The following is a 72,089-nucleotide window of genomic DNA, read 5'->3' as shown; positions in this document are numbered from 1 at the left end:
CCTGCGAGACCCGGCACTGAACCCGCAGACACACCTTGGGACCTGGGGCGCCTGTCTCGCCACTTGTACCGATTTACATTTAGTATCCCTTCAAGGGTCTGTGCCCGGTTATGTCCTCCTTGATATCAAGGTCATCTTCAAGGAGCGGTGCCTCAGGAAGGCAGCGTCCATTGTCAAGGTGCCCCACCACCCAGGACGTGCCCTCTTCTCATTGTTACCATCGGGAAGAAGCGTGACGATTCAGGAACAGCTTCTTCCCCCCCGCCATCAGATTTCTGAATGGACATTGAACCCATGAACACTACCTCACTATTTTCTTTTATTTCCTATTTTTTTTGCACTACTGGTTTAATTTAACTATTTCATATAAATATACTTCCAGTCATTCGCAGTTTTCTATTTCTCCTTATTATCACGTGTTGCTGCCGCAAAGTTAAGACATTTCACGACAGATGCCGGAGATGTTAAACCTGTTTCTGATTCTACTGCCCACCCACGCTCAGACCCTCAGGAAGAACTGTTGGAGACACGCATGAGGGCTAATTATTCCCAGTTCTATCTCTCCCTCACATCACCCCGGCCATCGTGCTCATGAACTTGATTGACTGCCTGACGGAGGGCTAGCATTGGAGGTGCAGGGAATTCCACCAGTTGTGAGACGCAAAGGTGTGCTTCAAGTCTCTGTCACTGACTAGCCCATTATTCCTTCAAGTTGGGCTGAATGACCTAATTTTGCTCCTATGCCTTATGGTCTCAAAGTGGGATCTGGGATCAACTATGATGGATTGGTGCAGCAGACTTGATGGGCTGAATGGCCTAATTCTGCTCCTGTGTCTTGTGGTCTCACAGTGAGATTTGGGATTAGCCATGACGGAACAGCAGAGCAGACTCGCTGGGCTGAATGGCCTAATTCTGCTCCTGTGTCTTGTGGTCTCACAGTGAGATTTGGGATCAGCCATGACAGAACAGCAGAGCAGACTCGATGGGCTGAATGGCCTACCTCTACTCCTATATCTGTTCAACCATGCACATGTACACCGCCAAATGAGACAACGCTCCTCTGCACCACACAGTGCATACGACTCACACACATAGCACACAAAGTCGTATTACTGCAAATTAATTAACACATAATAAAGTGCATGTACGAAACAAGTTTAAAAGTAAATCGTGTAAGGCTACTGGCGCTTCATGGGTGATGAGACCTGGGTGGTGGCCAGGCGTTCGGTGGTCTCCCCCCAGTGGATTTCCCAGAGGCCTACCCTTGTATGTTGTGTTGGCGCGTGGCCAAGTGGTTAAGGCGTTCGTCTAGTGATCTGAAGGTCGCTAGTTTGAGCCTTGGCTGAGGCAGTGTGTTGTGTCCTTGAGCAAGGCACTTAACCACACATTGCTCTGCGATGACACCGGTGCCAAGCTGTATGGGTCCTAATGCCCTTCCCTTGGACAACATCGGTGGTGTGGAGAGGGGAGACTTGCAGCATGGGCAACTGCCGGTCTTCTATACAACCTTGCCCAGGCCTGCACCCTGGAAACTTTCCAAGGCGCAAACACATGGTCTCACGAGACTAACGGATGCCTATAAATATAAACCCTTGTACATTACAGCTTTACAAAATTCTGCTTAGGTCACATCTGTAAGGCTGCACGCAGTTCTGGTCGCCCCATTACAGGAAGGTTGTGGAGGCTTCGGGGAGGCTGCAGAAGTGGTCCAGCCTGGATCAAGGGGACGTATCCTGCAAGGAGAGATGGGATAAACCTGGGATGTTTTCTCCGGAGTGCTGGAGGCCGAAGGGAGACATTTATAAGATCACGAGAAGCACAGATGGACAAGACAGTGGATATCTTTTTCCTGGGATTGAAATATCCAATGCTAGAGGGTATGCAATTAATGTGTGTGGGGGGGGAGAGTTCAAAGGAGATGCGGGGGCAAGTTTTTTTATACACAGAGAGTGGTGGGTGCCTGGAATTTGCAGCCAGCCAGGGGCTGTTGGTGGAGTTGAACACAATAGAGGCATTTAAGACACACGAGGAAGTCTGCAGAGGCTGGAAATCCAGAGCAACACACGCGTACGCAAAACACCGGAGGAACTCAGCAGGTCAGGCAGCATCTGCGGAAGGGGATAAACAGTCGACATTTCGGGCCGAGGCCCTTCCTGAAGTAGAAGATACTGTTGGCCGGCTGAACTCCTCTAGCATTTTGTGTGTGCTGCTGAAGAGGCTCCCAGACAGGTACATGAACGTGCAGAGATCGGAGGGATGTGGACATTGTGCAGGCAGAAGGGATTCATTTAGTTAGGGATTTAATTAACTCAGCACCATACTATAGGCCAAGGGACCTGTTCCTGTATTGTACTGTCCTGTGCTCCGTGTCCTATGTTCACCCAAGCTACGCATTCAACCGTCTGACTCAGGTTTGTTTATTGGCATATCCACCCAGATGGTTGGCAGGGTGGAGATACGTCTCTACCAAAGGAGGTGTAAGGCGTTCCTCCCCTCTGCTAGCCTGCAGGTCACCCTTGGGAAAATCAATATTGCTTTGATTTTGTTTTTTTTTTACTGCTTACTGCTCTTTATAGTAACCTTTTTATATTTAGAAACATCTCATTTCATTATTTTTGAAAGCAAGTTTGCTTTGCAGAAGTGTTTTTTGCACAGTACTGTATCGCCACCCCTGGCAGGGTGTTCCCTACACTTAGTTCTCTCTCTCTCTCTCTCTCTCTCTGTAAAAAAACCTGCCTCTGACATCCCTCTACATTTTCCCCCAATCTCCTTAAAATTATGACCCCTCGCGTTAGCCATTTCTGCCCTGGGGGAAGAGTCTCTGGCTGTCCACCCAACCTAGGTCTCTTATCATCTGGCTGTCCCCTCTCAAGCCACCTCTCCGGTGATTGCATGATGATAACAGTTACGTTGTTCTGCAGTCCAAAATGGTGCAAAATGAAACAATGAGGTGCCAATAATGGATTAAACTGAGAGAGGTGGAGTTAACAGTCTGAGGATGCGGCTGCATCACTGGGAAGGGGATGTGAAAGGGGTGATTGATTCAGCAGTCCTGATAGAAGGAGGAAGAAGTTGTCCTTGAGTCTTGCCTTCCAGGGTTCAAGCTCCTGTATTTTCTCCCAGTAGGTAGATGAGTTGGGTGGCGGGGTACCAAAGGGATACCAAAGGGGTAAGACGCTCCTTCCCTCTGCTGCCTGCAGGTCACCCTTGGGCAAGGTGTAGCACCTGCTTATCCCCCCGATCAGGGTCACGTGAAGCCATGGTCGTTCGGGCAGCTGATGCAGATCACAAGTCCTGGTTATGCGGCCACTGAGGCCAGGTAGACAATCTCTGAGGAGAATCGATAATGGCTGGGATCCCCCGTCTTGTAAAGTCACTGCCCAGAAGAAGGCAATGGCAAACCACTTCTGCAGGAAAATTTGCCAGGAACAATCATGGTGATGGAAAGAGCATGCTCGCCCATGTCATACAACACAGCACATAATGATGACATCATTCAACACAGCACATAATGTTGACATCATTCGGCACAGCACATAATGATGACATCACACAACACAGCACATAATGTTGACATCATTCGGCACAGCACATAATGGTGACATCACACAACACAGCACATAATGTTGGTGTCATATGACACGACACATAATGAACGAGGTGGGTGAGGGAACAGGGAATAACCAGAATGGAAGCCATGATTGACAATACTATCAGCCTTCCTGAAGTAACACCCTATTTGGATTGGAGGGGTATAGAAGCCTTTGGTCCAGTTTTGAGTCGACAGGACCAGGCAGAATAATAATTCTCCATGGACTAGATGGGCTGAAGGGCCTGTTGCTGTGCTATAATGCTCTATGACTCTAAAATGGCCTGGATGGAAGGAAGAGACAAGCCTGTAGCAGATGGGTCTGGATCGAGGATGACCTGCTTCCACTCCAGTCTTGTAGCCGGGGAGGTCACAGACTCCTCAGCAAACAGAGCGGGAGGTGGCGGATGGGATGGATAGTTTGTGGGTGAGTAGCCTCCGCCAGCTACACCCGTGCCCTTGATACCTGGCCTTGAGCTTCTCAACACCGCCCCAAATTCTCCTTCCTTACACTGAGTGATCTTTGGCTGGAGGTTCCCAGGAGAGAGAGGGGGGATGTTGTGTCTTTGCAAGGGAGGGTCTGAGCACATCCTATAATTTTTGTCTTACTTGGTTCACCTGGTAACCTCTTTCTCTGATAGTGCTCAGAATAACGTGTGTCTGCGAGTCTGGTGTCGGGCAGTCAAGCAATGCAGGGTATTCATGGGGTCAAACGAGAGTCACCAGGACCCTAGTGTTGGGAAGAAGCACCCTTTAACCAAAATGTGGCCAAACTGTGCAATTTGTGTAATTTCTATGTTTCTATAAAATCAGAGGGCTATGCAGTAGGCAGTTTCTGGGACACCTGCTGTCTGGGTAAGTGTCAGTCTTGTGCGACTGCACTCAAGGAAAGTTGTTGAGGTCGTCTAAACTATAGAGAAGGGTGCAGAGGAGATTTACACGGATGTTGCCTGGATTGGGGAGCATGCCCTATGAGAATAGGTTGAGTGAACTTGGCCTTTTCTCCTTGGAGTGATGGAGGATGAGAGGCAACTGATAAGAGGTGTATAAGATGATGAGAAGCAGTGATCATGTGGATAGTCAGAGGCTTTTTCCCAGGGCTGAAATGGCCAACACAAGGCATATTTTTAAGGTGCTTGGAAGTAGGTACAGAGGAGATGTCAGGGGTAAGTTTTTCACACAGAGAGTGGTGGGTGCGTGGAATGGGCTGCCAGCAACAGTGATAAAGGCCTCTTTTAAGAGACTCTTAGATAGGTACGTGGAGCTTAGAAAAATAGAGGGCTGTGCGGTAGGGAAATTCTAGGCAGTTTCTAGAGTAGGTTACATGGTCAGCACAACATTGTGGGCCGAAGGGCCTGTAATGTGCTGTAGATTTCTATGTTCTATGTTCTGTTCCCATTGGGAGCGGTCAAAGAAATAAACACAACTGATTCTGCTGGAAATCCAGAGCAACACACTCAAAATGCTGGAAGAGCTCAGCAGGCCGGGCAGCATCTATGGAGAAGGCTAAGAGTCAACGTTTCAGGCCGAGACTCTTCATCAGAACTGGAAAGGAAGAAGCCAGAGTCAGAAGATGGGTGGGGGGGGGTGGCAGGGTCAGGGAGTAGAAGGAGTACAAGCTAGAAGGTGATTGGTGAAGCAGGTGAGGGGGAAGGTACGTGAGTGGGTGAAGTGAGAGGAGAAGCTAGAAGGTGATTGGTGGAAAGGGAAAAGGGCCAAAGAAGAAGAAGGAATCCGATGGGAGAGGAGAGCAGACCATGGGAGAGACTTCAACTGTAGTTCAAGTAAATAGCTTGGATGCTTTTAAGGAGAGGCTGGGCAAGCTAATGAGGGAGAGAGGAACATAGAAACATAGAAACATAGAAAATAGGTGCAGGAGTAGGCCATTCGGCCCTTCGAGCCTGCACCGCCATTTATTATGATCATGGCTGATCATCCAACTCAGAACCCAGCCTTCCCTCCATACCCCCTGACCCCTGTAGCCACAAGGGCCATATCTAACTTCCTTTTAAACATAGCTAATGAACTGGCCTCAACAGTTTGCTGTGGCAGAGAATTCCACAGATTCACCACTCTCTGTGTGAAGAAGTTTTTCCTAACCTCGGTCCTAAAAGGCTTCCCCTCTATCCTCAAACTGTGACCCCTCGTTCTAGACCTCCCCAACATCGGGAACAATCTTCCCGCATCTAGCCTGTCCAATCCCTTTAGGATCTTATACGTTTCAATCAGATCCCCCCTCAATCTTCTAAATTCCAACGAGTACAAGCCCAGTTCATCCAGTCTTTCATCATATGAAAGTCCTGCCATCCCAGGAATCAATCTGGTGAACCTTCTTTGTACTCCCTCTATGGCAAGGATGTCTTTCCTCAGATTAGGGGACCAAAACTGCACACAATACTCCAGGTGTGGTCTCACCAAGGCCTTGTACAACTGCAGTAGTACCTCCCTGCTCCTGTACTCGAATCCTCTCGCTATAAATGCCAGCATACCGTTCGCCTTTTTCACCGCCTGCTGTACCTGCATGCCCACTTTCAATGACTGGTGTATAATGACACCCAGGTCTCGTTGCACCTCCCCTTTTCCTAATCGGCCACCATTCAGATAATAATCTGTTTTCCTATTTTTGCCACCAAAGTGGATAACTTCACATTTATCCACATTAAATTGCATCTGCCATGAGTTTGCCCACTCACCCAACCTATCCAAGTCACCCTGCATCCTCTTAGCATCCTCCTCACTGCTAACACTGCCACCCAGCTTTGTGTCATCCGCAAACTTGGAGATGCTGCATTTAATTCCCTCAAAGAGCCAGCCCGATAGATTCAGCTGAGTAAAGACAAAACGTGGTAGTGGAGCGTAAGTGCTGGCATGAACTGGTTGGGCCGAACGGCCTGTTTCAGAATTAGTATCAGAATCTAAATCAGGTTGTGAAATGTGTTTTTACAGCAGAAATACATCGCAATACATAATAAAAACAGCTCTCTCTCTCTCTCTCTCTCTCTATCTATTTATAAAGAGCCACACACACACACACACACACACACACACACACATTATATATATATAAAGTAACTATATGAATATAACTTAACTAAGTAGTGCTAAAAGAGAGCAAAAACAGAAAAATATGGTAAGGTAGTGTATATGGGTTCAGTGTCCATTCAGAAATCTGATGGCAGAGGGGAAGAAGCTGTTCCTGAATCATTGAGTGTCTGCCTTCAGGCTCCTGTCCCTCCTTGATGGTACCAATGAGAAGAGGGCTCATATTGGATGATAGGCGTCACCTTTTGAAGACGTCCTCGCCGCTGGGGAGCCTGGTGCCCATGATGGAGCTGGGTGAGTTCCCAACTTCCTGCAAATTTTTCCGACCCTTTGCAGTGGCTCTCCATACGAGATGGTGATGCAGCCGGTTAGGACAGGCCATACACATACCTATCCTGTAGTAATTTTTGAGAGTCTTTGGTGACATTAGATTAGATTAGATTATGAGGACACTCAGTCCTCGTTTATTGTCATTTAGTAATGCATGCATTAAGAAATGATACAATGTTCCTCCAGTATGATATCACAGAAACACAAGACAGACCAAGACTAAAACTGACAAAAACCACGTAATTATAACATATAGTTACAACAGTGCAAAGCAATACCGTAATTTGATAAAGAGCAGACCATGGGCATGGTAAAAAAAAGTCTCAAAGTCTCTCAAAAGTCCCATCATCTCACACAGACGGTAGAAGGAAGAAAAACTCTCCCTGCCATGAGCTTCCAGCGCTGCAAACTTGCCGATGCAGCACCCTGGAAGCACCCAACCACAGTCCGACTCTGAGTCCGTCCAAAAACTTCGAGCTTCCGACACTGAGCACCATCTCTGCCAAGCGCTTCGACTCCGCCCCAGCCGCCAAGCAACAGGCAAAGCCGAGGATTCGGGGCCTCCCCCTCCGGAGATTCTCGATCGCACAGTAACAGCAGCAGCGAAACAGGCATTTCAGAAGTTTCACCAGATGTTCCTCCGTGCTTCTCGCGTCTGTCTCCATCAAATCAGGATTGTGCATGACCTCCTACTTAACAAATAACAGATATTCATTCCCGAGTGGCCGCTGCGCGCTGCGTCGTTCCGCCATCTTCTCTTCTTTACCAAGTCTCCTCAAATTGCTAATGAAATTTAACCACTGGCGTACCCTCTTTGTAATTGCCTGACTACGTTGGGCCCAGGGGTTGTCAAAGGGGTTGACAATCAGGAGCTTAAAACTGCTCATCCTTTCCACTGCTGATCCCTCGATGAGGACTGGTGTGTGTTCCCTCAACCTCCACTTCCTGAAGTCCACAGCCAATTCCTTACTGACGTTGAGTGTGAGGTTGTTGTTGTGACACCATCCAACCAGCTGATCTGTCCCGCTCCTGTGTGCCTTCTCGTCCCCAGGTTATGGGTGCAGAGAGAGCAGAGCAGTGGGCTGAGCACGCAGCCCTGAGGCGAGCCAATGTTGGCTGTCAGCGAGGAGGAGATGTTACCTTTACCCGCACAGGCTGTGGTCTCCCAATCTTTTTATAGGCATCCGTTAGTCTCGTGAGACCATGGATTTGCGCCTTGGAAGGTTTCCGGGGCGCAGGCCTGGGCAAGGTTGTACGGAAGCCCATGCTGCAAGTCTCCCCTCTCCACGCCACCGATGTTGTCCAAGGGAAGGGCACTAGGACCCATACAGCTTGGCACCGGTGTCGTCGCAGAGCAATGTGTGATTAAGTGTCTTGCTCAAGGACACAACACGTTGCCTCAGCCAAGGCTCGAACTAGCGACCTTCAGATCACTAGACGAATGCCTTAACCACTTGGCCACGCGCCAACACCAATCAGCAAGTCAAGAATGGAGTTGCAGAAGGAGGTATAGAGGCCCAGGTCTTGGAGCTTGTTGATTCCTGACATGGGCATTGCTGTTGTCCTGGCAACCAGAGGTCAAGAGGAGAACCAGTGAGTTTGCATCTGCTGGAAAGCTCTTGTGCCGATAGGCAAATTTCAGTAGGTCCAGGTCCTTGCGAAGGCAGGAGTTGATTCTGGCCATGATCACCCTCTCAAAGCACTTCATCACAGTAGATGTGAGTGCAACTGGGTGATAGTCACTGAGACAGCTCTCCCTGCTCTTCTCGGGCACCGGTGTGATTGCCGCCCTTTTGAAGCGGGTAGGACCCTTTGTCAGCGGCGCTGAGAGATTGGCAATGTCCTTGAGCGCTCCAGCCAGTCTTGAGGGCTTGATGCCTTGCGAGGGTTCACCCTCATGAGGATGATTCCGGGAATGGAGGGGTTAACATATGAGGAGTGCTTGGCAGCTTTGGGCCTGTACTCACTGGAGTTTAGAATGCGGGGGGGATCTCATTGAAACCTACCGAATGTTGAAAGGACTAGACAGGGTGGATGTGGAGAGGATATTTCCTATGGTGGGGGTATCCAGAACTAGAGGGCACAGCCTCAAAACTGAGGGGCGACCCTTTTGAACAGAGGTAAGGAGGATTTTGTTTGGCTAGAGAGCGGAGAATCTGTGGAATGCTCTGCCACAGACTGGAGGCCAAGTTCGTGGATATATTTAAGGCGGAAATTGATCGTTTCCTAATCAGTTAGGGCATTAAAGGATACGGTGACAAGGCAGGAGTATGGGGTTGAGTGGGTTCTGGGATCGGCCATGATGGAATAGCCTAATCTTGCTCCTATGTCTCATGGTCTCAGGAAACATCTTCTGTCGTCGGACTCCAAGACATAATACAGGGTTGTCTATGCTGCAGGGGTTTGTGCAGGGGTAGTTCCATTCTCCCTTTCAAAGCGCGCATAAGAGGCATTTAGTTCATTTGGGAGTGAGTTCAGCTGGGAACGGTTCTGGGCCGCAAATCGACTTGCTGGCTTTGTTCCCGTCTCCACAACTCTGTCACCATCTGAGGTACAACATTGCTCCAATGGTTATTCCACAGGGATCAGTGCGGGGGCCTCTGTTGTTTGTTGTACGCTGTATGTCAACGAGTTGAATGAAAGTCACTTATGTTGGTGGGCTGATCAGTAAGTTTTCAGATGACCCAAACGTTGCCAGAGCTGTGTGTAGTGAGAAAAGACATCGAAAAATACCGTGGGATATAGATCAGATGGAACGACGGGAAACTGGAGTCTGATGCAGGCAGGTGCACAGTGTTTTTATCTGAGAGGTCAAATGTAAGTCATAGGAACAGAATTAGGCCATTCGGCCCATCAAGTCTGCTGTGCAGAGGCATAGCTGAAAGCAGCAAATGTTGAGGAAAGTAAACAGTAATTGACATGACCTTAAGGGAGTTCAAAGTTCAAAGTACATTTAGTATCAAAGTATTACACAACGTTGAGACTTACAGACAGCCACAAAACAAAGAGACGGAATAGAACCGGATAAAACAAAAGGAGACTGTCCAAAGACCCAGTGTGCAGAGGGAGAGAGAAAAAACCAACCGTGCAAACAATGAAAGTGAGCAAACAGCGTTCAGAACTGAAGCTCACAGCAACAGGTGTTACTGCAGCCGATCCAGATGCCCACCCGTTGCAGGCTACAGCCTCAGCCCCGCACAGAAACGAGTAAACCCCACGGAAGCCGATCGTCGTTCGCCTCCGGCCCCAACACCCCGACTATTTCAGTCTGGCCTGGCAGTTAAATCATCCAAATCTGGGCTCCGCTGGCTCGGTCCGGCCAGCACCCGACTTTTCCAGTTCGGCTCGGTTCTTGAAATGATCAAACCTGGGAGCTTTCTTCACCCCGCCTCCGCCGCATTGAATTACCTGACATTTCCAATCTGGGGGAATATACTGTACGTCTGAGTTATTGGATGTGTCAGGGGCAGCTTGAGAAAGCTGTTAAAATGGCATGAAGGATAGTGGGCTTTGTGTGTGGGGCACAGTGAACAAGAACAAGAAAGTCATAATGGTGCTTTACAAAATGACAGTTTGCTCCCCTCTTTTTCTATTCCCCACTCTGGCTTCTTACCTCTTCTCACCTTCCCCCTGGGTCCCCACCTCCTTCCCTTTCTCCTAAGTCCACTCTCCTCTCCTATCAGATTCTTTCTACTCCAGCCCTTGACCTTTCCCACCCAGCTGGCTTCACCTATCGCCTTCTAGTTAGCCTCCTTCCCTTCCACTCTCCCATTCTTTTTTTTATTCTGGCCTCTTCCTCAATTCCTTTCCAGCTCTGAGCAAGGGTCTTGGCCCAAAGCGTCGACTGCTTGCTCACCTCCACGGGTGCCGACCTGCTGTTCTGGTGACACACATCAAAGTTGCCGGTGAATGCAGCAGGCCAGGCAGCATCTCTAGGAAGAGGTACAGTCGACGTTTCGGGCCGAGACCTTTCGTCAGGACTAACTGAAGGAAGAGCTCGTAAGAGATTTGAAAGTGCGAGGGGGAGGGGGAGATCCAAAATGATAGGAGAAGACGGGAGGGGGAGGGATGGAGCCAAGAGCTGGACAGGTGATTGGCAAAAGGGATATGAGAGGATCATGGGACAGGAGGCCCAGGGAGAAAGAAAGGGGGAGGGGGAGAAACCCAGAGGATGGGCAAGGGGTATAGTGAGAGGGACAGAGGGAGAAAAAGGAGAGAGAGAAAAAGAATGTGTGTATATAAATAAATAACGGATGGAGTACGAGGGGGAGGTGGGGCATTAGCAGAAGTTGGAGAAGTCAATGTTCATGCCATCAGGTTGGAGGCTACCCAGACGGAATATAAGGTGTTGTTCCTCCAACCTGAGTGTGGCTTCATCTTTACAGTAGAGGAGGCCGTGGATAGACATATCAGAATGGGATGTGGAATTAAAATGTGTGGCCACTGCTTTCTCTGGCGGACAGAGCGGCAGATCCTGCTTTTCTGGTGTGTGTTGACCTGCCTTCAACTGGTGTCTGGTGTCCGTTCCTGGCACCAAACATGAGGACGGTTGTGAGGACCTCTGTAACCAGAGGAGATGCAACACCTGTCCCTGGACCTCCTCCCTTCACCTCCACCTAGGGGACTGACATAGCCCTCCCGGCTGAGACAAAGATCCTCCTACATCTTGCCCACCGCATACCAGGCTCCTGATGTGGCTTCCTCCACATTGACCAAATATAAACAAGGCAACCATTTTGTAAAGTTCAAAGTAAATTTATTATCAAAGCACATATATGTCACCATATACAACGCTGATATTCATTTTCTTGTGGGCGTACTCATTAAATCCAATAATCAGGGCTCATTGTCCTGTATTGGGTACAGGAGATGGGGCGTTATGTCAAAGTTGTACAGGACACTGGTGAGGCATAATTTGGAGTATTGTGTGCACTTTTGGTCACCTACCTACAGGAGAGATGGAAATGAGTTTGAAAGGATACAGAGAAAATATACAAAGATGTTGCCAGGTCTGGAGGACTGAGTTATAAGGAAAGGTTGCCATCGAGCTCTTCCTGATGATGTTTCTCTGAATCTCCTTGGGGCACTGAATGGTAGTGTAGTGGTCAGCACAACGGTTTACCGTTCAGGCGACCCGGGTTCAATTCCCGCCGCTGCCTGTAAGGAGTTTGAACGTTCTCCCCGTGACCGCGTGGGTTTCCTCCGGGCGCTCCTGTTTCCTCCCACAGTCCGAAGACGTACTGGTCGGTAGGTTAATTGGTCATTGTAAATTGTCCTGCAATTAGGCTAGCGTTAAACAGGGCAAGGGTTGCTGGGCAGCGTCCAGCAGAGAGCACTCTGCGCTGTAGCTCAATAAATAAATAACTAGATAAATAGAATCCTAACTGGACACGTAGAACAGGTGTTACTTGGATCAACCATCCCCAAGAATCTGTTCATACAGCTGATTATGCAAACGTATAACAGGCGCTGAGACATCATGCAACTGTGCACCGTGCTAATCGTTTCCTTAAAATAGCTGGGTTTGGAGACCACAGATCTTTCAGTTTTATACCTCATAACAATCTTCTTCCCCATTCTCACCACAGGCAGTAGTGGGGAACGGGGAGCCTTTTCCAGCCAGCAAGCCCACATCACTTGGCAGCATAATTCGGCCCTTCGGGACTGATGAAGCGTCTCGGCCCGAAACTGTTTATTCCCCTCCATAGATGCTGCCTGACCTGCTGAGTTCGTAAAGCATTTTGTGTGTGTTGCTCAGGGCTTCCGACATCCGCAGAATCTCTTCAAGGTTCAATATTGTTTGATGTCCCTTCTTACACAAGTGTAAGGGACAACGAAATAAATAATTGTTATTCCGGAGATTCAATATCGTTTACTGTCCCTTCTTACAGAAGTGTAAACGACAACGAAATAATTGTTATTCCGGAGATTCAATATCGTTTACTGTCCCTTCTTACAGAAGTGTAAACGACAACGAAATAATTGTTATTCCGGATCTGATGTCGCACAAAAAAATTAGCATAATATAAAGAATTTTTAACAACACATAATAAATATAAATACATAAGATAGCTTATATATATTGATTGTATGTCCATAAAATCAATCTGATCTACTGTACTGTTGAAAAGTCTTAGGGGCATACAGATATAGCTAGGGTGCCTAAGAATTTTGCACAGTACTGTAGTAATTTTATGTATTGCACTGTACTGCTGGGTCGAAAAAAAAAGTAGATTTCATGTGAGTGATGATAAACCTTGTTCTAATATGGGTCCCTATTGTGGTCTGAGAGTGGGAAGGGGGAAGGGAGAGGGGAATCATGGTTGGGAAAATATATAGCTAGGGTGCCTAAGACTTCTGCACAGTACTGTATAATGAGAGGGTTACGTATAATGAGAGGGAATACAGGAGTGAGATATGCCAACTAGTGGAGTGGTTTCGCAGCAACAACCTGGCACTCAACGTCAGTAATATGAAAGAGCTGATTGTGGACTTCAGGAAGGGTAAGATGAAGGAACACATACCAATCCTCATAGAGGGATCAGAAGTGGAGAGAGTGAGCAGATTCAAGTTCCTGGCTGTCAAGATCTCTGAGGACCTAACCTGGTCCCAACATATTGATGTAGTTATAAAGAAGGCAAGACGGCGGCTATACTTTATTAGGAGTTTGAGGAGATTTGGCATGTCAACAAATACACTCAAAAACTTCTATAATTGTACCGTGGAGAGCATTCTGACAGGTTGCATCACTGTCTGGTATGGAGGGGCTACTGCACAGGACTGAAAGAAGCTGCAGAAGGTTGTAAATTTAGTTGGCTCCATCTTGGGCGCTAGCCTCCAAAGTACCCGGGACATCTTTGGGGAGCGGTGTCTCAGAAAGGCAGCGTCCATTATTAAGGACCTCCAGCACCCAGGGCATGCCCTTTTCTCACTGTTACCTCAAATGCGCCCAACACCTTGGTCTCTGCGGGCCTTCCATCGTAACAAAACCCACAGATTCGCCGTCCACTTGCCAAAGAAATCCCGCCCTGTCTCTTTATTCTGAGGGCTGTGCTCCCGGACACTAGGGAAGGTTGAGGGGACCATGAGGGGGGAAGCTTCTCTGCTCAAGAGCGTGGGACGAGCTGCCGGCACAAGTGGAGCATGTGGGCTCGATTTCAATGTTTAGGAGAAGTTTGGACAGGTCCATGGATGGTAGGGATATGGAAGGCTACGGTCCCGGTGCAGGTCGATGGGAGTAGGCAGTTTAGATGGTTTCAGCATGGACTAGATGGGCCAAAGGGCCTGCTTCTGTGCTGTATCTTCCTGTGACTCTCTTACTAATGGAAATACCCTCTCCACATCCACCCTATTCAGGCCTTTCAGTAGCCGGTGGTAATCTCCCCCCTTAGCCTTCTGAACTTTATGGAGTTCAGACCCAGAGACATCTAATGCTCCTCATACATTAAAAAAATTATCAATGAATCTAATGAATTTCCCACAATTCTCTAGGGCAGAGAATTCCAGAAGTTCACCACCTTTTGCAAGTAGAAAGGTGGTGAATGAGAAATGGGGAACAGCACACCCCAAAGTCTCTCTCTCTCTGGCTGTCCATCCCATAGGATGATGATGGTTCCTTTCAGTCAGTTAGTGGGGTGATACCCCACCCCTCAGAAAGGAACAGCGTTTGGCAAGTAGAAAGTCCTCTGTATCACAGTTTTAAATGACTGCTGCACCAGTGGAGACACCTCCACACCTACCGTGTCACACACCGTTTAGGATCTTACACGATCACCGCTCCTCCCCATAAACTTTGAAGAGTTTAGATCCGATTTCATTAAATGTTCGTGACAGGGCAATCCTATCATCTCAGTAACCGGAGTAGCAAATCTCATCGGGACTGCCTCGGTTATGTTTCATAGTATAACCGCAGTTCCCGGTACCAACTCATAGCCAATCCCCGTTTGCCAGCCGGTGGTGTAATGGCATCAGTACTGGACTTCGACGCGAGGGGTCCTGAGTTCAAATCCGGCCGGCTCCTTCCCATGGGTTGAACGTTGAACTCGGCCTGAACTTGTCCAAATAAGACAAGTTGCTGCCCGATGCGTCAGAAGGCGCGGAGAGCAATGCTCCCTCTCATTTGTAAAGAGCAAACTTCTTGCCCAGTGACAACAAACTTGCGCGTGTATTCAGGTATTCATTTTAACAGCCATAAAAAAAACACCTGCCTACACGAACTATGATCTCCTCTGGGTTTGACCGTTTTGATCAGCACAGAGCAGACCAGTAGCGGGTAATGAAGGATTTTCTCGCCGTCCATATGTGATTTGCTTACTAAATGGCGCTTTGAAAAGCCATTCCGCTTTAAATGAACTGGCAATTCTGTTGCGCTTCGCGCCCTTTTGCTGCTTTGGAATTCGTCATAGTGAATCAATAATTTCTTCAGTACAAGTAAGCCAGTTGTAAAACCCGCAGACACGTCACAGCAAACTCCACGTTGCCGACACCGTCCGCATGAGACACTGGGAAAGGAAGCGTGATTGTGTACGATGGCGAAATGTACTTAACACGCCGACGAGGTACAGGGGGACAAGCTTTTGAGCGCAGTTTAAATTCCTAATAGCAAAAGGTTACACTTCAGAGAGAACATTGGGAGATGCTGACAAATACTACAGAAACTGCAAAGTTTCCCGATGGGACGCGAGGCGCGGAGATGGACTAACTAACAACTCCCACTTGGCAACATCTTCCCAGGCTTCTGAAAAAAATTCTGCAGACACTCAATGCTTAGTTATTCCCATTTCCTCTCTTTAAATCAAAGTAAAGGCTATTGGATAGTTAATTTAATTTTTAATTAGAGATACAGTATTACAACTGGCCCTTCTGGGCCCGGGACGCAAGCCCGTATTGTCCAATTACACCCACGTGACCAATTAACCTGCTAACTCGGAATCAGAACCGGGTTTAGTATCACCGGCCTGAGGGGTGAAATGTAGTGACCAGTGAGAGTTCTGTGGCTGCAGTGCAATGAAATACTGTACACAGTAATAACAACTGCGAATTACAGCAAGAACTTATTATATAGTAGTGTTCATGGGTTCATTAGGGGGAGGGGCAGGGCGTGGTGGGGGAAGGGTGACGGGGGGAAGAGGGGGATGGGGAGAGAGGGTGTGAAGGGGTGACGGGGTGAGGGAGAGTGACGGGGAGGGGGAGTGACGGGGAGGGGGAGTGGGGGGAGGGAGGTGGGAAGTGAGGGAGGGGAGAGGTGAAGAGGGGAGGGGGAGGGGAGGGAGAGTGGGGAGGGAGGTGGAGGGGGAAGGGAAGTGGGGGGAGTTGGAGAGTGGGGAGGGAGGTGGGAGTGTAGGGGAGGTGGGGGAGGGGGAGGGGGAGAGGTGGGGTGATGGGGTGGGAGGGGTGACAGGAGGGAAGGGGAGGGGGTGACAGGGAAGGTGGGGGAGGGGATGACGGGGATGGGGCAGGAGGGGGGAGTGGGGGTGGGGAAGGGGAGGTGGGGAGAGGGGAGGGGGAGAGAGGAGGATGGAGAGGGAGGGAGGGGGAAGGATAGAAGGAGTGGTAGGGGAGGGGGTAGGAGGCTGAAGTGGGAGGAGAGAGGAAGAGGGAGAGGGGAGGGGAGGGGTAGGAATGGGATGGGGTAGGGGTAGGGGAGGGTGTGGGTAGAAGGAAAGATGGTAGGGGGTTAAAGAATGTTTTGGGTCATTGACTTTCCCCTCCCAAATGTAGCTTTAATGCTTTTATGTTGCTACTATGTGATTGGCTGATTAGATATTTGCGTTCACGAGCAGGTGCACCTAATAGAATTGCCGCTGAGAGTACTTTCTCAATTGCATTTCGTGCCAACTGCCTTTTCGCCCACACCTTCCTCTTTTATTCATGTTCAGCCATGTCAGGGTTAACTTTTCGCCTTGCGTCGATGACTGGAAACCGAACACATCTGGGATATTGGAATTTTGTTATCATTAATGGCTGGCCACGGGCTCAATGTTCGGAGCACCCGAGCCCCTGCGTCTGGACGTGCAGTGCCAAAGCCCATGAATGAGCCATGAAATCAGAGCAGCGTCTGCCCTGTGGGTTGTGATCGAACCATTGATTCCTTTCAAAGAAGAGCCAGAAGCCTCTAGTACCACACATCAAAGTTGCTGGTGAATGCAGCAGGCCAGGCAGCATCTATAGGAAGAGGAACAGTTGACGTTTCAGGCCGAGACCCTTCGTCAGGACTAACTGAAAGAAGAGTTAATAAGAGAGTTGAAAGTGGGAGGGGGAGGGGGAGATCCAAAATGATAGGAGAAGACAGGAGGGGGAGGGATGGAGCCAAGAGCTGGACAGGTGATAGGCAAAAGGGATATGAGAGGATCATGGGAAAGGAGGCCCAGGGAGAAAGACAAGGGGGAGGGGGGGAAGCCCAGAGGTTGGGCAAGGGGTATAAGTCAGAGGGACAGAGAGAGAGAAAGGAGAGAGAGAGAAAGAATGTGTGTATATAAATAAATAATGGATGGGGTATGAGGGGGAGGTGGGGCATTAGCGAAAGTTAGAGAAGTCAATGTTCATGCCATCAGGCTACCACACATTTTAATTCCACGTCCCATTCCCATTCTGATAAGTCTATCCACGGCCTCCTCTACTGCAAAGATGAAGCCACACTCAGGTTGGAGGAACAACACCTTATATTCCATCTGGGTAGCCTCCAACCTGACGATAGTTGGAAAATATTTCCATGCACGTTACTTCGAAGTGTGCAGAGGATGTGCAGTGTTCCAAATGAATGCAATTTCTTCCTTTCGGAGATACCAGACTCCTGCGCCGGGACTATTACAGACTCTCTGAAAATCCATGCCCTGTTGGATGAGATTTTATTTGAATAAGTTCTCAAATTTTGCCGTAACTGTCTAAGATGTTGAAGTGTTGGGATGGATGGTAGTTTTCGATGGACTCGAGACCATGCTGCCTGGGGGGCTTTGCTATGGCTTGCATGCTGGGAGGAGGGGGGGGGTTGATGTTTTTGGTGGAGCAAGTTTGGAGAATGGGGAGGGCTGGCTTTGGCTTTCTTGGGGATTTTTCCTCCTGTTTCGTGGACGTCTGCGAAAGAGTTCTGTTTCAAGAAACGTTGCCGTAGAAACGTAACATCCATCATCAGGAATCCCCACCACCCAGGCCGTGCTCTCTTCTCGCTGCTGCCATCATGTAGAAGGTACAGGAGCCTCAGGACTCACACCACCAGGTTCAAGAACAGTTACTACCCCTCAACCATCAGGCTCTTGAACAAAAGAGGTTAACTAAAATTCACTACTGTGAAGCCTCTTCTGGGGATGCCTACACTGTAGAAGTTTAAATCTTCTCTTCGATGGGAGTTCAGTGAAACCTTCTCTCACTGCTCCCCATCTGTGATTTCTTCGGCTCTTCAACTTTTCGACCACGTTTTGACTCAGACTCGCTATCACAGCCATATATCCTTTCTTGGAACGTGTCCAATCACCTGTCCAGCTCTTGGCTCCATCCCTCCCCCTCCTGTCTTCTCCTATCATTTCGGATCTCCCCCTCCCCCTCCCACTTTCAAATCTCTTACTAGCTCTTCCTTCAGTTAGTCCTGACGAAGGGTCTCGGCCCGAATCGTCGACTGTACCTCTTCCTAGAGATGCTGCCTGGCCTGCTGCGTTCACCAGCAACTTTTATGTGTGTTGCTAACTACTCTCATTCCATTTCTGGTGTTCCACAACCGATGGTCTCACATTAAGGACTTTTTACATTCTTATTTCATGTTCTTATTATTTATTGCTATTTATTTATGTTTGCATTTGCACAGTTTGTTATTCATTGATCCTGTTTACAGTTACTATTCTATAGATTTGCTGAGTATGCCTGCAAGAAAAAGAATCTCAGGGTTGTGTGTGGTGACATGTATGTACTCCGATAATAAATTTTACTTTGAACTTTGAAGAGTCAGGTGGTATGCTGTATATATTCTCTGACATTAAATTGAAAGGTTGGGCTACAAGGATCTGTTAACACAATGACCTGTCGTACTATTAGCAACTGATAAGAAAAGTAGATGTAATCCTACTTCCAAAGGGCGCTCTTTGCTTACTGCTAGGTAATTGGCTGACTAGGGACCGGATGCTGCTCTACCTGCGCTTTAACAACCTGGCCCGCACCTTTAAGTCCTTTGCACGGGCATTGTCTGAGGGGAAAAGTACGGCCCATCTTTCAAGGACGAACATAGGTTAATTATTAGCGGAGGGAGTGTACGGATGGTCACGTGTCTATGAATTCCAGTTTAATCTGCCAGGCTTCCTCAACAATTTGAATTAACCTGTAATTGACTGGATTAGGCTTGCTGAGAAATTACTGTGAATTTAAGGTGATGCTATTTACACCTCAGTAATAAAACTGAGATTTAACATGCACTGGCTGTCCCATAAAGGAATGGACTGGTGCTTTCTGAAGAGAAATTTGTTTTCCCTGGTAACATATACACCCAGTGAACACTCATTAGGAAGTAACTGTACGCCTGCTCATTAACTGTTATTTATTTATTGAGATACAGTGTGGAAATCTTGGAGCTCTATTCTGCAAACATACTTTGATAATAAAATACACCTTTAAACCTTTGGGACAGGACCTTCAGGCCCTTTGCGCTGAACCATCCAGCAAACTCCTGACTTAATCCCAGCCTAATCATGGGGCAATTTACAATGACCAATTAACCCACCAACTGGCGCGTCTTTGGACTATGGGAGGAAACTGGAGCACCCGGAGGAAACCCACGCGGTCATGGGGAGAACTTACAGGCAGTGGCAGGAATTGAACCCCAGTCGCTGGTAGTGTAAGGCGTTGCGCTAATCACTGCGCTATTGTGCCGCCCCCTGAACATCTAATGCAAATGTCAAATCAGCCACCTATGTGGCAGCAACTCAAATGTATAAAATCATGCAGACACGGTAAATGTATAAAATGTATAAAATCATTCAAATGTATAAAATCACTCAAATGTATAAAATCATGCAGACACGGTCAAGAGGTTCAGACCAAACATTAGAATGGCTAAGAAATGTGATCTATGTGACTTTGACCGTAGAATGATTGTCGGTGCCAGATGGGGTGGTTGGAGTATCTCAGAAACTGTTGATCTCCTGGAATTTCCATGCACAACAGTCTCTGGGGCAAAGGTTCCCAACCGTTTTTTATGCTATGGACCAATGCCATTAAGTAAGGACCTCAGGTTGGGAACCCCTGCTCTAGGGTTTGCAGAGAATGGTGTGGAGACCAAGAATTATCCAGTGAGCATTCATTCTGTGGGTGAAAATGTCTTGTTACTGAGGAAGGTCAGAGGAGAACGGTCAGACTGGTTCAAGCTGACAGGAAGGTGACAGTAACTCAAATAACCACACGTTACAACAGCGGGGTGCAGAAGAGCATCTCTGAACGCAAAACACATCGAACCCTGAAGTGGATGGGCTGCGGCAACTGAAGAGCACACTGGGTTCCGCTCCTGAATTTAATAAAGTGGCCACGGAGTGAACTGACTGAGTAAAACAAAATGGGAAATGTTTAGACTAATTCTCAAGGTGACCTGTTTGTAGAACATGTCTGTGAAATACTGCCACCTAGTGGCAGTCATAGCACCATCAGAGCACCACATTTAAAAGTACTGTGCTAGGCTGGAAATATCTGAATTAGAATTGGGTTTAATATCACTGGCGTATGTCGTGAAATTTGTTAACTTCATGGCAGCAGTACGATGAAATACATGATAAATAAATACAGAGAAAAGAACTGAGTTACATTAAGTATGTACATGTCTATTAAATAGCTAAGATAAAATAAGTCGTGCAACAAAACAAAAGTAAAAAAGTTTATGGATTCATTGTCCATTTAGAAATTGGATGGCCGAGGGGTAGAAGCTGTTCCGAATCGCTGAGTGTGCGCCTTCAGGCTCCTGTACCTCCTTCCCGATGGTAACAATGAGAAGAGGGCATGTCCTGGGTGGTGGGGGGCCTAAACGAGGGGCGTCGCCTTCCTGAGGCACTGCTCCTCGAAGATGTCTTGGATACTGCGGAGGCTAGTGCCCACGCTGGAGCAGACTAATTTTACAAGTTTCTGTAACTTAAATTCGATCCTGTGCAGTAGCCCCTCCCATGCCAGACAGTGAAGCAGCCAGTCTGAATGCTCTCCACAGTATTTTTGATTGCTTACTTGTTACTTTATTGTCGCCAAAGCAGAGAAGATGGCGGCGCGACGCAGCGCGCAGCCGCCACTCCGGTGATTAATATCTGTAATTTGTCAAGTAGAGTGCCGTGCATAATCCTGATTTGATGGAGACAGACGTGAGAGCACGGAGGAACATCTGGTGAAACTTCTGAAATGCCTGTTTCGCTGCTGCTGCTACTGTGCGATCCAGAATCTCCGGAGGGGAAGGCCCCGAATCCTCGGCTTTGCCTGTTGCTTGGTGGCTGGGGCGGAGTCGAAGCGCTCGGCAGAGATGGTGCTCGGTGATCGGTGTCGGAGGCTCGAAGTTTTTGGACGGACTCAGAGTCGGACTGTGGTTGGGTGCTTCCAGGTTGCTGCATCGGCAAGTTTGCAGCGCTGGAAACTCATGGCAGGGAGAGTTTTTCTTCCTTCTACTGTCTGTGTGAGATGATGGGACTTTTGAGAGACTTTGAGACTTTTTTTTTACCGTGCCCATGGTCTGCTCTTTATCAAATTACGGTATTGCTTTGCACTGTTGTAACTATATGTTATAATTACGTGGTTTTTGTCAGTTTTAGTCTTGGTCTGTCTTGTGTTTCTGTGATATCATACTGGAGGAACATTGCATCATTTCTTAAATGCATGCATTACTAAATGACAATAAAATGAGGACTGAGTGTCCTCATAATCTAAAAAACAATTGATACTAGAGCGTACAATCATCACAGCGATATTTGTAGAAGTTTTCAAGTGTTTTAGTTTACAAACCAAATCTCCTCAAACTCCTAATGAAACATAGCCACTGTCTTGCCTTCTTTATAGCTGCATCGATATGTTGGGACCAGGTTAGACCTTCAGAGATCTTGACACCCAGGAACTTGAAATTGCTCACTCTCTCCACTACCGTCTATGAAGATTGGTTTGTGTTCCCTTGTCTTACCCTTCCTGAAGTCCACAATCAGCTCTTTGGTTTTGCTGACATTGAGTGCCAGGTTGTTGCTGTGACACCACACTCTACTAACTGGCATACTTCACTTCTGTAGGCCCTTTTGTCACCTTTTGAAATTCTGCCAACAATCATCAGCAAATTTATAGATGGTACTTGAGCTATGCCTAGCCATACAGTCATACGGAGTGAGTAGAGCAGTGGGCTAAGCACACACCCCTGAGGTGCGCCAGCGTTGATGGTCGGCGAGGTGGAGATGTTATTTCCAATCCACACAGGTTGTGGTCCTCCGGTTGGGAAGTCGAGGATCTAGTTGCTGAGGGAGGTACAGAATTCAGGATTGTCTTGCCGGCCGGTGGCGTAGTGGCATCCACACCAGACTTTAAGGCGAGTGGTCCCGGGTTCGAATCCCGCCGTCTCCTTGACCGTTCCATCTGCGCTGGGTTGAGCATCGAGCAAGCGACCTAGGAACTCGACTTTGTAAAAAAACAGACAAAAATGCTAAAGAGATGGCAAGCTGGCCACTCGTTGCACCACAAGGCACAGAATGGAATAACAATAACAAGATTGTCTAATTCAAGATTGCCATTTCCACTATTCAGGACACTTACAGGTGTGTAAATGTGCAATATGCAATTATAGTAATTTATAATAAATATTATGTACAACAGGATAGCCAATAAAACATAGAAATACAGTTGCACCAGCATGAATTAAGCAGTCTGATGGCCTGGTGGAAGAAGCTGTCCCGGAGCCTGTTGGTCCTGACTTTCATGCTGCGGTACCGTTTCCCGGATGGTAGCAGCTGGAACAGTTTGTGGTTGGGGTGACTCAGGTCCCCAATGATCCTTTGGGCCCTTTTTACACACCTGTCTTTGTAAATGTCCTGAATAGTGGGAAGTTCACATCTACAGATGCGCTGGGCTGTCTGCACCACTCTCTGCAGAGACCTGCGATTGAGGGAGGTACAGTTCCCATACCAGGCAGTGATGCAGCCAGTCAGGATGCTCTCAATTGTGCCCCTGCAGAAAATTCTAAGGATTATTAGAAGATGGAAGAATTCATGGCCTGCTGTACTGTCACGATGAGTCCACACTCAGGTTGGAGGAGCAACACCTCATATTCTGTCTGGGTAGCCTCCAACCTGACGGCATGAACATCGATTTCTCCAGCTTCTCTCTAGTTCCTCAGGAGGCTAAAGAAATTTGGCACGTCCCTGCCAATCTTTGCCAATTTTTACCGATACACCTTAGAAGGCATCATACTCGGACGCACAATTGCTTGGTGTGGCAACTGCTCTGTATGCGACGGCAAGAAACTGCAGAGTGGTGGACACAGCTCATCACATCACAGAAACCAGGCGGCCTCCTATGGACGCTGTCTGTACTTCTCACTGTCTCAGTAAAGCAGCCAGCATTGCCAAAGACATTCTCTCTCCTCTCTCTCTCTCATAAGGTGGACGATACAAAGGCCTGAAGACATGTACCAACAGAGTCAAGAGCAGCTGTAATAAGGCCACTAGGCCACAAGACCATTTGGCCCACTGAGTCTGCTCCTCCATTTTGTCATTGCAAAAGACGCAGACGAGGCCAGGCAGCGGGCCCTTTGCCAAGAGCGAGGAAGACCCGAGGTTCGATTGATGTAAGTGCCGGGCCGAATCAGAAAGGGTTGGGTGCAGGCCGAGCTGTGGCGGAGGGGCTTGGATAACGGTTTAGACGCCCGGGCCAGGTTGAAAAGGTCAGGGTGTCAGGCCGAGGCAAGGGGACGGAGCTCCACGACGTTTACTCAGCTCTGCGCTGAACTGCTGGGCTTCAGCTCCGAAGACTACTTGCTCGTGTTCGTTGTTTCAGTGACTTGGTTATTCTTGTCTGTCTGCCCACTGGGTGCTTGACAATCTCCTTGCCGGCTTCTTTGCTCCGTGGCTGCCTGTTAGTTGATGAACCTCAAGGCCGAATAATGTATATGCTCTTTGACAATAGATGTACTCCGAACTTTGAAAGCTTTTGAACTTTGGTAGGTGGAGGGACAGGCAGCGTTATGGAGGCAAGGAATCTGCAGAAGGATTTGGACATGTTGGGAGAGTGGGCAACATGACAAGGGAAGTACGGCATTGGGAAGTGCGGGGTTATGCACTTTTGTCGTTAGGTCGCATCTGGAGTTTCCGGTTGGCAGACGATTTCCCTCCACGCCGTTCTGACATATTGGGAGATCGTGTACGTGGCAGTGGTTTGCCTTTGCCTTCTGCCGGGTGGGTTTAAAGAGGTCACCACCTCTTGCAGTGGACAACCAGGACGTCTGAGTGCCTTGTTGTGATCTTAGCACTCCACCAACGCCTGCTGGGCCAGCCTTCTTGACCGCTGGACCATTAATCGGTCTCCACCGCTCCATCTGCCAGGGCCAGACTTCACACGCTGGGACAGGTAGATCCCCTACCTCACCGAGGGTCGAAGACCCGTTGGCTACCCTCACCTGGTTTGGCCCGTCTGCTGAGACGGTTTACCGGGGTGTGGCCACTGCGCATGTTACAGCTACTTGGAGCCACAGGTGAGAGCTGAGCGCCAGGTGGAGACCAAAGGTGGACGAGCTGCCCTGAAAAAGGGCACGGCAGGCCCCCCCACCAGCAGAGGTGTTACCCCCTCTCTAGAAACCCCATACACCTCTATGCACTTTGGTAGGAAGAAAATTCATATTTTTATCATTTTATTGCTTAGAGGAGGGGTTCCCAACCTGGGGTTCATGGACCCCTTGCTTAATGGTGTTGATCAATGGCAAAAAAAACATTGGGAACACCTGACTTAGACATACAGGCCCAACAAGCTGTATCACCTAGCAACCCACCTATTTAACCTGAGGCTAACCATGGGGACAACTTACAATAACCAATTAACCTACTAACCAGTAGGCCTCTGGACTGTGAGAGGAAACCAGAGCACCCGGAGGAAACCCATGCACCCGTGGTACAGACTTCTTACAGGTGGTGTTGGAATTGAACTCTGAACTCCGGTGTCCACGCCCCCCCCGCCCCCCTGGGGCTGCAGTAGTGTTGCGCTAACTGCTACGCTTCCATGGCGTGCTACGGTGTAGACTGCGGGGAGAGGATTCGGAAGTCAGAGGTGCGAAGAAACTTGGAAGCTCTCGTTCAGGATCCCTTCAAGGTTAATTTGTGGCTTGAATGGGCAGTAAGGAAGGGAAGTGAAATATTAGAACTTTTGAACTTGTTGGCTATGTGCTGTGTCGTATGACATCACCATTATGCGCAGTGTCAGATGACATCACCATTATGCGCTGTGTCAGATGACATAGGCGATCATGGTCTTGCCATGACCATGATTGTTCTTGGCAAATTCTTCTACTGAAAGTGGTTTGCCATTGCCTTCTACTGGGCAGTGTCTTGACAAGACAGGTGACCCCCCAGCCATTATCAATACTCTTCAGAGATTGTCTGCCTGGCGTCAGTGGTCCCATAATCAGGACTTGTGATCTGCACCGGCTGCTCGTACGACCATCCACCATCTGCTCCCATGGCTTCACCTGACCCTGATCGGGGGGCTAAGCAGGTGCTACACCTTGCCCAAGGGTGACCTGCAGGCTAGCGGAGGGAAGGAGCACCTTACACCTCCTTTGGTAGAGACGTATCTCCACCCTGCTACCCTCTTTTGAGGACTAGAATATGAAAATCGGGGCGTACTGCTGAGGCTTTGTAAGGCGTTGGTCAGACCACGTTATCATGAGCAATTTCAAGCCCCATTTCTAAGGAAGAGTGTTGGTCCTGCCAGGGATCCAGAGGAGGTTCACGGAAGTAATCCTGGGAATGTGGATCATCAAAAGATGGGGGGCGGGGGGGGGGCGGTGCAGAATCTCACTGAAACCTTCCGGATGCTGAAAGGCCTGGGTAGAGTGGACGTGGAAAAGAAGTTTCCATTAATAGGAGAGTCTAGGATCCGAGGAGGGCACAGCCTCAAATTAAAGAGGCAACCCTTTAAAACCAAGATGAGGAGGAATCTCTTTACCCAGACGGTGGTGAATCTGTGGAATTTGTTACCTCAGAAGGCTGTGGAGGACAAGTTATTGGGTGGGTGGAAGGCAGAAATTGTTAGGTCCGTGATTGGTAAGGGGGGGGTGGTTAAGGGTTACGGGAAGAAGGTGGGGGAACGTAGGGTTGAAAAAATATCGAATTGGATAGCAGACTTGATTGGCTGAATGGCCTAACTGCTTCTATATCATACAATCTTATGTTGTGTACATGATAACTTACACTTCCTACAAGAGATTAGAAAATAAGATAATTACTTCACTGTAAGTAAAATCTAGGGCCAAAGTTCTTTGAACAGAGAACAGTACAGCACAGAAATAGGCCATTTGGCCCACAATGTTGTGCTGAACCAGCAAAAAACAAATCAAAAACACCAAAACATTAATCCCTCCGACCAACACCATGTCCCTATCCCTCCATCTTCCTTACATCCATGTGCCTATCCAAACGTCTCTTAAAAGCCTCAAATGTATTTGCCTCCACCACCATACCAGACATCCACCACTCTCTGAGTAAAAAACTTACCCCTCACATCCCCTTTGAACCCACCCCCTCTCACCTTCAATGTGTGCCCTCTGGCATTTCTACCCTGGTAAATGGACACTCCCCATCTACTTGATCTATGCCTCTCTTAATCTTATATAGTACCTTAACAAAGTATTCAGCCCCAAACCCTTTGTTCACATAGACGAGTATTAAACCAGGGATTTCGATCAATTTAACCATATAACCATATAACAATTACCGCACGGAAACTGACCATCTCGGCCCTTCTAGTCCATGCCGAACTCTTACTCTCACCTAGTCCCAGCAACCTGCACTCAGCCCATAACCCTCCATTCCCTTCCTGTCCATTTCGCTGTCCAGTTTAACTTTAAACGACAACATCGAACCTGCCTCAACCACTTCTGCTGGAAGCTCGTTCCACACAGCTACCAGTCTCTGAGTAAAGAAGTTCCCCCTCATGTTACCCCTAAACTTTTGTCCTTTAACTCTCAACTCATGTCCTCTTGTTTGAATCTCCCCTACTCTCAATGGAAAAAGCCTATCCACGTCAACTCTATCTAGCCCCCTCATAATTTTAAATACTACTATCAAGTCCCTTCTCAACCTTCTACGCTCCAAGGAATAAAGACCAACTTGTTCAAAAATACTCTAAATTTGGCCTTACCAATGCCTTGTACAATTTTAACATTACATCCCAACTCCTATACTCAAAGCTCTGATTTATAAAGGCCAGCATACCAAAAGCTTTCTTCACCACCCTATCCACATGAGATTCCACCTTCAGGGAACTATGCACCATTATTCCTAGATCCCTCTGTTCTACTGCATCCTTCAATGCCCTACCATTTACCATGTATGTCCTATTTTGAATAGTCCTACCAAAATGTAGCACCTCACATTTATCAGCATTAAACTCCATCTGCCATCTTTCAGGCCACTCTTCTAACTGGCCTAAATCTCTCTGCAAGCTTTGAAAACCTACTTCATTATCCACAACTCCACCTTTCTTAGTATCACATGCATACTTACTATGCAAGGCCTTAGCAATGTGGAGTCATCTCCAGTTGCAGCCACCGACTTCTGCAGATCAGTCAGAGCGACTGCTTGCGTCCCAGGAACCTTTCTTAGAACAGCCATTCTTATCTGGCGATTAAGTTTAGAGGGGTGGCCTGACCTAGGCAGTGTGGCTGTGGTTTTACGATGGGCTCTGGGGTATGAGCAGTACCTTTGAGATGGTCTTGCACCCTTCCCCAGATTTGTGCTTCTCTATTATCATTTCCCTGACTTGCCTTGAATGCTCTTTTGTCTTCATTTTGGTGTGATACGTTGAAAATCTACCATACTGTTGGTAGATTACAGAGAGGGGGGTTATTTACGAGGGGTGATCGATAAGTTCGTGGCCTAAGGTAGAAGGAGATGAGTTATTAACTTCAAACTTTCTGCATAATCACTGAAAGAGTTGAACTGCACGTGCGTGTAACGAGAGCTGTATAACTCATCTCCTTCAACCTTAGGCCACCAACTTGTCAATCACCCTTGCTGTGGACACTTTCTGGAGGTCCAAGACGCCAACTTCTACAAAGAAGGGATCCGTATGCTCCACGACCGCTGGATTAAGTGTGTAAATGTAGGAGGGGACAATGTTGAAAAATAAATGTGCTAGGTTTTCTAAAATTATACTTCTGCCTTAGGCCACGAACATATCAATCACCCCTTGTATTCTTAAGAATTCATTGAAAGTAAGTAATCCTCCAATTTTCTCCACCAACAAATTGGGTGAGCTTGTAAGGTAATATATATTGCAGCTGAAGAAAGTAAGCATAGTAATTCCAAAGAGGATGAACACTTTATCAGCCACGCAATTTTGGTTTTTAATTTTTAGCAAATTGTTGACAGGATTTGGATTTTTGATTTGACATGATGCACGTTTTGAAGGTTAGCTCAAAAAATCCTACTTCAATATATTTTAAATTTAGAAAATGAGACAGTAAAATATGAAAATAGTTTTGGAGGCTTTAAACTTTTTTCGGGGCACTGTACATGAATGCAGCACAGACATTAGTTCTCGTGAGTTCTGCCCCAACACAATCCACTATCAGACAGTCTGCATATCCTTATCCCAGGTTGCCTTGAACAGCTGAAAGGTAAACAGAACCCATTACTGTGCGACAGGCTGTTGGTAGCATTATCAAGATTAACCTGCTAGAACTAACTGAGAAATATTGCAAGCTTGCAGGATTTTCAATCAATATGTTGACTTTTGAAACATCAGATGGGGAAACTCTGGAAATATAATCCCCTCAGCTACTAGAAGAGAACTCTTAGCTGAGAGAAAGCTTTGGGAATATTGGCCTTCATAAATCAATGTATTCAATATAGAAAAGTTGCTGGCGGCCCCACCTCCCCCTCGTACCCCATCCGTTATTTATTTATATACACACATTCTTTTTCTCTCTCTCCTTTTTCTCCCTCTGTCCCTCTCACTATACCCCTTGCCCATCCTCTGGGCTTCCCCCCTCCCCCTTTTCCTTCTCCCTGGGCCTCCTGTCCCATGATCCTCTCATATCCCTTTTGCCAATCACCTGTCCAGCTCTTGGCTCCATCCCTCCCCCTCCTGTCTTCACCTAACATTTTGGATCTCCCCCTCCCCCTCCCCCTCCCACCACTTTCAAATCTCTTACTAGCTCTTCCTTCAGTTAGTCCTGATGAAGGGTCTCGGCCCGAAACTTCGAATGTACCTCTTCCTAGAGATGCTGCCTGGCCTGCTGCGTTCACCAGCAACTTTGATGTGTGTTGCTTGAAATTCCAGCATCTGCAGATTTCCTCATGTTTGCGTATTCAATACAGAAGATGGAACGTTATGTTGAAGTTGTATAAGATGTTGGTGAGGCCTAATTTTGGAGTATTGTGTGCAGTTTTGGTCACCTACTTACAGGAAAAATGTAAATAAGATTGAAAGAGTGCAGAGAAACTTTACAAGGATGTTGCCAGGTGTGGAGGACTTGAGTTATAAGGAAAGATTGAATAGGTTAGGACTGTATTCTTTAAAATGTAGAAGATTGAGCGGAGATTTGATAGAGGTATACAAAATTATGAGGGGTATAGATAAGGTAAATGCAAGCAGACTTTTTCCACTGGGATGGGTGGGACGTCAACCAGAGATCATGGGTTAAGGGTGAAAGGTGAAAAGTTTAAGGGAAACATGAGGGGAAACTTCTTCACTCAGAGGGAGGTGAGAGTGTGGAACGAGTGTGGAACGAGTGGTGCATGTGAGCTCGATTTCAACATTTAAGAGCAATTTGGATGGGTACATGAATAGTAGGGATATGGAGGGCTATGGTCCAGGTGCAGTTTAAGTGGTTTTGGCATGGACTAGATGGGCCAAAGGGCCTGTTTCTGTGCTGTACTTCTCTATGACTCTATAAGCCTGGGGCTAGTGATCGGTAAGTGCTGACTATTACGGTGGGTGGAAGGAGACATCTACAACCTGGTCTTGTGGCCTCTGTGGTTTTGCTGAGAACAGAGACAATTTACAAAAAAGGAAAAAAATATTTACACCAACACACATAAAATGCCGGAGGAACTCAGCAGGGCAGGCAACTTCCATGGAAATGAATGAACGGTTGAGTTTTCGGGCCGAGACCCTTCTTCAGGACTGGAAAGGAAGGGGGAAGATGCCAAAATAAAAAAGGTTTGGGGAGGGGAAGGAGGATAGTTGGAAGGAGAGTGGGAAGGGCGAAGTCCGAGGGAGGAAGGAATCCGACAGGAGAGTGGGCCTGATGGGCAGGTGCAAGTGGGGAATACAAGACGACAGGAGGGAGAAGTAAAATTTTCTTTTACCGGAAGGAGAAATCGATGTTCATGCCATTAGGCTGGAGTCTACCCAGATGGGATATTAGGTGTTACACCATGTCATAGCCAAGAACAACACCTCACCTTCAACTCACTTGTTTTTCCCTTCACACGTGTGCCTGTGAGATCGGAATTCCAGGATTTTGTGAAGCAAATCCCAACCGGATGAAGTGTAACAGAGCCGCCCGCGCTGCTGAGGACTCCTCATTTCTGGTAAAGTTCGATTTGTAACAAGTCGGGAGCTTTTCCTACCCACGGGGACACAAGTCGCATTCAGTTGTACCTTACTATGGGCAAAGTTAGCTGAAGAAGGCAGGAGTCCCAATGTACTGCATTTCTTCCAGAGTGGCCTTAGATCAATCCCAATTACGAGTGATTCTTCAACACATCAGCCATCCACAGAACCAGGGTCTCTGGGCTCATTTGCATCTTACCTGTCGGAAAACGGTTTGAGAAAGATCCTCCTTGGCTTTTCTCAAAGTTCTCTGGTCTGACTGTCCTAGCAGGATATTAGGCACTTGCTGTTGCCAGTCAGCTAAGGCAAAAGCAGGAAATTAGACATAGGGGCAGAATTAGGCCATTCAGCCCATCAAGTCTGATCTGCCATTCCATCATGGCTGATTTATTATCCCTCTGATCCTCATTTTCCTACCTTCGCCTTCTCCCCGTAACCTTTGACACCCTGACTAATCATGAACCTATCAACATCCCCTTCAGATATACCCAGTGATTTGACCTCCACAGCCGTCTGTGAATTTCACACATTCACCAAACTCTGGCTAAGCAACTTCCTCCTCAAGTTTCCCAGGTTCAGCCGTTCCTGCATGAATTGTGCTCAGCACGAACTCTTGGAATAGATTCCCTCATTTACAAAAATAGGAATGGGCATTCATATGAACTGTGTGGGCGAGCTATAGAACAGAGCTGTCCCTCTTGAAGGATACTAACTATTTGTATACAGCAGCTTCCCCTGCCTGGGCTGAAATATTAAATACGAGTTCTTGTGATGAGCCATGAAATGGAATTTGAAACGCTTTGAAAATACAAAAAGAGCTGAAATAAGATCAGATGGTGCTGAAAACGCACGGCATCAGAATTATGAGCGGGTCTCCTATTCTGTAAAATTAGATGTTTCTTTCTCCATAGAAGTTACATAACCTGCTGAGTGTTTCCAGCATTTTGTTTCTCCATTTTGACAACCATTGGGTGTTATGATACTTCACAAGACTCAAGGACATATCGTATAAATTTAATTCCAAAGAAAGCACGACAGCATCTCTGCAGAAGATCGTGAACATGGCGCAGCACATCACACAAACCAATCTTCCGTCCGTGGACTTACTTTACACCGCACGCTGTCGGAGCAGTGCTGCCAGGATAATCAAGGACACGACCCACCCAGCCAACACACTTTTCATCCCTCTTCCCTCTGGAAGAAGGCTCAGGAGCTTGAAGACTCGTACGGCCAGATTTGGGAACAGCTTCTTTCCAACTGTGATAAGACTGCTGAACGGATCCTGACCCCGATCTGGGTCACAACCTCCAAATATCCGGACCTGCCTCTCGGTTTTTTTGCACTACCTTACTTCCCATTTTCCTATTTTCTATTTATGATTTATAATTTAAATTTTTAATATTTACTAATTTTAACTATTTTTAATATCTTTAATATTTAATATTTGTAATCCAGGGAGTGTGAAGCGCAGAATCGAATATCGCTGTGATGATTGTACGTTCTAGTACCAATTGTTTGGCGACAATAAAGTATAAAGTATAAAGTATAAGTATAAAGTATACTTCCTCAGGAGTCTACAGAGATTTGGCATGTCATCAAAAACCTTGGCAAACTTTTATAGACGGTGGAAAGTGTGCTGGCTGGCTGCATTATGACCTGGTACGGGAACACCAAAGCCTTTGAGCAGAAAATCCTACAAAAGGTAGTGGATTCGGCCTACTACATCACAGGTAAAACTCTCCCAACCATTGACCACATCTACATGAAACACTGCCACAGAAAAGTAGCATCTATCATCAGGGACCCCCACCACCCAGGCCATGCTCTTTTCTCACTACTGCCATTAGGTAGAAGGTACAGAGCCTCAGGATTCACACCACCAGGTTCAAGAACAGTGACAACCCCACAACCACCAGGCTATCGAACAAAAAGGGATAACTGCACTCATTCTATTTCTGGTGTTCCCACAACCGATGATCTCAATTTAAAAACTCTTTATCTTGTTATTTGGTGCTTGTGATTTATTGCTATCTATTTATATTTGCATTTGCACTGTTTGCTGTTCATTGATCCTGTTTACAGTTACTGTTCTATTTTAGGCATCCGTTAGTCTCGTGAGACCATGGATTCGCGCCTTGGAAGGTTTCCAGGGCGCAGGCCTGGGCAAGGTTGTATGGAAGACCGGCAGTTGCCCATGCTGCAAGTCTCCCCTCTCCACGACACCGATGTTGTCCAAGGGAAGGGCACTAGGGCCGATGCAGCTTGGCACTGGTGTCGTCGCAGAGCAATGTGTGGTTTACAACTTTACAACTCCTCCCTTGGAGGGTCAGACACCCTGAGCCGATAGGCTGGTCCTGGACTTATTTCATAATTTACTGGCATAATTTACATATTACTATTTAACTATTTATTACTATTTTTCTATTACTATTTATTATTTCCATGACTATTACTATTTACTAATAGTAGTATTACTATTACTATTTCTATCACTATTTATTATTTATGGTGCAACTGTAACGAAAACCAGTTTCCCCCGGGATCAATAAAGTATGACTATGACTATGGTTAAGTACCTTGCTCAAGGACACAACACGCTGCCTCAGCTGAGGCTCGAATAGCGACCTTCAGATCACTAGACCAACGCCTTAACCACTTGGCCACGTGCCAACACAATATACTGTTCTATAGAGTTGCTGAATATGCCCGCAGGAAAACGAATCTCAAAGTTGTGTCTGGTGACATGTATGTACTCTGATAATAAATTTTACTTTGAACTTTAATTTGCAGAGCTATCAGAGAAATCAGGAGAAGGCTGATGTGTTTTAACGGATCCTAACTGTGTGCAAGTTGGCCGTCAGCAGACTCCTTAAAAAGTAATTTCTTAAAGAGTATTGCTGATAGGATCTCAGATGGAGACGAGAGGGCGTACAGGAGTGAGATACACCAGCTAGTTCAGTGGTGTCGCAGCCATAATGTCAGTAAGACCAAAGAGCTGATTGTGGACTTCCAGAAGGGTAGGAGGAAAGAACACAAACCAGTCCTCATAGAGGGATCAGGAGAGGAGAGAGTGAGCAATTTCAAGTTCCTGTGTGTCAAGATCTCCGAGGACCTAACCTGGTCCCAACATATCGATGGAGCTATAAAGAAGGCAAGACAGCGGCTATTTTGCATTAGCAGTTTGAGGAGGTTTGGTTTGTCACCAACACACTCGAAAATTTCTACAGATGTACTGCAGAGAGCATTCTGATTGGCTGCATCACCGTCTGGTACATGGTGGTGGGGTGGGGGGGCTACTGCACAGGATCAAAATAAGCTGCAGACAGTTGTAAAATTAGTCAGCTCCATCATGGGAACTAGCCTCCATAGTATGCAAGACATCTTCGAGGAGCAGTGCCTCAAAAAGGCAGCGTCCATCATTAGGGACCCCCACCACCCAGGACATGCCCTCTTCTCATTGTTACCGTTAGGAAGGAGGTTCAGAAGCCTGAAGAGACACACTCAGAGATTCAGGAACAACTTCTTCCCTCTTCCATCCAATTTCAAAATCATTATTCAACACAGGTGCCCCTCAGGGCTGTGTCCGAAGCACCCTCCTTTACTCTCTGTGTACCCATGACTGTATCGCCACCCACAGCTCCAATCTGCTAATTAAATTCGCTGACGACACTACACTGATTGGCTGAATCTCAAATAATAATGAGGCAAACTGCAGATCTGTACATGCCGGCTGTGTGGCTAAAAAGGCACAACAGTGCCTCTTTCACCTCAGACGACTGGAAAATGTTTGGTATGGGACTCCAAATCCTAAGAACTCTCTATAGGGGCACAATTGACTGGCTGCATCACTGCCTGGTATGGGAACTGTACTTCCCTCAATCGCAGGACTCTGTAGGGAGTAATGCGGACAGCCCAGCGCATCTGCAGATGTGAACTTACCACTACTCAGGACATTTACAAAGACAGGTGTGTAAAAAGGGCCTGAAGGATCATTGGGGATGTAAATCACCCCAACCACAAACTGTTCCAGCTGCTACCATCCGGGAAAGAGTACCACAGGCTCCAGGACAGCTTCTTCCATCAGACTGATTAATTCATGCTGACACAACTGTATTTCTATGTTATATTGACTATCCTGTTGTATATACTATTTACTATAAATTACTATAAATTGCATATTGCACATTTAGATGAAGACATTACGTAAAGATTTTCACTCATGTATATGAAGGATGTAAGTAATAAAGTCAATTCAATTCAAATGTTTGTAGCAGAAAAGTGCTCAAACATTGATCATAGAGTCATAGAGAAGTACAGCACAGAAACAGGCCCTTCAGCCCATCTATTCCATGCCAAAATCATTTAAACTGCCTACTCCCATCGACCTGCACCTGAAACATAGCCCTCCAAATCCCTACTATCCACGTACCTTTCCAAACTTCTCTTAAATGTTGAAATCAAGCTTGCATGCACCACTTACAAAGGCAGTTCATTCTACATTCTCACAACCCTCCGAGTGAAGCAGTTTCCTTTCATGTTCCCCTTAAAATTTTCATGTTTCACACTTAACTCATGATTAACTCATGACCTCTGGTTGTAAGTCCCATCCAATCCCAGTGGAAAAAGCCTGCTTGCATTTACCTTATCTATACCCCTCAAAGAGTTACAGAATACACGTGGACTAAGATGTTAACTGTCCTGTGCTATCATCAGTTGATCTGCCACCTGTCTTCAGGAGTTTCGGCCCGCTTATGATCAAGACTCCCTCGAGGTGGTGGGCCAGCAGTGCTAAAGCACCACCTCCCACTGGTGAGCTTAGAAACTTGGCATCTGCCTCTATCAGATTTGTTGGTCACTTCCATCCAACAGATAGTCTGCTCTTCAAGTGTCTATGCAACTACTGAAGGGTTTGCAAGATACGTATGCACTGTCTGACTATCTGCCCCTCTGGACATACTTGGTCCACACCAATGCTGATCCTTTCTCTGCTGCCTCAGCTACAGCCCTGCTGGTTGACTTGATCTCTCTGCCAGTGAAGCCAAGGTCACGCAGCCACTTCTGGAGAGTGAACGCAATAAACCCAGGGCAGCCTACTTCGAATGGATAGCATGAGACCTTCCACCCTCTGTCTCTGCACTCTGATCTTAACTCTGCATACTTGGTTAACTTGCGCTCATGGGCTTCATCGATGTTGATAATACCTCAATCAAATCTCCCCTCAATCTTCTACGTTCTAAAGAATTCTGTCCTAACCTATTCAATCTTTCCTTATAACTCAAGTCCTCCACACCCGACAACATCCTTGTAAATTTTCTCTGCACTCTTTCAATCTTATTTACATTTTTCCTGTAAGTAGGTGACCAAAACTGCACACAACACTCCAAAATTAGGCCTCACCAACATCTTATACAACTTCAACATAACATCCCATCTTCTGTACTGAATACATTGATTTATGAAGGCCAGTATGCTGAAAGCTTTCTCTCAGCTACAGTGCTCTTCCAGTAGCTGAAGGGATTATATTTCCAGAGTTTCCCCATCCAATGTTTCAAAAGTCAACATATTGATTGAAAACTCTGCAAGCTTGCAATATTTCTCAGTTAGTTCTAACTGAAGTGGAGAAGGTCAAAAACGTTAAATTCCTGGTATATACACGGAATGCTGCAGGAACCCAGCAGGCCAGGCTGCATCTATGGAAAAGACTAGCAGTCCTGATGGAGTGTCTCGGCCCGAAAAGCCAACTTTTCACTCTTTTCCATCGATGCTGCCTGGCCTGCTGAGTTCCTCCAGCATTCGGTGTGTGTTACTTTGATTTCCAGCATCTGCGGATTTTCTCGTTTTTAAACTCCAGCGTGCCACTACCTCAGAGGACCTGTCCTGGGCACGTCATATAAATGTTAACGGCAAAGAAAGCATGACAAGGCTGCTACTTCTGCAGGAATGAGAGGAGGTTCAGCATAACATCAAAAACTATGCTGACTGGCTGCATCACAGCCTGGTACGGGATCACCAATGCCCTTGAGTGGAAAATCCTACAAAAGGTAGTGGATTCGGCCCAGTACATCACGGGTAAAACCCTCCCAATCATTGCCGTAGAAAAGCAGCATCCATCACCAAAGATCCTCACCACCCAGGCCATGCTCTTTTCTCACTGCTGCCATCGTGTAGAAGGTACAAGAGTCTCAGGACTCACAGCACCAGGTTCAAGAACAATTACTACCCCCTCAACCATCAGGCTCTTGAACAAAAGGGGATAACTGCACTCATTCTATTTCTGGTGTTCCCACAACCGATCGTCTCACTTTAATTACTTGTTATTTCATGCTCTTATTATTTATTTCTAGTTATTGACATTTGCATTTGGACAGTTTGCTGTTCATTGATCCTGCTTACAGTTACTGTTCTACAGATTTGCTAATTATACCCGCAGGAAACAGGATCTCAGGGTTGTACGTGGTGACATGTCTAATCTGTTAATAAATTTTACTTTGAACTTTGACCCAGTGGAGATTAGCAACCAGCGTGACAGCCAACCAGTCAGAACGACGAGTTGTACCGATATAAATGCGAGCGCTCGGCAGAAACAACTCTCAAAGTTGCACTCTGATGATGTCACTTCGAGTGGTGACAAATTGTTTGCAACCTAACCTCCAGCCTGGGCGATCAATCGTACAAACGATTATAGTTGCTCTGATTATTGCCCAAATTCTGCATCCTGAACCATCTACAATAACTTTTATCCTCTTGCTCATCTGAAGTCCATTTGTCACTTAAGTATATTTTATATTTATTTATTTCTACAACTCTTTGAAAACTCACGACCTTCAGCGAAAAAAACCTCCCTCACCTTCAGTGGGTCCTTATATTTTAAACAAACACTTCTACTCTAGATCTTCTCCAGAAGATAAAACATTTTCTCTGCAGCCACCCTGTCGAGACCCGCCAGGATTTTGTTCAATGAAATTTACTCAGCCTTGGCCCCACTGTAGCATAGAAGTTAGCGCGATGCTATTATAGCTCAGGGTGTCAAAGTTCATAGTTCAATTCTGACATCATTTGTAAGGAGTCTGTACGTCCTCCCCGTGGAACGCATGGGATTTAGTGATTTCCCCCCGGATATTCTGGTTCCTTCCCACAGTCCAAAGACGTAGGTTAATTGGTCACCGTGCCATGACTAGGCTAGGGTTAAAATTAGGGGTTGCTGGGCAGCGTAGTTTGAAGACTATTCTGTGCTGTATTTCAACTGGGTGGCGGGGTGGAGACCAGTCTCTGCCTAAGGAGGGTAAGGTGCTCCTTCCCCCCACCTCTAGCCTGCAGGTCACCCTTGGGCAAGGTGTAGCACCCACTTAGCCCCTCCCATCAGGGTCATGTGAAGCCACAGGAGCAGCTGGTGCTCATCACAATCGCTGGTTATGTGACCACTGACGCCCAGGCAGACTCTCTCTGGGTCACCCATCTTGTAAAGACACTGCCCAGAAGGCGGCAATGGCAAACCAATTCTGTAGAAAAATTTGACAAGAACAATCATGGTCTTGGAAGGACCATGATTGCCTATGTCATATGACACGGCACATAACAATCAATCTCAATAAATAAATAAATTCTAAGCCCCAGAAAGCACAAGACAAGCGTTTCCTCCTGAGATAATCTGCCTATTCCAGGGGTTGGTACATCAATCGTCACTGAACTGGCTCCAACCCATTGATATAATTTCTTTTAGGAGACCAAAACAGTACTCTGCACTCCGGATGCAGTTTTACCAATACCCCATATAACCAAGCAAAACTTCCCACTCTTTGCATTCAATTCCCCTTTCAATAAATAATCTGTGTCTTAATCCAGATTGAAGATGTGTTCTTTCAGCAAAAAGCTGCCAAAAATGAAGTCGTCCTTCATAGGAACACGAGGGGAAGAGGTATTTTCCTGTCTTGTGGGTTTATGATGCATAACCACATTGAGCTCATATATCCAAACAACCAAGACAATCTTCCTGCCTCTTTACCCCACGACACATTCATACTGTAATTTGAGGGAAGCACAAGTCACATGTATCAGGATCATAATGGAATAAAGTGAATTACAGAGACACGAGCGAGGAGCTTACCCAGGTGGATTGGAGGGTACTGGCAGGGATGATAGCAGAGCAGAGATGGTTCACAAGGTGCAGGATAGATGTGTCCCACAGAAGTTGTTCTCTCAAATGGCAGGGGTAGGCAACTGTGGCTGACGAGGGAAGTTAAGGACTGCATAAAAGCCAAGGAAAGGGCATACAAGGTAGCAAAAGTGAGTGGGACATTGGATGATTGGGAGACTTATAAAATTAAACAAAAGGTAATTTAAAAAGCTATAAGGGAAAAGTTGAAATACGAGGGCAAACTAGCCAATAATATAAAGCAGGATACTAAAAAACTTTTCAGTTATATAAAGAGTAAAAGGAAGGTGAGAATTGATATTGGACCACTGGAAAATGATGCAGGTGAGGTAGTAATGGGGGACAAAGAAATGGCAGATGAACTTAATGAATACTTTGCATCAGTCTTCACTATGGAAGACATTAGCAGCGTGCCAGAGAGCAGAAGTGAGTGCCATTGCTATTACAAAGGGGAACAAGTGCTGGGCAAACTCAAAGGTCTTAAGGTGGATAAGTCACCTGGACCAGAAGGACTACATCCCAGAGTTCTGAGAGAGGTTGCTGAAGAGATAACAGATGCATTGGTCATGATCTTTCAAGAATCACTTTATTCTGGCATGATCCCAGAGGACTGGAAGATTGCAAATGTCACTCCACTCTTTAACGAGGGATGGAGGCAAAAGAAAGGAAACCATAGGTCCATTAGCCTAACCTCAGTGGTTGGGAAAGTGTTGGAGTCTATTATTAAGGATGAGGCTTTGGGGTACTTGGGAGACTAATGACAAAATAAGTCAAAGTCAGCATGGTTTCTGTAAAGGAAAATCCTGCCTGACAAATCAAGAATCCTTCAGGGAAGTAACAAGCAGGGTGGACAACAGAGAGGCAGTGGATGACATTTACTTGAATTTTCAGAAGGCATTTGATAAGGTGTCACAGGAGACTGCTTAACAAGATAAAATCCTATGCAGTTTCAAGCCACTACCATGGCTGACAGGCAGGAGGCAGTGAGTGGGAATAAAAGGGGCCTTTTCTGGTTGGCTGCTGGTGACTAGTGGTGTTCCTCAGGGGTCAGTATTGGGACTGCTACGTTTCACATTGTTTGTCAATGATTTGGATAATGGAATTGGCGGCTTTGTGTCAAAGTTTGCGGATGGTATGAAGATAGGTGAAGGGATAGGTAGTGCTGAGGAAGCAATGCATTTGCTGCAGGACAGACAAATCGGAAAAATAGGCAAAAAAGTGGCAGGTGGAACAGCGTGCTGGGAGATGTATGATAATGCATTTTGGTAATAGGAACTATGTTGGTATGGACTATTATCTAAATGGGGAGAAGGTTCAAACATCAGAGGTGCAAGTCAAGTCACTTTTTATTGTCATTTCGACCATAACTGCTGGTACAGTACACAGTAAAAACCAGACAACGTTTTTCAGGACCGTGGTGCTACATGAACAATACAAAAACTACACTGAACTATGTAAAAAACAACACAAAACTACACTAGACTACAGACCTACCCAGGACTGCATAAAGTGCACAAAACAGTGCAGGCATTACAATAAATAACAAACAAGACAACAGGCACAGTAGAGGGCAGTAGGTTGGTGTCAATCCAGGCTCTGGGTATTGAGGAGTCTGATGGCTTGGGGGAAGAAACTGTTACATAGTCTGGTGGTGAGAGCCTGAATACTTCGGTGCCTTTTGCCAGATGGCAGGACGGAGAAGAGTTCGTATGACGGGTGCTTGGGGTCCTTCATAATGCTGTTTGCTTTACGGAGGCAGCGTGTGATGTAAATGTCTCTAATGGCGGGAAGAGAGACCCCGATGACCTTCTCAGCTGACCTCACTATCCGCTGCAGGGTCTTGCGATCCAAGATGGTGCAATTTCCGAACCAGGCAGTGATGCAGCTGCTCAGGATGCTCTCAATACAACCCCTGTAGAATGTGGTGAGGATGGGGGGGTGGGAGATGGACTTTCCTCAGCCTTTAGAGAGACGCTGCTGGGCTTTCTTTGCTATGGAGGTGGCGTTGAGAGACCAGGTGAGATTCTCCACCAGGTGAATACCAAGAAATTTGGTGCTCTTAACGATCTCTACAGAGGAGTCGTCGATGTTCAGCGGAGAGTGGTCGCTCCGTGTCCTCCTGAAGTCAACAACCATCTCTTTTGTTTTGTTCACATTCAGAGACAGGTTGTTGGCTCTGCACCAGTCCGTTAGCCGCTGCACCTCCTCTCTGTATGCTGACTCATCATTCTTGCTGATGAGACCCACCACGGTCGTGTCACTGGCGAACTTGATGATGTGGTTCGAGCTGTGTTGCAGCACAGTGAACAGCAGTGGACTGAGTACACAGCCCTGGAGGGTCCCCGTGCTCAGTGTGATGCTGATGGAAATGCAGAGGGTCCTTGTGCAAGACTCCCAGGTTAATTTACAGGTTGAGTCTGTGGTAAAGGCAAATACAATGTTGGCATTTATTTCAAGAGGAATAGAATATACAAGCAAGGAGATAATGCTGTTGCTTTATAAGACACTGGTTAGGCTGCACTTGGAAGTACTGACAACAGTTTTGCGCCCCATATCTCAGAAAGGATGTGTTGTCATTGGAGGTTCACAGGGATGATTCTGGGAATGAGGGGTGACCTTTTACAACAGAGGTAAGGAATTTTTTTTTTTAGCCAGAGTGGCGAATCTGTGGAATGCTCTGCCACAGACAGCGGAGGAGGCCAAGTCCATGCGTATATTGAGGGTGTAAATTGATAGTTTCCTGATCGGTCAGGGAACCAAAGGATATGGCCAGAAGACAGATTTATGGGGTTGTGTGGGTTCCAGGATCAGCCATGATGGAACGGCAGAGAAGACTCAATGGCCTAATTCTGCTCCTATGTCTGATGGGCACTGTTCAGCAGCAGGCCTGAGGGGCTTTAATCAGTTCAAATTTTCACACACACATCAATGTCCAAAACACCAGTCTCAATACAAACTAGCTTCCCCTCCTTGTCTCAGCCTATACACTTCCTGCAGTCTTAGGAAAACAGCTAAGGATGCCTCCCACCCCGGTAATTCTCTCTATCCTCCCTTTCAATCAGACAGAAGATACAAAAGCTTCAGCAACCACCACCAGGCAAGGACAGCTTCTATCCTGCTGTTATCAGGCTGATGAGCTCTTGATCTAGTTCGCCATGGCCCTTAATTGTTTAGTCTACCTGCTCTGCTCTTTCTGAAAAACTAACACTAAGTTCTGCCTTTCCGTTTTTACTGCCTTGATGTACTTGTGTACAGACGGCATGCAAGTAAAACTTTTCACTACATTTTGGTACATGTAACAATAATAAAACAATTACAATTCCACATGCATTCTGTGTTCTTTATTCCCCCCCCCCTTTAGTTTCAATGATATCCTATGTCCTAGTTATGAAAATGGCAGCACAGTAGCGTAGTGGTTAGCACAAGGCTTTACAGTACCAGTGACCCAGGTTCAATTCCTGCTGCTGCCTGTATCACCCTGTGACCACGTGGGTCTCCTCCCAGTGTCCAAAGACGTACCAGTTGGGAGGCTAGCTGCCCACTGTAAATTATCCTGTGATGAGGCTTGGATTAAATCAAGGGGATTGCTGGGGGGCGTGTGGCTCGAAGGGCCTGTTCTGTGCAGTATCTAAAAAAAAGGCATACCCTATTGTCTCCCCATCTCTTAGCACCCCATTTTCCTGTCCTGCCTATACTGCTCTCATTGTGAAATACTTTACATACCAGAATAATAAAAGCAGGTGATAATCCAGTTCAACCTTTTAGGACCACCAGTTCTTACCCAGTCAGCAGCAAATTTTTAATGCAACAGAGTATGTCCAGACCCTTCAGGACTGAGTAAGAATTTCAGGCTGCGTACTGCATTCATTCTCTGACATCAAACGGAACTATTGAATACTGTGAATCACAAACATGGAGTTACACACACAAAATGCTGGTCAGGCAGCATGTACGGAAAGGAATAAGGCTGAGACCCTTAGTCAGGACTGGAAAGTAAGGAGGCTGTGGGGGAGGAGGAATAGGAGTACAAGTTAGATGATAGGTGAAACAAGGCGAGGAGGAGGACGGATGACGTGAGAAGCTGTGAGGTGATAGGTGGATGAGGTAAAGGGCTGAAGATGAAAGAATACCTAGAAGGAAGCCATTCAGAACCCATGTGCCACAGAATCCATCCCACCACACCATTTTAATACTAAGAAAACACATTTTAAGCCTTTTTCTTTTTATTGGGAATTGAAGGGGGAAAAAAAACCTAAACAGACAAAAATAGTCAACCAGTTCTGAAGCATTAGAAACGTTCAATTTTTAAACCTTCATAACATTAGCTTCACACGCTGCAACAAATTCACTGAAGCAGAATTACCTTATTCTGATAAAGGTGTCAAGTTTAATACAAATGTGAGCTGTTTATTGAAGCCCTGTCAGCTGGTGCAGCTGCTCCTCAGATGCTGTACACTATATTTCACAACATTCAACAACATTTACTTGGACCAAATGAAGAGCAGTGACATTTCTGTGGAATGCATGCATATAAAAAGGCACTAAAACATCTAGGTTAGTTAAAAGGTTTGTCAGGTGATGAGGGCCCCCAATGCTGTGCTCTTCACAAAGGTCCATTTCAGTCGTCTCTTGTGGGACTTGGGCTCTTCCGCGAACCTTCCGATGGGGAATGACTGGAGGGGAGAAACAGAAAATACTCTTTTAAAAGACGGCAACGTAATTCACACGGGATTAACGGCAACTTGTCCCTCGGAGGGGGTGGGGTGTAAAATCACACAAGGCAAAGTAAATACTCAACAACACACACAAAATGCTGGTGGAACTCAGCAGGTCAGCATCCACAGATATGAATATAGTTACCATCTCGGGCTGAGACCCTTCCTCAGGACAGGAGGAAGATGGGAAGACACCAGTATAAAATGGGGGGAGGAGGGGACAGAGGCTAGCTGGAAGATGAAAGGTGGGCAGGAAAGGTTAAAGGCTGGAGATGAAGGAATCTGGGGGAAATACTTGGAAGTAGTGAGAGCAGCGTTGGGCCCCTTATCCAAGAAAGAGTGTGCTGGCATTGGAGAGGGTCACAAGCACAATTCCAAGAATGAAAGGGTTAATGTACGAGGAGGCAGGGGATCGCACTGAAACCTATCGAACGTTGAAGGGCCTATATAGAAGGAATGTGGAGAGGATGTTACCGCTGTGAGGAAGTCTGGGACCAGAGTGCACAGCCTCAGAACAGAGGGACATCCATTTAGAACGGATGAGACATTTCTTAAGGCAGAGGGTGGTGAATCCATGGATTTGGCTGCAGAGAGCAAATCATTTGGTATATTTGAAGCAGAGGTTGATTTAAGGCAGGAGAATGGGGTTGAGGGGGATCATAAATCAGTTAGGATGGAATGGCAGAACAATCTTGGTCTGATTCTGCTCTGATGCCTTATGGTCTAAATCTCTCATCTGCAAAAAATGAAATCCAAAAGCAAGACCAAGTAGCAGAATGGAGGGACCAATGACAAGCAGCACACATCGCTTACAAGATAATTAACCACGTGGTATGGATCATCCACCACATACTGGGATGGCATTAGCGGATCAGTTTGGGTTTTTGTAACAATCCAGCTTTCCCAGGTATTTCCTTACCAAATACAGCTCTGCAGCCTGCTATAATGGAATCTGAACTTGCAATCTTTAAGACTTCCTAGTCTAATATTCAGTGTTAGTTACAGGATAAATTCTACTCCCTTACTTCCCAGAGACTGTGCAGGGACCAAGATTGAAGGGAATGATCAATGCCAAGTCAAGACACTTGGGAGTCCACAGTGAATTCTTCATACATATCACAGCAAGCTTTTACACAGTGCAGAGAGAAGTACGTACTAAACTTCACATCTTTTGTCGCCTCATGCATCCATGTCAAACACCAATCTAACCAAATTCTCTAATGTTGCAGAGAAATGTATTTCCAATATTTGGATTTCATCCTGATGGTAATGCTATAAAAGCAGGGTATTTGGTAGTTCAGTTTTACCAAGTCCAAGGAGCACCACTCCTTCCTCAGACAAATCAATTCAACTATAGACTGTTGCTGTTGCCACAAAAAGCAAACTGGTGGAAGAACACAGCAGGTCAAGCAGCATCTGCGGAGGCAGGACATTCCAGAACCTCAAAGTGCTGTTTCCAAGAACCTAACAGCTTCCAGTGCCGATGAAGTATCTTGACCCGAGATACCAACTGTCCGTTTGCCTCTACAAATGATGTACTACTCCGAGTTCCTGCTTTTAGTCTAACAACCCAAGTTCTCTCTCACTTTCAAAACTTCTTTAGATGATTTTGGTTTTTCATCATCATTATGTGCCGTGTCTAATGACATGGGAAATCATGGTCTTTCCATGACCATGATTGTTCATAGCAAATATTTCTACAGAAGTGGTTCGCCATTGCCTTCTTCTGAGGTGCCTTTACCAGACGGGCGACCCCAGCCATTATCAATAAGCTTCAGAGATTGCCTGCTTGGAGTCAGGGGTCGCATAACCAGGACTTGTGATATGCACCAGCCGCTCTTCCCATGGCTTCACATGACTCTGATTGGGGTGGGGGTCGAACAGTTGCTACACCTTGCCAAAAACGGTGACCTGCAGGCTAGTGGAGGGAAAGAATGCCTTACACCCCCTTTGGTGGAGACGTTTGGTTTTTATATACAAGTAGTTCAGCTGTAAAGGCACAGCAATATGTGGCAGCCGCCACCTCATCAGAACAGGCTGCTGGCAGTAACAGGTTTATGTGAAAGCTTAAAATGTTAACTTACTCTCTCAGGAGTATCATGAATATATATATATATACACACACACACACACCCCCCTACGGCTTGGTGATTGTGCTACAGATTAGTGGACACATTGAAGGCAAATAGACACCAACAGTACTAATCCAAAGAGCAACAAGATTTTGAACGTCTGCTCTGTTAAATTCTCGACACTGCTGCTCTTATCCCATTCTTCACACATCCCCTTCTCTACCCAGCAAATATTTTGCCACTCGAAGTCCAACCCTACGTCCCTGTCATGAGAAGTGGAAACGGCAGAAACACACCATCGACTTTGGACAAGGAAGACAGGAGGTCAATGGTCTGTGCTCCACTGGGAGCCAAGCTCTCCCTCCCCAAAAAAAGCTGGCAAATTTAAACACAAGCACTCACTTAATTCTGGTCAAGACCGCATCCCTAAAATCCACACGTGCTTTGTATCTGTTGGGCTTTGTGCGCCTGTGTTGGTTGACGTGCTTGATTCTTCTCATGTCCATGCTATTCAATCACAGTCCTTGTATCCTATTTTTACCCAGAGGTGGCCCACAAGTCATATCTTTTCCCTTAACTCAAACTCACAATGTTCAGTGGGTCTGTGGGGAGTGGGAGGGTTGTAGGGAAATTGATGTACAATGGAAGGGAGAAAAGTAGTGGATACAGCCCAGTCCTTCACAGGTAAAGTCTGCAACCGCATCACCACCAGCCCTGACACTCCTCTGCCACCTGACCTAAAAACCCTCCGCCCTCATCATTCCCAACATCCTTTGTTCCTGCCAGATTCGCTCTTTGCTCTACGCTCTAATTCGACAAATAGAGTACCGCCCAAAAATCATAAGCACGGTAGCCATATATACGTGCCTATGACTTTTACAGAATACTGCACATCACATAGAAAATCTAGTTTCAAATAAAGCTCCCCAAGTCAAAGAGAAACCGTTAATATTTTGGATCTATCAGAACTGCAAACCCGAACTCAGATACAGTACTCTTGAGTCTTTTCCCAGTCTTTTCGATTTTGTTTCAGATTAGTAGCACCTGCATTTTAAAAAAAAATCCTCAACTATGCAGTCCTATTTGGATCCCAGTATCCCTGGAGTTAATTTTTTAAAATTTTATTTTTAAATCGAATTTTATTTAGAGATAAAGCTTCCCTTTATTCTGTGAATAATTTACCCTCTACAATTTTTCCACCAGGGAAGCATTTTTCACAGCAGTTATCCCTTTCTGTCACAACCCCACCAGAATTTTAAGTTTCAGAAGAATCAACTCTCATTCTTCTAAGTTCCAACAAAAATTTGCACTTCCTAAATGAACGTCACAGGTGGCGGGGTGGAGATGTTTCTACCCAAGGAGGTGTAAGGCGCTCCTTCCCTCTGTTAGCCTGCAGGTCACCCTTGGGCAAGGTGTAGCACCTGCTTAGCCCCCGATCAGGGTCACGTGAAGCCATGGGAGCAGGTGGTGGCTGGTCGTGAGAGCAACTGGTGTAGATCACAAGTCCTGGTTATGCAACCACTGATGCCAGGCAATCTCTGAAGAGTAACAGAATGACTGGGGTCACCCGTCTTGTAAAGACACTGCCCTGAAGAAAGCAATGGCAAAGGACTTCTGTAGAAAAAAGTTTGCCAAGAACCATTATGGTCATAAAGACCATGATCACTCATGTCATACAACACAACACATAATGACGAAATGGACGTCACTTACCTTTCTCGTTTTATAGAAAGAGATCTTGATCGAGACCTTGATCTTGATGGGCTGAACAGAAGGAGAAACAGAATTCTCAATACCTTAACAATACATAGCGCCAATCCCGCCACAAGCAGATCACCACAGCATCACACACTGCCCCAGTGTCAGCCGCAACGCTGATCATCGTCACACCAATCACAAACATATTGTGCACGACTTAGACTGCAACTACACTCCGAGCACTTGTAGCCCAATCACGAGGTGCACGGCTCCAATCGCATTGCAACCATTTTGCTCACTGTTCTGATCAGATTACAGCCACAACACTCACTTAATTTTTAAAAGTGTTTTATTTTATTTAGAGATACAGCACCTTTCCGGTCCAACAAACTCGCACCGCCCGATTAAACCCATGTGATCAATTAACCTCCTAACCGGTATGTCGTTGGACCGTGGGAGGAAATTCACGCAGTGACAGTACAAACTCCTCACAGCGACGGAACTTAACCCGGGTCGCTGGCACTTTAATACCGCTACCGTGCTGGCCTTTCCCCTGCAGCCTTCAAGTTGTGATACTATCATGGCAGAGGTGATCAGCCAAGAATAATCAGATTATTTCTCTACACCACAAGCTCTTCGTGCCTTCAGATGTTGAGAAACCTGGCTCCGTTAGAACCAGGAATGTGTGACAGCAACAATTTGGTACACTGACCAAAAAAATATATTCTGCCTTGATATCCATTCATGAATGAAACAGATGAGCCATTGTTCAGATTTCAGGCACAGTTGAGCAACACACTACAACAGTGCCTTTTAGATAGCAATGAATCCTTTTGCATTTGACCGCAGTGGCTCAGTAGTGCCAGGCAAGGATGGAGTACTGATACAAGCCAGAGTGAAGCCATGATTTCAGAATGGGCAGGCTGTAGGGGGAAAAGAAATCAGTGACACAATCCAGAGTACTTCTAGATCCATGAAGCCCCACTGTATGAGGTTAAGCATGGACCAGGAAACCTCCCAGCCTTCCTCAATGAACCAGTACTCAATGCTAAAACCATCCAGGAAAAGCACGTGACAGAGTGGAGAATGTATCAAGCAGAGAACAGGGACCTCCAATTCTATAAGTGCCTTGGCAGTGACACTCATGACCAAACTGGCCAAGTCAAGGATATAGCTATGAGACAGATGAACCAATGTGAGAGTAAATCTATTCTACCATATCCTCACCTATACAAATATATCTGCTCAGGACTGGAAGCCACCACACCAGAGACATCGCAGAGATGATTCGAACCTCACTTAACGTTCATAATACATCCAACGGCTGACAAACATGAGGGTCTGAGACCCATCAGCAGATCTGTGTTCTAGCACAACATGTAGCTTCAGAGGCGCCCAGAGGAATCCCATGCGGTGACACTGTACAAACTCTTTACACACACAAAACTCTTTACACACACAAAGGAACTCAGCAGGTCAGGCAGCGTCTATGGAAATGTATAAACAGTTGACATTTTGGGCCGAGACTTTCTTCAGGAAAGGAAGGGGAAAGACACCAGAATAAAAAGGTTGGGGGGGGGGGGAGTGAAGGAGGATTGTTTGGAAGGTGATAGATGAAGCCAGGTGGGTGGGAAAGCTAAAGGGCTGGAGAAGGAATCTTTTTAGAAGAGAATGGACCTTAGGTGAAAAAGGACAGGACCCAGAGGGAGGTGATAGGCAGTTGAGAAGAGCTAAGAGGTCAGAGTGGGGAATAAAAGATGGAAAGTGAGGAGGGAAGCATTTTTTTTTTACTGAAAGGAGAAACTGATATTCATACCATCAGGTCGGAGGCTACCCAGACAGAATAAGATGCTGTTCTCTACTCTGAGGGTGGCCTCATCTTGGCCACGGACCGCTAAGTCAGAAAAGGAATCAGAATTAAAATGTCTGGCCAACGGGAAGTTCCGCTTTTGGCACATGGATCGGAGGTGCTTGACAAAGCAGTCTCCCAATTTACAACAGGTTGCACCAATTTAGAGGTTGCATCGGGAAGGAAAGAGGAAGGAGACCAAGTTTATTCAAAAGGACCAGGGCAATAACTGAATGGTAATGCCACTACAGACAGGCGATAGCAGCATAAATTCCTGACTTGGAAATAAATGGAAATTCCTTCATCGCCGGCTCTCAAACCTAGAACCCCTGGAAAATGCCTTCAACAGACAGTTCAAAGTGGCAGCTCAATATCATCTGTGTAGGGCATGAAATCTGATAACTGCGTACCATTGATAGAGGAGGGAAGGGCATGGGTGGAAAATATTTAGTTTTCTGAAAGGCACTCCCTGAGGTGTCACACTTATTCTGCCTTCACCACAGACAGGAACATTTTCAGGACCCCCAAGTATTGTTGGTAGAAAGTCAGTCATCTAGCCAATGTCAAATGCCTTTGTGACCGTTATCTTATCTTTGCAACCTGAAGTTGGGCCCCGAGCAACTATGCAAATCAGAAGCTGCAGAATCAGGAGGCAAAAGAGGAATAGCTAGCTTGCTGAAATTGATAAACAATTTTGAGGACTAGAGTGGCAATAAGTGAGAAGTGGGCCCTGACAGACCTGTGAAAGGACCATTATTACTAGCAGTTTTAATTAGCAATTTTGACTTTGTAATAAAACGCTAAATTGCGAGACGCAGCTGGCTGGTGGTGTAGTGGCATTAGCACTGGACTTAGAGGGGACAACTCAGAATACGGATCTGGCCGGCTCCTTGTACACTTTCTATCCATGCTAGGCTTAGCATCGCGATAGCTATTCGACCTCATTAAAAAAAAAGTCAACTGCTACGCAAACGGCAAAAAAAAGCGCCACCTGAAGTGCCACAACGTGCAAAAAGGAACAAATTCATACACGACACCAGCCGAGGAAGAATACTCAACATTAATGAGGGAGATCCAAGCCACAAGGCAACGCCAGCAACACACACACACACACAAACAAAATGCTGGGGGAACACAGGTCAGGCAGCATCTATGAAAATGAACAAACAGTTGACGCTCCACACTGAACTCCTCCTTCAGGGCAAGGTGGCATTAATAAGTTCACAGCATAGTGCTCAATGAAAAAAATAATTTGAGAAATGTAAAATGTGAGTTTAGAAAGGTTAAAAACACAATGCTTACTGATAAGAGTTGCAAAGGAATCTGGAGTATAAAGCAGTAGCAGTTCAATGAGAACTAACCAAGCACAAGAGCTGATTTCTTCAAAGATAGAATTCAGAAGTAGAGATTCCAGTCTTCTGACATCTGTTAGATCAAGTACCATGTGCGCTACATTGCACAGGCTGTCTCCATGTAATGAATGGGTTTCCCTTACAGACATCTAAAGTTAATTTTGCCCATTAAGCCAGAAAATGCACAGAAGCCACAACATGGTATAAAACTGAATCAGGTTTACTATCACCAGCATATGTCACAAAATCTGTTAACTTAATGGCAGCAGTACAATGAAATCCACAATAAATAGAGGAAAAAACAGAATTACAGTAAGTATACATATATGTCTATTATGGGTGGCGGGGATCCCTAATGATGGACACAGCCTTCCTAAGGCACCTCTCCTTGAGGATGTCTTGGATACTATAGAGGCTAGTACCCATGATGGAGCTAATTTTTACAAGTTTCTGCAACTCCCTTCAGTCTTATGCAGCAGCCCTCCCCCCTCCCACCCCCAGTACCAGATGATGATACACATTTGTAGAAGTGCGAGGGTTTCAGTTGGCAAACCAAATCTCAACTCAAAATGAAAGATAGCCGCTGTCTTGCCTTCTTTATAGCTGCATCAATATGTTGCGTCCAGGTTTGGTCCTCAGAGATCTTGACACCCCGGAACTTGAAACTGCTCACTTTCTCCGCTTCTGATCCCTCTATAAGGATTGGTGCGTGTTCCCTCATCTTGGTCATTGCGAGGTGCACAATCAGCTCTTTGGTCTTGCTGACACTGACTGCAAGGCTGTTGCTGCGAGATCACTCAACTAACTGGTGTATCTCATTATACGTACAAGGCTGATAACAAAGATCTACTAAAAGCAGAAAGGGGAAGACAGGGCCTGCTCTCTGTGGGAATAACCATCTGTTATGCTGGTTATTGCTGGGATTTGCTGGGACACATCAGTGGTGATCTGACCTGGGGCCAATGGGCGTTTCAGTTCTTTTACACAAGACTCCCTAACCCAGACAGGGTTGATCAGACTCTGGCTTGTGTCGCAGAGCATTGGTCCACGGGTCGTGCCTCTTGATCCATAGCCCGCTGGAGGCTCGCTCAGCAGCCTGTGCCTGTCCTGATAGCTCCTTTCTCTGCAGCCCCTGAATGCCAGGGGGAGAATAGTTCTGCAGAGAGAGCGGACAGCAAAACCTCTACATCCCACCTCTATGGGCTCACATCATGCCCTCTGACACTGCTCTATCACCTCCTCAACTCAGTCTTCCCATGGCACTGTCAGTTCTACCACGAGCACCTTCAACATTTCTGACAGCACATCTCTTTGATTCATGAATTTAAGGCTAACCATAAATCCAGCATACATAACCCAGGGAATGCTGATACTATGCACTATACAAAGATGTGCTTGACAGAATAAGAAAATAACAATTGAACGCACGATACCAGAGCAACAATGCTAATCTGCTCAGGAAAAGATGACTGAGGCGGGTCCCTTCTTTACTTCTTGGAAAGCAAAAACTGAGGCGTACTTGCAGAAGAGCTAAGCTCTAGGCCAACATTACAGAGCAGACTACACAAAGAAAAAAATTACAAGTTTTGAGGCAAGAACATGCATGAAAAGAAATTAATTAATTCAGTACATAGCTATGGTTAACAGGTAGCAAGAGGAACGAGAAAGGTATGGCAAAAATTATTGGACTGAGGCAAATAAAAGCATGGATTGATTTTATTCAAATGGTTTACGCCTACACCTCATTACAAACACAAGAGATTCTGCCAAAAACCCAGCATTTTTTGTGTGTTGCTTCTACACTATGCTGTCGATGTTTACTGATAAAAAAGCTTGCCAGGATGGCCTTGTAATTTAATGTAGGAGATAGCATGGTGGAGCACACTCGATGGACCGAATGGCTCAATTCTGCTCTTTGTCTTACAGTTTTACAAGCAAAGGCATGGATGTAGGCTTCAACAGTAGAATAGATGAAGCAAAGATGGAAATGGACAATATTATGGCTATTAATTTATTGACATATAGCACAGAGTAGGCCCTTAGAGCCATGCTGCCCAGCAATCCCTCAATTTCATTGTAGCCTAATCAAGGGACAATTTGCAATGACCAGTTAACCTGCCAGCCAGTAGGTCTTTGGACTGTGGAAGGAAACTGGAGCACCCAGAGGAAACCGGAGTACCCGGAGGAAACCCACATGGCCACAGGGAGAATGTACAAACTCCGTAAGGCAGCAGTGGGAATTGCACCCGGATTACCTGTACTGTATAGCGTTACGCTACTGTGCCATCCCTATTATGCAGCAGTTGTGTGGTAGGCCTATCCAGGATTAGGTTAAGGTGCGATAGCTCCTGTTGTCAAATGCTCCATCAGTTACAATCAAGGCTGTTAAAAATTAAACTATACTTACACAGAATCACCAAGCATCAGATGGGGATAACAAATGCTAATCATTAACCACCTCCAACCCAAATACTTTCTTGAGCAAGGTTTTAATTATCCACATTATCCATACTTGGATTCTTTGAACATGTCTGTTTGCAATGCTACAAAGTGCCAAGGAACGGTTTTACATTAAGGCTACTGTATTAATGAAATGTGCCCGATACCAAGTAGCTAAAAAACAGCCAGAGTTAAACATGGGGTTTATTTTATACACTGAACTGATCTCATTGCCTGCATCATTCCACTGCAACAGCGTGAGTTATGAGAGCACTGCTCTCAGGTCCTCAATTGTTGGGAGAACACACAGCCAAGTTGACCCTGGCTTGTGTCCAACGTCCACAAAGGAGGACAGAGTGTATCAGATGGAAATCTTCCAGGAATGCAGAGGTTAGCTGATACAACCTATGACCACAAGTATGTTAGGTCACTTAACTTGGCACAGGTCCAGAAATGAACTTGGAACCTTCCTGCTTGCCTGGTTCGGTCACATACCAAACCAGACGTCCCGTGGGTTAAACATTTACCTCTCTTTAATTAAGAGTCACATATGGAGAACAGCTGCCCTTTGACCTCCACAGAAACCTGCTGATACTGTACATACAAGACAATATGCTTCCAACTTCCACCTACCTCCTCCTCATTGGAGATCTGGACTTGGACCTCAATGGAGTGAGAGATCTGCAGAGAGGTGAGAGCTGCCATTAAAGCACCATATGTCAAATATTTCACACTATGCCATAAACATACTATTTTACAAAGACATTTGAAAACGCCCTACTTCATTTGGCTTATACTCTCATGAACTGGAAAAACAGGTTTTACGTTGATTTTCAAAACAATTTCTGCTACTTCATTTTACACTGGGACCCACTGCATCAAAATCCCAATCCAGCTAATGTTTTTTTTCCTGGTAACAGGGTTTTAGTATGTTGCATCTTCATAATAGAATGCTACATAATACAATACAAGCCTCTTACTAAAGATTTTAATCTCAGTTACATGGACTCAGACCAAAAGGATAAAATTGAAAAAGCAAGGGTGTAGAGTTGGTAAAGATCTGACTTTCATGAGACTTTTAAATGAGACTTTCAGCTTTTAACAGCACTTATTGTCAATGAACTTCCTCAAAAAGGTGGCATCTAGCGGCGGAGGCTGATGGGAGATCTAACAGAAGTTTATAAGATTATGAGAGACATAGATCGAGTAGACAGGGAGTATCTTTTCTCCAGGGTTGAAATGTCTATTACCAGAGGGCATGTATTGAAGGTCAGAGAAGGTAGGTTCAAAGGGAATGTGAGAGCTAATTTTTTTTTGTTAACTCAAGAGTGGTGAATGCCTGGGAAGTGCTGCCTGGTGTGGTGGTAAAGGCAAATGCATCAGAGGCTTTTAAGAAATGTTCAGATAGGCACATGAATGAGGAAAATGGAGCGATATAGGCATGGCAGGTAGGAGTGATTAGCTTTTGATTTACTTTTTAAGCTGGCTCAGCACAACATTGTGGGCCAAAAGGCCTGTTCCTATGATGTAGTGTTCTATGTTCTATTAATGACCCCCATCACCCAGGACATGCCCATTTCTCATTGCTACCATCAATGTAGTGATACAGGAGTCATACACTCAATGTTTCAGGAACAGCTTCTTCCCCTCCACAAGGACAATGAAGCCATGAACACTACCCCAGTACCTTTTCTGCTTTCGTTTTGCATTACTTATCTTACTTACACACACACAAGCACATAGAAATGTACACGATAATTGTAATTTATAACTTTTTTAATGTATTGCAATGTATTGCAGCTGCAAATCAACAAGTTTCACGATATATGCCAGTGATATTAAACCTAATTCTAGATTCTATTTTGCTTGGTTATCTCCCAGCTGCATTTACCTGCCACTCTGCACATACACTTATGCACCCACATGATGGAAAACACTGAGCACCCCCTTATTTGACTTCCCTCAACTGCACACAGTTTCTACCACTGCTTTCTCTCCCATATTCATTCATGCCTTTCAGTTTACTGTCCCCATACAGACCCGTTAATAAGCCTTCAGCAATAAATTGGCCAGCAAGTTAGTCAAATCATTTGACTTTATGCCCTAATTTTGTTCTCCACTTACCCCTTTTTTGCAACTTAAAAACACTATTTCAAAGTTCTAGACCACAAGACGTAGCAGCAGAATTAGGCCATTCGGCCCAAATCTGGTCTGCCATTTCATCATGGCTGATTTAATATCCCCCTCAACCCATTCTCATCTTCTCTCTGTAACCTTTGATGCCATTACCAATCAAGAACCTATCAACCTCTGCTTTATATAGACACTCAATGACTTGGCCACCACACTTGAATTCCACAGATTCACTACCCTCTGGCTGAAGAAATTCCTTCTCACCTGTGTTCTAAAGGGACGTCCTTCCATTCTGAGGCCGTGCCCACTGGTCCTAGAAACCCCCACCATAGAAAACATCTTCCCCATGTCCACTCCATATAACCCTTTCAATATCTGATAGTGTTGAATATTTTCCTAGCTTTGATGAAAAACTATCCACATGAAATACAACTCTTCTGCCTGATCTGCTTAGTACTTCCATAATTTTTAATATATAACTTCAGACTTCTAACATGCCATTTTAAATTTGTTTACTTGAGTTCACTTTCCCTTTTATAGCTAACCAAAATGCAAACATACCCTTGTTCCCAAAATAAATGCTGTTCACATCAAACTGGCCAATCACATTAGTAGGAAGTTTACAACTAAGAGGGCAGTCTGATTCCAATTCTCCAGAACGTGAAGATGCCATTCCACCACTCCTCAACCAGCATGTTTTGCCATTCCATAAGACAATTAGATATAGAAGCAGAGTTAGGCCATTTGGCCCATTGAGCCTGTTCCATCATTTCATCATGGCCTATCCATTTTTCATTGCATTAGACTGTCATTAAATTGCAACTCTACCAGTACCCATCCTGCAGCTTTCAATTCACTGATAGTCTCAGCAAACTGATTTCTACTGACCTCTCAATGAGATCAGCACCCAAACTACCCACGTCCCATTTTAATGACTTTAATTGCCACTCACCGACTTCTCCTCCTAGAGTACGAAGGAGAACGGGAACGAGTTCGGCTGCAATAAAGCATAGTTTACATGGTGTCAATCTCCTCAAGGACAGAAAAAGCAACAGTGCCCAAAACTGAAGTCGCCTCTCGATTTCCTTACCGATCGCGGCTGCGGGACCTGGTATAGCGGCGGCCTCTGGATCTGGATCTTGAGCGGGAACGAGATCTAGACCGAGATCGGCTAAAACAGAAGGGAACATTGTCAGCTTGGTGGACATAAGTGTGCGTGCAACAGTTAGCCATGCTGCACCAAGTGTCAAAAATTATTAAAATGGTTACTTTTAAAAAGTTAAACGTGGATTCGCAGAGCCAATTTATTGAAGTGTTAAAAAAGTCACATTAAAATTAAACACTTTTATTAACAAAGGCTTGTAAAATTAAAAACTACGCCTGATAAGAAATTAACCTTTACAGAACAGATTAGCCGTCTCTGCCCTCAGAGAGATCTAGAAGATCTAGAAGACGCAGGTTGGTCTAATTACGTTCATTTCTCGTTGTGTCTAGCAGATCTTCCAAACACAGAAAGCCCAAATCAGGATACAAGTGGTGCTTGATTGAGGAATATTGGAGGGGAGTTTAAATTAGGACGGACTACGCTGGACGCTCCTCTAGCAAACCGCAGAGCCTGATTAGATGGCTTGATGGGCGTACTTTAGCGTTACATCTTTTAAACTGGCCAATTTTCTGTATCTCAAAGACTGTAGATTGATTTTTTTTAAGGCAGGACGAAGCAGAACCTCAGGTAGAGGACTGGCATATGCACACAACAGAAGATCTGAACCCGCAGTGGCCAAAGTTTGCTAGAAGGCCCGATGCCATGAGGGTCAGAAGGTCATTAATCATGGCGAGAGACTCAAATGCAGCAACCTGAAAGGTTGGATCAGGTGAATCGTTAGCCAAAGAATAATTACACCAGAAACATTGTTAATAGCCCTTGAAAAATACAGTACAACTGGTGGCCAGGAATAAACAATGGCAGGGTTAGAATTGAATCAATAAAAGATCAACTTTTTAAGTTGCAAATAAACAACTAGATGATTCAAATGGCATTCATGGCCTTTGAGCAAAATGGCGTTTATTTAAACGGAGTGTGGTTTTGACCTTTACCCGCCAATAATATGACCAGATACCTGCGGGAGCTGAACTCCACAGGAACAAAGTTTTGGTAATTAGAAATTTGCTAGAATTAAAGATCAGTGTGGGCATGGCCAATAACTTTGCAAAAAAAAAAATACAGCACTCATTGTTTCATCCCTGGCACCAATACAATAAATAAGTACACAATCCTCAAAACTAAACCAGCGAACCTCTAAGCTGTGCTAAGGATCTGTTTTCATTATCACATTGAAATGGTAACAAGAAATTCTAACCTACTTAAATGGTTGACATCTGATAACGTGGACTGATTTGGTAGGACGTTCTCTTGCTCAAAGTATTCAGCTCCATGGGGAAATTTGATCAATCAACATTATGACATATACCCTGTGAGGTCCCAATTAGCAGGGTTCGACTACAGGATAAAATAGAGGGCATGAATTGAAGGTGAGAGGGGGTAGGTTCAAAGGGGATGTGAGGGGAAAGTTGCCTTTTTTTTAAAAAACTTAATGGTGAATGCCTTGAATGCACTGCCTGGTATGATGGTAAAGGCTTTTAACAGATGCTTAGTTAGGCACATGAATGTGAGGAAGATGGGAGGATATGGACATGGTGTAGGAGGGATTAATTTTGGAGATTTTGATTTACTTTTTAGCCGGCTTAGCACAACATTGTGGGCCGAGGGGCCTGTTCCTGTGCTGGACTGTTCTAAAACTACAGTACGGTGCAAAAGTCTTAGGCACATATAAGTAGCTAGAGTGCCTAAGATATTCGCACAGTACTGTATATTGGTTAAAATAGAAAGGTGGATGAGAAACAGACAAAAGAGGGCTTAACTTTGTATTAGCTCAGTAGTAGTAAGTGTTACTTGGTAACAGGAAAGATACAGTTTACAGTACTGTGCAAATATCCTAAGCACCCTTCCTATATATACTGTATGTGCCTAAGACTTTGGCACAGTACTGTACACTACACATTGAAAACTTACTTTATACATATATACAGGGCAATTAAAAAATAGTTTTCAATATTCAAATGTATACTACTTAGTATTTAAAAAGACATCAGACATATAACATATACTTGCATGTGAAAGAATTAAACAGAAATTGAATTCAATTTTCTTAAATTCTGGAGTTACATGAGATGTCTCAAGAGTAACAGATGTATAATTACTATGAAGGTGATCCAAATTCAGTTACCTACAGTTTAGAGGAGACCAGTTTTGAGTATCTGAATGCTGTGCTGCTTTTGGTACAAGCCCAAGGAACAAGCATGTAGACAAAGTGCCACTTTGGAGAAAACAATACCGCCTTCTAAAACTGTAGGTAACAGACCGTCACTAGTGCGCAAGGTAGGACTTAAGCTTTACCAGACAGCTGGTTCACTAGACCAAGAGCTTCACCGTACTGGAATTTAAGAACCAAAAGTGCATCATATCTGGCAAAAAAAATGTTCGACTGACACAGAGCGCTTGTCATCTTTCAATGAAACTCTTGTGCTAGGGGAACACCACGCTGGTAAAGTTTACTCAAACTGTCTTACCGCTCTCCCCGTATTTACACATTTTTATTTTGCTCAGATTTTTCAAGGGCCGGTTACGTATACATCACTTCCTTCCTAAGATTAGTTTACTCAGCTGACCTTAAGATGCAAGGCTACCTGTAACACTTCAGACCCGGTGTCCACCGCAGCTTACCTGATGCCACGCCTCCTCTTGCTGTAACGGTAGCAATCGTAGGCATAGTGGCCGCGCTCACCGCACTGGTAGCAGCGGTCATTGGGGTCAAACTGGCGCCGAGCAGGGGGGCGGCCAAAGCGCGATTTGCGTGACATCCCATTTGATAGCTCAACACGCACCCTCGATCCACAAAGGACCCTGAAAAAAATTCCAAGGAGAATGTATTGATGGTGCTTGCATTGGAGACAGTTGTATATCCACATTAAGTCCCAATCTCCACACAGAACTCTCAATGCTCTGGAGACTGAGGAAGCATTAGTCACGTTAGTCATACTCCAGACTGAACCTGCACTTTTCCTCACCAAGAACAGCACACGGGTTTTCATTCATAGTAAAACTCCAGAAGCATGTAATGGAATTGAAAAGTGGCATTACAGGTAGATATGGTCTTAAAAGAAAGCTTTTGGCACATTGGCCTTCATAAACTAAAGTACTGAGTACAGGAGATGGAATGTTATGTTGAAGTTGTACAAGACATTGGTGAGACCTAATTTAGAATATTGTGTGCAGTTTTTGTCACCTACCTACAGGAAAGATGTAAACAAGGTTGAAAGAGTGCAGAGAAAAGGCTGCTGCTGGGTCTGGAGGACCTGAGTTACAAGAAAACATTGAACAGGTTAGGACTTTACTCCTTGGAACGTAGAATATTGAGAGGAGATTTGATAGAGGTGTACAAAATTATGAGGGGTATAGATAGGGTAAATGCAAGTAGGTTTTTTCCACTGAGGTTCGGTGGGAACTACAACCAGAGGTCATGGACCAAGGTTAAAAGGTGAAATGTTTAAGGGGAACATGAGGGGAAACATCTTCACTCAGGGTCGTGAGAGTGGAATGAACTGCCGGTCAGCTCAATTTCAATGCTTAAGAGAAGTTTGCATGGGTACATGGATGGCAGGGGTTACGGAGGGCTATGGTCCAGCTCGATGGAAGCAGGTGGTTTAAATGCTTCGGCACAGACCAGATGGGTTAAAGGGCTGTACTCTATGACTATCTGGCCTAGAGGTTTCAAGAAAATAAAGAGTGAAATTTCCAAAAAACGCCAAAGCAGCCTTTTGAGATTTATACCAACACTATTCCAAGCAACTTATTTTTAAAAATAAATCACATTTTTCCGAATGAACTGTATTAAAAATTTCATTAAAATATGCATCATTGGTTAATAATCTTTTTCTACTAATTGCTCCCAACAGTGCTATCCTACTTGTGGGTCTCACAGCTATGTCCAAACAATGACACTTTCAAGACATGCCATCAAAAGTCTGGCTGACTCCACCAGTTCTTCTTAAAGAACAATGCAAACGCCTCCCTACTCTCCACAGAAAATACTGACGGCATTCAGTGAGTGAAAAGAGGAACAAAGTTAATGATTCCAGTCAAAGATCCTGCAGTAGAGCTCACTCCCCCACTGTAGAGTTTGGTTAATTAACAGACTCATGAAAGAGGCTCAACTTGTTTGTTAGAAGAGATTGAGCAGAGATCTTTAAGATTAGAAAAGGATGTTCTAAGATTTTATAATTTTACAGAAGATATTTGCACTGAAGGATAGACTAAACCACAGTCCATAAACATACTTCCACCCAAGAGAGTTTTGGGGTTGATAAGGTTTTTAGAATATAAAGCAACCAAGGGTTTACAGGACCTAACTCAGAGTTGATGACAGAGGAAGGCACCTATTTTGACTCCTCTTTCTAATGCTTTACAGCCACTAATTAATCGAAAAGATAATTCAGGGAAAAAAAAATCCTTCCCAAATAGTGCCAAGAAGATGCAACTAATCTGGTCTTAGATCTCCCAAATTCCATAAATATATTTAAAGAGAATGCAAGTTAAATGCAAGAGAGAATGAAAGGTAATAGGGCAAGATGAAAAAAGGATCTGTGATGTCTCCAGTAGAGTTATAACTACCTAGAATCTGTTGGGATGAAAGAACTCACAATTTTATGGCCCAGAAACTTATTGTTCACAGACAGTTTCACCTTACAGCTTCCAGTGGAAACTGAGAATGTTGGTACTGTATCTGGAGAGTTTGAGAGGTCTTCCAAGATACTCACTTGCCATCCATCCCACGCACGGCATCTTCAGCATCCCTGGGGTCTTCGAACTCCACAAAAGCAAATCCCGGAGGGTTTCGTGCTACCCACACATTTCTGAGGGGGCCATAGTAACTGAAAGCACGCTCCAGCTCCCCTTTGGCAGCTCCTGTTCCCAAATCTCCAACATAGACTTTGCAGTCTGAAGCTCTGGAGTTTCTGGAGTAATACGCCATTCTTCAGCTCCTACTTAACACCAAAGCAAAAACAAAAAATAAGGTTTAGAGATAGAAGGATGTTTTAATTATGTAGGACTGATAATTGTAGTAACTAGGAGCTTTTAACCTTATCAACATTATCCCTCCACATACCCTTCATCATCCTACCTTCACCCACTGATACAGCCAAACTTATATAGACCCCAGTTCCACTGAGATTGTCATGAAGGCGCAAAGTAACAAGATCACTAAAGGAAAAGCAATTGATGTGCCAATTTTAAAAAATAAGACAAACCCTTGAAGCAATAATTCCAGCAATCAGTCATCGAAAAGATTAAAACATCAGGGAAGATAATACTTGGGGCAGCACGGTAGGGTAGTGGTTAGCACAATGCTTTACAGTACAGTACCAGCAACCCCGGTTCATTTCCTACCTCTGTCTGTAAGGAGTTTGTACGTTCTCCCTGTGACTGCTTGGGTTTCCTCTTGGTGCTCCAGTTTCCTCTGACGGCTCAAGTATGCAGCAGTTGCCAGATCATTGTAAATTGTCCCATGATTAGGCTAGTGTTAAAGTTGGCCGGTGCGGTTCTAAGGGCCACAAGGGCCAGTTCCACACTGAAGCTCAATAAATAAGTTTAACTCTCAGGTTTGCTTTAAAATAGAAACATTTTTATCTCTGCGATCTCCTCTATGAAGCAGGTGAGTGTTTTTAAATTCTGTATCAAGTGACACTGTGCCTAGTGTCAGTCTGTGTCCTAATATCCTCTGGAAATTTACACCACCTTTACTACTGCCAAGCTGAAAAGAACCAGTGCCAAGGACAGGACATGGCCACCATACTCGAGTTTTGAGAGCAGACAGCTCTTACCTACTCCGAGTACAGGTGGGATAAAAAGCCCTGCTTATAATTTTAAATTCAGGTGGCACTCAGAGCAAAATTGCAGCCAAACATTGGTATGTTTTTTAGTTTAATGTGGAGATTCATTAATATCTAAGACTTATTGTTCAGATTTGCACTGCTGATACAACAAATCTCTAGAAAGCCCCAGACGGGTCAGAAAAGCTCAGTTTCTCAGTCCAAAGAGACTGCTTGAACCTTCTGTTTACATGTCGTCAAGTCGAAGTTGAGGAGTTAATAAGCCTTGGTCCCACAACAACCTATCCACGCGCTTAAAATTCTTTCACCCAGTCGGGCACCCGCTTTAAGCATACCTCCAATGAGGTAGTTTTCAGATTTACTTGTATTTGATCCCATCCCAGTTTTATTTACAAAGAAGCATTACAAAAAAGGATGTGTTTAGGATGGTATTGTGAATATTGGTAGCTCAGTTGAGGTATTTGGTGTTGTGGTGTTCACCGAGATCGGCATTAGCTTGTAGACGTTTCATCACTTGACACCCTCAGTGTGCAGTTATTGGTGTTTCACTCTGGGAGGGCTTGCATTTATAGAGGCCCCCATTCGCTTCCCTTGGTTCTGATGGCTACCCCTTCAGTTGATCTCTGAATTCTATTGGCTTGTGTTTATTTGGCTCTTTGGGGTTTGTAGATGGCGTCTATTTTAACATACTTGTTTACAGAATTATCAGAAGAGAATCGTGCTTCTAAAAGATTCCTGTGCCGGCTTCGTCCCATAGCTCTGTGTACAAACATATCGAAATAGAGCCAAACAGCCAAAGAAATGCAAGCCAATGGAATTCAAAGGTCAACTGAAGGGGTAGCCAATCAGCTCAGAGGCAAGGGAACAGGGGCCTATACAAACGCAAGCCCCTCCCAGAGAGAAACACCAACTGTGTAGTGAGGGTGTCACCTCCACTGATAAAATGTCGGCAAGCTAAATGCCAAGTTCAGCGAACACCGCCAGAAGGATGGGTTAAAGTTATTTCAGTCATATCAGGGAAAAATAAAGAACTGCAGGCTGCTGCCACACTCACTATATACATATAAACCCAGAGAATTGCCTAAACATGATATTGTGTACACAAACAGCCATGCAGAAATTAAACAAGATATCTGATTCTATGGACCTGGGTGGTGGGGTGAGGTACGTCTCTACCAAAGGAGGTGTAAGGCGCTCCTTCTCTCCGCTAGCCTGCAGGTCACCCTTGGGCAAGGTGTAGAACCTGCTCAGCCCCCCAATCAGGGTGATGTGAAGCCCTGGGAGCAGGTTGTATGAGCAGCTGGTGCACATCATAAAGACCTGGTTATGGCAGGCAGACAGTCTCCGAAGAGCATTGATAACGACTGTGGTCACCCATCTTGTAAAGACACGTAAGAAGGCAATGGAAAATCACTTTTGTAGAAAAACTGGCTAACAGCAATCATGGTCATGGAAAGACCATGACTGCCCACATCATATGACACCTCATACATGATGATGAGGCGGACTTCATTTTCTCACTGATGTATTCGCACAGCACTGCTCACCCCTTTGTGAGCCTTGTACATCACCCCTTGCATTGTCACTCGGCACCTGCCACCAGAAGGAATTCAACTGCCTCCCACAATCCTTTCTAGTCCTCCTATGGCTTCTGAAGATTAGCTCAATCACTTCTTTACTTCCACCTCACCTCCGATAGTCCTGGCCACAGCAAATACCTATCCACTTTAGAATCAGATTTATCGCTGACATAGGTTGGGATAGGAAATTTGTTGTTTTGCAGCAGTAGTGTAAGACAAAAATGACCCCAAGTTATAAAAACAAGAGCAAAAGTTGAATAATGAGGTAGAGTTCATGGATTGCTCAGAAATCTGATAGAGGGGAAGAAATTGATTGAATACTACAGCATATTAAGGGCCTACCCCACAATCAATCCACACGTTCCCTCCCACACAGCCCACAACCCCCCATTTTTATTACATCAATGAGCCTACGAGGCTTTTAAATGTCCCCTTTAAGTCAGCTTCTACCACTGCCCCTAACAGTGTGTTCCAGATACCAACACTCTAAAAAGAAACTGTCATCTCCTCTAAACCTTTCTCCACTCACCTTAAACAGATGTCCTCTGTGTTGGGCATTGTCGCCCGAGTAAAAAATATATTGGTTCATCACTCTAGCAATGCCTTTCATAGTCTGATACATCTTTATCAAATCACCTTTCACTGCTCCAAAGGAAATGCCCTAGCTTGCTTGATCTTTCTTCATAAGACGTGTTCTCTAATTCAGGTAACTCTCCTCTGCACCCTCTCTAAACCTCCCATATCTTTCCTATAATGACGTGACCATACTGAACACCATATTCTAACTATACAGTTTTATAGAGGCAAAATTACCTCATGGTTCTTGAACTCAGTCCTCCAACTAATGAAGGTCAGCACACAATACGCCTTCTTTACCACCTTATCCACTTGTGCAGCAACTTTGAGAGATTGATGGATTTGGACCTCAAGATCCCTCTGTTCCTCCACACTGCTAAGAATCCTGCCATTAACTTTGTACTCCACCTGCTAGTTTGACCTTCCAAAGCCCATCACTTCACACTTTTCCAGACTGAACCCTTCCAGAGTTGCCACTTCTCCCCTCCCAACTCTGTATCCTGCCAATATTCCAACATAGCCTACAAAACCTACTGTACAATCCACAACACCTCCAAGCTTCATGTCACAAGCTTATAAACCCACCCATCCACTTCCTCATCCAAGTAATTTAAAAAAAAATCACAAAGAGCAGGGGTCCAGAACAGATTGCTGCCGAACACCACTAGTCACCAAACTCCAGGTGGAATTCGGACCATCTACTACCATTCCATCTCTGAAAGCAAGCCAGTTCTGAAACCAGACAAGTTTCCATCAATCCTACACATGACTTTCTAGACATGCCTACCCCATGATGAACCTCGTCAACCATCTTACTAAAATCTATATACACCACTCTAGCATTAACATGTTTTGTCAGCTCCTCAAAAAACTCAATTAGGTTCATTAGACACAACCTGCCTCTTACACAGCCATGCTGATTATTGCTAATAAGACTATGGTTCTGCAAATGCTCATTGATCCTGTCGTTAAGAATCCTCTCCAATAATTTTGCCTACCACTGTCGTAAGACTCACTGGTGTGTAATTCCCAGGATTATCCCTACTACCTTTCTTGAACAATGTTTGTATCCAATACTACTTGTGTGGCCAGGGAGGATGAAGAGATCATCACCACCCCAGCAATCTCTTCCTTTGCTCCCCAACGTAAACTGGAGTATACCCAAACATGAGGAAATCTGCAGATGCTGGAATTTCAAGCAACACACATAAAAATTGCCGGTGAATGCAGCAGGCCAGGCAGCATCTATAGGAAGAGGTACTCTGGGTCTTGGCCCGAAATGTCGACTGTACCTCTTCCTATAGATGCTGCCTGGCCTGCTGCGTTCACCAGCTATTTTCATGGAGTATACCCCTTCTGTTCCTGGGAACTTCTCTATCCTGTTTTGAGGAGATCCAACACTATCTTTTTCTTACCTCAGTACGCTCCACCGTATTAGTCTGGTCTATGCCGGCTTCACATTTGTCAAGGCCCCTCTCCCTAGTGAGCACTAAAGCAAAGTATCCACTGAGGATCTCCACTACCTCCTCCATTTTCAAGCAGGTTTCCTCCTTTATCCTTGAGCAATTCTACCCCAACTCCAGTTCTCCCATTCTTCGTGTCTGTGTCGAATATCTTTGGGGGGGGGGAGGGGTCCTTAATTCTACTCACCAAGGCTTTTTCAAGTCCCCTTCTATTCACCTCCCCTTCAAGTTTGACCTTCCAAGTTTGACATTCTAGTTCTTCCAAGTCCCTCTTAAACTCCTCCAGGCTACATTATAATTCTCAAGAGCCCTGCCTGATTATTGCTTCCTAAACCTTAGGTATGCCTCCTTCATTCTCTTAGCTGAATGTTTCACCTCTCTTGTCAACCAAGGTTCCTTTACCCTACCATCCTTTCCCACCTCAGTGGCACAAACCTATTCAGAACCCCACACAAACAACCTTCACATTTCTGTTGTGTATTCCCCCCACCCCCGGGAACCTCAGTTCCCACTTTACACTAACCAATACCACTGTAATTACCCCACCCCTAGCTGAATACTTTCCCATACTGTGTTCTCTTATCCCTGTCCATGGCTATGCTAAAGGGAATGGAACTGAGATCTCCATCTCCAAAATATGTAGTCACTGAGAGATCTGTAACCTGACCAGGTTCACTGCCGAGTATAGATCCCATATGCCCTCTCAAGTTGGTCTGTCCATGAACAGTAGCTCACTATTCTTCTTTTGCACCTAGTTTTTAATGCAACAGTATTCATCTTGCATTGTACTGCTTCACAAACAACACAGCATTATGGCAGTGATATTAAACCTGATTTTGATATACCACGTCAGAATTCCTTTCAGGATGCACCTACCGCTGAGCGTGGGTCTTCAGGCCTCTGGACCTCCTGGATGTTACTTGGGAATCAACATGGAACATATAACTAACATATAGCAATACTGTGCCAAACAAACTACTTAAGCCAATACAACCTATTTCCTCCTGCATGCGCATGGCCCATATTCATATGCCTATCCAAAACTGCACAATCATCTCTGAAAATAAAGAACCTGACATCTACCAAGCCCCTCTCCAATGTTATCGAACATTGCCTGAGCATGAATCTTTTTTTTAATATAATTTTTATTGAGTTTTCGAAGTGATTACATAGAATGATAATATCTACCCTCCCCCCTCTCCTTAACCCTCCCCCCCCGATATATAACCCTACCTGAGGAAAAAAAAGAAAAAGAAAGGAGAACTGTCTGGATATTGGAAGGTTTCGCCTGAGCATGAATCTACCCCTGCCTATGTAGTCTTAGCCACAGAACCTCATTAATGGCCAGTCCCCAAGTGTCAACTCGTAAAATACTACAAGAGTCTCTCTTGGTCTCCACCCAGTTCTCAACACCATAACAGCCCCTTCAGGTTTTCCAGGAATCTAATTTAAAATATCACAGAAAGAAGGCTCATGCACCAACACGCAAAACAGAAACTCCTGAAGCAGCATTGAAATGACAAAGTAGACAGCTTTGAATGGGGTTTGTGCATTCAACTTTTAGATAGTCATTAGAATTCTAAAGCAAGGAAAAAAGCCCTTTGGCCCAATTCAGCCATGCTGGCTGAGACAGTCTAATTTGCCTGCATTAGGCCTTCCCCCTCGAAACCAGGGGTTCCCAACCTTTTTTATGAATGGACCAATACTATTAAGGGGCTCATGGACCCCAGGTTGGGAACCCCTGCTCTAATCCCTTTCCCATCCTGTCCAAATGTTGTATACACATTGTCTCCACGTCTACCACTTGTCCACGTAGCTTATTCCATACAACAATCAACTTCATTTTTCATTTAAATATTTCCTCTTAACTCAAAGCCCATAACCTCTAGTTCTAAACTCGCATAATCTGGGAAAATGACTGACCATCTGCACTTACTACGCCCCTCAGAACTTTAAGGTTACCTACCAGCCGCCTTCACTCTAGGCCAGTGGTTTCCAACCTGGGGTCCAAAGGCCAGTCAGTTAATGGCAGGGCTCTATTGCATTAAAAAAAAATAGGGGGCCCCTGCTCAAGGTAAAATAGTGCTACACCTAACCTTTCCTTATAATTCAAGCCCTCCAGCCCTGGCATCAACCGTTCAATCTTTACTGCATCCTCTTTAGCTTAATTACTTCCTACATTATGGTGGCCAGAACTGAACACAATATTCCAAATGCGGCTGCACTAATGTCTCAGACAGCTGTAACACTACACCCAAGCTCCTGTACTCAATGCCAAGCCCAATGAAGAAACTTGCTAATCGCCTTCTTTACTGACGTCTCCCTGGGTCTCTGAACCCAGCTGAGGTAGAGGCCAGCTCCTTTGCTACCAGCGAGGACAATCTTTTCAATATTAATACCACCAGCAATCACACAATACGACCCAATATGCTGGATATTCAATAGGTTTAATAGGTACAATTAATGTCAGAGAAACGTATACAATATACTTTCTGAAATTCTGATGTTAACTTGCACATTAAATCCAGCAGCAAATGTGTGGCCCAAAGGTGGTGACTGGAACTTTGGTGAAGCATGGAAACCAATACCACACTGTCACCTCAAAATGAAAAGAGGGGCATCAGAGGGAGGTGATGGGCAGGTGAGGAGAAGAGGGGTGACAGGGGAGCCAGAATGGGGAATAGAAAAAAGTGAGAAGGGCGAAGGTGAAATTACCAGAAAGTAGAGAGATCAGGTTGGAGGCTACCCAGGCAGAAAGAGGCGATGCTCCTTCAACCCGAGTGTGGGTTCATTGGGCCAGTACTGGAGGCCACTGACCAATATACAGGACTGGGAAGTCAAATTGAGACGAGTGGCCACTGGGAAAACCCACTGCTTCGTCTACCACAAACAAAGGTGCTCAACGAAGCAGTCCCCCGATCTATGTCGGGTCTTCCGATGCAGAGGAGGTTGCACTGGGGACACCAGATACCACAGAACACCTTAACAGATTCACAGGTGGACTGTCACCTCACCTGAAAGGACTGTTTGGACTTGAATGATGGTGAGGAAGGAGGTGCAAGGGCATGTTTGCAGGGATGAGTGCCAGGATGGAGATCAGTGGGGAGGGACAAGTGGATGAGGTAGTCACATAGATAGGAATCCCTATGGAAAGTGGAGAGATCCAGTTGTTATAGAAGTTGGCAGAAGTTATAGAAAATGATATGCTGGATATGGAGGGTCGTGGAGTGGCAGGTAGGGACAAGGGGAACCCTATCCCTGCTATGGTGGCCAGAAAATGGGTGAAAGCAGATATCCAAGAAACAGAGACGTGGTGTGGATGGGACATAGAGGATGGAAATTACACATCAACTTGTCTCAATAACTTGGAGCTACCATCAAAATCAAGTCAAAAGAAAAACAGCTTAGCTTAAAACACCGCAACTGCTTGAAACCCCCGCCTTCTATTCTGGCTTCTTCACTCCTTCCTTTCCAGCTTTGTTGCAGGGTCAAGGGCTAAAACGTCAATTGCTTACTCGCCTCCATAATTGCTGCGTTATTTGCTGAGTTCAAGCATTTTGCGTGTTGTCCCCATTCTGCAATCCATTATATATTTTTATATTATCAATATTTAGAGATGCATTGTGGAACAGGCCCTTCCAGCCCTAAGAGCCACACCACCCAGCAATACACCTATTGACCATAGCCTAATCACACGACAATTTACAATACCCAATTTACCCACTATCTTTGGTCTGTGAGAGGAGACTGGAGCTCCGGGAGAAAAATCACGCCCTCATCAGGAGAACATACAAACTCCTTACAGGGGGTGTGGGAACTTCCTGTGCTGTGGTAGCATCACAGTAACTGCCGTGCTGCCACGGTGTCCCAAATTGTAACCAACCGCTTCGGGCTAGATTCTCCAACAGGTGAAAACGTCCTTGCCACAGTCTGCCTAAATTGCAGCAGATACCAGTGCAGTGTCCAACCTTTCCACAGAGGCAAATTAGGTAGTAACCTAATACTGTAAATAATATCCAAACCACTGCCTATTTACTTAAATAAGGAGATGAAGACCACCATTAACTAATGCTTTAAATTAACGAAACACGAAAGCAAATCTGAAATAACACAATATTCTCAGTGCTCAGGGTGAATCTGTGGAGAGGAGGAAAAAAACATTTCAGGATGAAGACTGATGAGTTCTTCAACCTGAAACATTGGCACAGCTGTGTAGTGGTTAGCATAATGCTTCATAGTGTCACAACCTGGGTTCAATTCCCACCGCTGCCTGTAAGAGGTATGTTCTCCCTGTGACCGCTTGGGTTTTCTCCAGGTGCTCCAGTTTCCTCCCACAGTCCAAAAACATACTGGTTGGGAGGTTAATTGGTCATCATAAATTGCCCCGTGATTAGGTCAGGGGGAGGGGGAGCGGAATGAACAGTTGATGCCTCACGTCAAAACCCTACAGCAGAGATGATGCAGGGCTTGACCTGAAATGTCAACAACTCCTTTCCACCACAGACTGAGTGTCCTGACCAACAGCATCACCATTTAGTAAGGGGATTGCGAGGCATCTGACCGCAAATCCCTATACAGGATTGCAGGGACTGCTGAGAGGATCCACCCACCCAGGATATATTACCAGGAGTTCTGTGTACACATGACCCTTGGCATTGTCAATGATTCTTCTTTGTCCAACAATCGTTGACTCCTTACCATAAGACAAGGACAGTTCAGATGTGAAACAGCTTCTTCCCCCTGGCTGTATAACTACTGAACTCTCTGCCCCCATCCAGATCTCATCATGCACAATGCACCAGTAGCGTTATCCTGTTTACTTTTTAACTTGTGTCACAAATGCACCATAATTATTTATTAATTTACTAGTGGCAATATAACTCAAACAGTTAGCACACAAAGTAATATGTACTGCATTGTGTCCCTTGGTCCAGAGAAGGGGTTCCCAACCTTTTTTAGGCCATGTACTCCTACCAGGCTGGGAAACCCTGGTCCTGAGGAACATTGTTTCGCTTAGCTGTATACATACATACGGTTGAATGACAATAAACCGAACTTGAATTCTTCCAGAAGATTCTTTACCGCTCCAAATCCCAGCACCTGCAATCTCTTGCCAATTAGTCTGCGAGAGCAACCCTGAGCTTCCCAGCTTCTGTGCATTTTAAATCTCCCTCCTGCTCTCATTCTGACATCAGTCTTCAGACTCCTACGTATCTCCATCCATGCTCAAGTCTAAAGCACAATTCAGTGCAGATCGAGGCTTGATTTTGAACTTAAAGTTTTCGAGTAACCACCCAATCTTCCCTCCTGGGATGTGATTGGGTATTTCTGGTATATCGTTTTCTCCCTTGTCTCTGGTAATCACAACTTTTGGTCTGTAGTCTGTTCTGTCCACTACCCTTTTTCTACAACATAAAACGTGTTTGACGCCTGAGGGTCCTTGATCCAAAAATTGAGGGCTTCTCCGACCACATTTTTGATCCTGATGCAGGGTTTCAACACGAGACATCGACAATTCTCTTCTATTTATTAGGGATTTTCCCCTTACAACAACATGCCTAAGAACTAGAACCGGCACCTGGTAATCGCCAACGATGGCGGGACGGAGGCCTCAAAATCTCAAGACCGAGGCCACGGTTTCAGCAGGACACGCGGTCCGTTTGAGTTGCCACACAGCCCCGCTGCCCACCATCCACAAAGCCCCCCGGGGGCTCAGGCTGAACTCGCAGCTGGACGCTACCTACCCGTTGCTGGGCCGGCCCACCACTCGAGGCTGCCGGAACAAAGGCCTCGGGCCCAACCCGCGCCGCCAGCCCTCCCCACACACACCCTCCATGCTGCCGCGCGGAGGGAGCTCCCAAACCAACGTCCCGACGGTTAGCGGAGGTGGCGGGCCTGAGCCGCGGCCTCGCCCAGCGCCGTTCCCCACCGCTCCCTTCAGAACTGCCCCGTGAATCATCGCTTTACCCTTTCCTCTCCCTCCGGCCGCGCTCTCGCCAGACCGCCGAGCTCCACGCCTGCGCAGTCCGCAACAGAACTGCGGCCGGTTGGCGCATGCGCAAAGGCCGTGCGGCGATTCGCCAGCGAGCATGCGCAGTCGGAACACTCAGTGCCGTTGCTAAGGAGCGTAGGCCGGCTGGAAATTCAAGTGTATACAGTACTTCGATGGATAGGTTTAAAGTTTATTTAGTGTTGGGGTTCATATCCACAGACAAAGAGGGTACAAATCTCAAGGGGATAAAGGACGAAAGTATACCCAATGTGGCATTACCCTGATGGCTGCTTTTCAATACTTTTTCCAAATGTCACAGGCATACACGAACGATTTAAACGCGATGAAAATTGCACGGTACATTGCAAACTCGACAAACTCAAATTAGACACAAGAAATTCT

The 72,089-nt window shown here is 45.6% G+C and overlaps 1 protein-coding gene across 3 annotated transcripts; it reads right to left on the bottom strand.

Annotated features, from left to right (window-relative positions):
- Window positions 1-40,182: 40,182 nt before the first annotated feature.
- srsf7a (serine and arginine rich splicing factor 7a) lies at window positions 40,183-71,760 on the bottom strand. 3 transcript variants are annotated; one of them, XM_063059994.1, is made up of 8 exons: window positions 71,663-71,760; window positions 61,003-61,227; window positions 58,910-59,089; window positions 56,216-56,296; window positions 56,078-56,122; window positions 53,626-53,673; window positions 47,368-47,418; window positions 40,184-43,540 (listed from the first exon to the last, which is right to left on the bottom strand). In XM_063059994.1, exons 2-8 carry the CDS (start codon window positions 61,215-61,217, stop codon window positions 43,486-43,488), a joined length of 675 nt encoding a protein of 224 aa, XP_062916064.1. In that variant the 5' UTR covers window positions 61,218-61,227; window positions 71,663-71,760; the 3' UTR covers window positions 40,184-43,485. The 3 variants fall into 3 exon arrangements, with proteins under 3 accessions (XP_062916066.1, XP_062916064.1, XP_062916065.1); XM_063059995.1 differs by having other exon boundaries at window positions 61,003-61,230; window positions 71,663-71,725; XM_063059996.1 differs by lacking the exon at window positions 47,368-47,418 and having other exon boundaries at window positions 40,183-43,540.
- Between the last annotated feature and the right edge of the window lie 329 nt (window positions 71,761-72,089).

This window comes from Mobula hypostoma, chromosome 10 (genome assembly GCF_963921235.1).
Source record: "Mobula hypostoma chromosome 10, sMobHyp1.1, whole genome shotgun sequence".
NCBI classification, from domain to species: Eukaryota; Metazoa; Chordata; class Chondrichthyes; order Myliobatiformes; family Myliobatidae; genus Mobula; species Mobula hypostoma.
The sequence above is the reverse complement of the archived record's forward strand: the minus strand, read 5'-3'. Positions and strand labels throughout refer to the sequence as shown.

Coding starts and splice junctions, on each gene's coding strand:
- srsf7a (XM_063059994.1), bottom strand. CDS start 61,217: ATGGCGTATTACTCCAGAAACTCCAGAGCTTCAGACTGCAAAGTCTAT. Junction 56,297..58,909: donor AAGAGGAGGCGTGGCATCAG/GTAAGCTGCGGT, acceptor CTTCTGTTTTAG/CCGATCTCGGTCTAGATCTC. Junction 53,674..56,077: donor TACTCTAGGAGGAGAAGTCG/GTGAGTGGCAAT, acceptor ACCTCTCTGCAG/ATCTCTCACTCCATTGAGGT.